Source organism: Panicum hallii, chromosome 5 (genome assembly GCF_002211085.1).
Source record: "Panicum hallii strain FIL2 chromosome 5, PHallii_v3.1, whole genome shotgun sequence".
Taxonomy (NCBI): domain Eukaryota; kingdom Viridiplantae; phylum Streptophyta; class Magnoliopsida; order Poales; family Poaceae; genus Panicum; species Panicum hallii.
Window position 1 is genome coordinate 29,673,557 of NC_038046.1, and position 72,089 is coordinate 29,745,645.

Here is a 72,089-nt window from a genome sequence, read left to right on the forward strand (position 1 = left end):
TGTTGTTGTGTGCTGGTTTGTTGTGTGCTGCTTATTTATATGAGTACCGGCAGGAGGTAGATTCTGCCTTATATATATATACGAATTAAACAACTTAAACATCACATAAACGTAACCCCAATCTACCCGATCAACAGGTGACCCCCCGGAACGCCGCGAGGGCCTCCCGTGGCCGGAACCCCGTAGCCGCTAATGTCGGAGCACATCCCGTTGAACAGGATCTCCCCCAAGGAGAACAAGAAGTAAGCCAGAACCGAGGGGGAAGTCAAGAAGGAGAACAACTACCACCACCCCCACCCCTCGGAGACCTGGCGCAGATCATCCATAACTAGACCCTCATACTGGAGACTCTGGCCAATGCCCTCATTAACCGGCAGCCACGAGGGCAGAATATGAACGACAAGCTGACGGCCTTCCTAAGGACCAAGCCACCTACCTTCACCGGATCCTGCAACCCGTTGGATGCTGATGACTGGTTGCGAGTGATTCGGAGGAAGCTCGAACCATTCGAATGCCAGGACCGGGATAAAGTCCTTCTGGCAGCCCACCAGCTCACCGGAACAGCATTATCTTGGTGGGAAAACTATTGTGCCGCAGCCGAAGATGCCTCTACCATTACCTGGGAAGAATTCGTAAGGGAGTTCCGCCGCTACCACATCCCTTCAGCCACTATGAAGCGCAAGGCGGATGAATTCCGCGCACTACAACAGGGAAGCATGACGGTGGAAGAATACACCCACCGGTTCATAGAATTGGCCCGGTACGCGCGGAAGAAGTGAACGACGACGATAAGAAGCAAGACATGTTCAAGAAGGGGTTAAGCCCGGAGCTACGGACCTTGCTTACTCCCCAGATCTATCCGGACTTCAACACCCTGATGAACAAAGCTATCCTCACGGAAAGGGCCAAAGCTGAAGAGCGGAAGGACAACAAGCGGAAATTCCTGGAGAGCAAGGCCCGCCAGCAGGACCGCTTCCAAAAGCCGAGGAACTCCAACTACATAGCACCAAGATCTCAGGCCCCGATGCAGTATAGGACTCAGTCGCAAGTGACAGGACCACATGCCCCGCCCAGGAGCCAGAATACCACAAGGGCCCCGCAGAGCAATACAAGCCAGGTCACCCCCGACAACAACAATGTTAGGGCCTGCTTCAACTGCCGTGAGATAGGGCATTATATTGCCAATTGCCCTTATGCCAAGAACAAGCCGGCCACATCCGCCTTCTCCAACTCGGTGAATGGACCCAGACCAGCCCTGACCGGTGCCAACCGAGTGCCTGTCCGCAACAACGACAACAGCCAGCAGACAAAGCAGCCCCAGCAATCCTTTGGACGAGCCCGCGTCAATCACATCGATGCGCAGGAGGCTCAAGAAGCTCAGGGCGTAGTGCTCGGTGAGTACCTAGTCAACTCAGCTCTGGCAACAGTACTATTTGATTCTGGAGCATCGCACTCATTCATATCCTCGAGCTTTGTGGAAAAACACAAAATACCCACGGTACTACTAAAAACACCCCTATTAACCCGGACGCCTGGAGGCGACATCAATTGTCAATTAGGCTGTCTACGGGTAAGAGTCAATTTAAGTGGGGTAGAATTTCTAGCAGACTTGGTAGTACTTAAGTCAGGGGGAATAGACGTAATCCTTGGAATGGACTGGTTAAGTCGACACAATGGCCTCATAGGCTGTACTGACAAAGTGGTACATCTAACAAACCCTGAAGGAGTACAAGTGATCTGCCATACCCGGGATAGTAAATTTGACCCAATGGTGTTTAACATGGAAGCCCAGCCCTTAGAAGGAGTCCTGGTGGTGAACGAATACCCAGATGTTTTTCCCGAGGAACTTCCCGGTATGCCACCAGACAGGGATATAGAGTTCGTCATTGACCTTATCCCTGGAACCTCCCCTATAGCCAAAAGACCCTATAGGATGGCGGCATCTGAGTTGACGGAATTAAAGAAACAACTAGAAGAACTGCAACGCATTGGTTTCATCAGACCAAGCTCGTCGCCGTGGGGAGCCCCAGTGCTGTTTGTCAAGAAGATGGATGGGAGTATGAGGTTGTGCGTAGATTATCGGGCACTGAACGAGGTCACCATTAAGAACAAGTACCCCCTCCCCAGGATTGATGACCTGTTTGATCAGCTAAAAGGAGCCAAGTACTTTTCCAAGATCGATTTAAGGTCAGGATATTTCCAGCTCAAGATTAGAGAAAGTGACATCCCCAAAATAGCTTTCGTCACCCGCTATGGGCAGTTTGAGTTCACCGTAATGTCCTTTGGACTAACCAATGCCCCTGCCTATTTTATGAACCTCATGAACAAGGTATTCATGGACGAGCTAGATAAGTTTGTCGTAGTCTTTATCGACGACATACTTATCTACTCCAAGAGTATTCAGGAACATGAGCAACATCTGCGGGTAGTATTGGAAAAGCTGAGGGCACATAGGTTATATGCCAAGTTCAGCAAGTGTGAATTTTGGCTGAAGAGAGTAGCTTTCCTTGGCCACATTTTAACCGCGGAAGGTGTAGCAGTGGACCCAGAAAAGGTCGAAGCAGTCTCCAACTGGCGGCGACCGACTAACGTTAGTGAAATCAGAAGCTTTCTGGGATTAGCTGGGTACTATCGGAGATTTATTGAGGGATTCTCCAAGATAGCCCGACCCATGACGGAACTTCTTAAGAAGGAGAAGAAGTTCGCCTGGACAGAAAGTTGTGAAAGAAGTTTTCAAGAGTTGAAACAAAGGCTGACAACTGCTCCAGTGCTGACCCTACCGGACATTCATCGGGATTTTGTCATTTACTGTGACGCATCCCGACAAGGATTAGGATGTGTACTGATGCAAGAAGGGAAGGTCGTTGCATACGCTTCCCGTCAACTCAGGACTCATGAGCAGAATTACCCGACCCATGATTTGGAATTGGCAGCCGTAGTGCATGCCCTTAAGATTTGGAGACACTACCTAATTGGAAATAAGTGTGAGGTTTACACCGACCACAAGAGTTTGAAGTATATATTCACCCAACCAGATTTAAACCTAAGGCAAAGGAGATGGTTGGAGTTGGTTAAGGACTATAATTTGGAAATCCATTATCACCCCGAAAAAGCGAATGTGGTGGCCGATGCTCTAAGCCGGAAGACTTATGGGCCCAAGAAGGACAACCTGTGCGAGGAAATGGCACGATTAAATGTGCACATTGTTCCTCGAGGTTCCAGCCATGTGCTAAGCGTCAAATCAACCTTAGAGGATAGAATTAGAGAGGCTCAAAGCTCGGATTAGGGGTTAATAAAGATTTGCAAGCAAACTGGAGAAAACAAAGCACCGGGTTTTAGAGTGGACGATAAGGGAACGTTGTGGTACGAGAATAGGATTTGTGTACCCCAGGATGGAGACTTCCGGCAGATAATTATGGACGAAGCCCATAACTCAGCCTACTCCATCCACCCAGGATCCACCAAAATGTATATGGACATAAGGCAAAAGTATTGGTGGAACGGGATGAAAGCGGATATTGCAAGATTTGTGGCACATTGTGATACCTGCCAAAGGATCAAGGCCGAACACCAAAAGCCGGCAGGATTATTGCAACCCTTGCCTGTCCCGGTCTGGAAATGGGATGAAATAGGAATGGACTTTGTAGTGGGTCTACCCCGATCACAGAAGGGACACGATTCCATATGGGTAATAGTGGATCGACTCACTAAGTCGGCTCATTTCATACCTGTACGAACCACTTACGGTGGAGAAAAGCTGGCAAAGCTTTATGTGGAGAATATAGTAAAGTTACATGGAGTGCCTAGCAGAATTGTCTCAGATAGAGGGACCCAATTTACGTCTAGGTTTTGGAAAGCTTGCATAAAGCTATGGGTACTAAGCTAGACTTTAGCTCCGCATACCACCCACAGACGGATGGTCAAACCGAAAGGGTAAATCAGATTATGGAAGATATGCTGAGAGCATGTGTGCTGACCTACGGAAAAGACTGGGAGCAGAGTCTGCCCTATGCGGAATTCTCGTACAACAATAGCTATCAAGCCAGCTTGGGCATGTCGCCATTCGAAGCCCTCTATGGAAGAAAGTGCAAAACTCCCTTGATGTGGTCGGAAGTTGGAGAGCGTGCACTAGTAGGACCCGCGCTCATAAAAGAAGCAGAAGAAAAAGTAGCAGAAATCCGCGAGAAATTGAAAGCAGCTCAGTCCCGACAAAAAAGCTATGCAGACAAGAAGAGGCGGGAAATAAGCTTCAATCCGGGAGATTTTGTTTATCTCAAGGTCTCACCCATTCGAGGAACACGAAGGTTTCAAGTACAAGGAAAATTGGCCCCCCGATACATTGGACCGTATCGAGTCCTGAAGGGAGTCGGAGCCGTAGCATACCAACTGGAGTTACCAGAAGAAATGTCGGATATACACCCAGTATTTCATGTTTCGCAATTAAGAAGGTGTTTAAGAGTACCCGAGGAAGAACATGTGCCGGTGGAAACAATAGATCTGCAACCGGATCTGCGATACCAGGAAGTACCGGTCAAAATTTTGGACACCGTCACTAGAAGGACAAGAAACTCCGAAGTACGGATATGCAGAGTTCAATGGAGCAGACACGGAGAAGAGGAAGCCACCTGGGAACGCGAGGAGGCTCTAAAGAAGGAATTTCCCCATCTGTTTAGGAGCCAGCCGAATCTCGAGGACGAGATTCATTTAAGTGGGTAGGTTTGTGACGCCCTGAAAATTTACTTAATAAAATCATGCGCTAGAGTAATTCGTAAAAACGGTCCGACGTCAAAACCCTAACCCTAACCAGAGTGCTGTTCCGATTCGCATCGCTCGCCCACACGCGACCGCCCGCCGCGATTAGCGTCGGCGTGACTTTTTCCTCTCCTCGCGCGAATCCCGCGCGCGTGGCCGACCGGCCGCGACCGCTGCCGCAAATTGCGCCGGCGCTCCTCGTGCCGCGCGCGAATCCCCGCGCGCGCGTGGCCGACCGGCCGCGGTCGCCGCCGCGACCGGCGCCGACGCGCCCCTCCCTTTTTCTCTCTCTCTCCTTTCTCTTTCTGTTTTTCTCTTCCTCTATTTCTTTTCTTTTCTTCCCCTTTTCCCTTTCTTCTTTTTCCTTCCTTTCTTCTTTTCCCTCCCTCCTTCTTCCCCTTCTCCTCTCCCCTGCCCGAGCACTGCTCAGCCCGCGCTGCCCCCTGCTCGGCTTCCGCACGCGCGCGCGCCTGCTCCCGGCCAACCGCGCCCGTGCCGCGCACGCGCGCACAAACACTCCTGCACGCTCGCCCGGCCGCACGCGAGCCCCTGCCCCGGCCGTGCCGCGACGCGCGCGCACGCGCACCGCGTGGCCGCGCGCCGCGCCGTGTCGGCCGCCGCTCGCGCACGCCCTGGCCCGCGCTCCGCGCGCCGCGCCGCGCCGTCCTCCGCTGCCGCGCCTGCCCCGTCGCGCGCGTCGTCCTGGCCGCACAGCGCCGCCCCCGTGCGCCCGCGCCCCCGCTCTGGCCCGCCCCTCACCGCGCCGCCCGCGCACGCGCGCGCGCCGCCCGTCGCCAACCGTACTGCCCGCCGCTGCCTCCCCTGCCGCGCGCTCGCCCTGTGCCGCACAGCGCCGGCCACGTGCCCGCACCGTCGCGTCGCCCCGGCCTCGCTGCCCGCGCCACCGCTCGACGACACGGGCGTCACGACGCGGCCGCCATTAAGGCTTCCCGAGCCGCTCGCCGGCCCCTCCCACCGGCCACCACCGGCCACCGCCTTCCTTGGCCTATAAATAGGCCGCCCGCACAGCCGCCCCTCCCCACGACCTTCACCACCACACGGCCCCTTCTTTCCCAAGCTGCAGCGCCGCCGCCGCCTATAGCCCCGCCGCCGCCCTCGGTCCGCCGCCGCCCGACCTCCACGCGCCACCCCGGCCCGAGGTGAGGCCGGGGATCGGTTCCCCTCCTCCCCCTCTTCCTTTTCCCCCACCCCCTAGCCGCCACCGAGCCCCGGGCCGGCCGGATTTGGCCACCGCCGGTGCCCCCTCTCCCTTCCTCTGTTTTGTGCGGGGAAGAGGAGGAAGAAAGGGGCCTTTTTGCCCGAAGCCCCCTCCTTTTTCCTGTAATACCCCAAAGGAACCCCCCTCCTCTAGATGCCCCCCCTTTTTGCTAAAAAAAACCCTACTCTTTCTAGTATTTCGAACCAAACCCCTCGATTACGTAAACCTAAATACACTCGACACCTTTCAGCGTACCCTGAGTATTTCTAGGATTCGCAAATAGGTCCTTGTCCTTTCCGTATAGTTACAAATATGCCCCTAGACCCTTGTTTAGTCCTTGAAACCGTCTTTAACTCGTCATTTTATGTGTGAAACGACCTCCGATCGACCCGAAACTTTACCACGCCCTTTCTAGTATAGTTCTAGCCATGCCATTAAGAAACCACCCAGAGATATTGCCCCGACCTCCGTAACTAAATTATTTCCGATTCAAGCTCGACGATAAAAGCTTTTACTTCTTGTGCTTGATTGTGTGCCTGTTTGATTGCGTCGTAGGACACGGAGTGAACGAGGAAGGACCCGAGCATGACCAAGCAAACGAGGATCAGTACTGCGACCCCGAACCCGAGGGACAGTGCTTCGACCAGGACTTCTCGCAAGAGTTTGACGATGGCAAGTTCAATTCCGCCCTTTGATGCATGTTTCTGTCCTAGTTTTTATAAGCACAACCCAGTGGCCGGTTTTATAAAATTGCATTGTTTTGCGTGTTGAAAACATGGTAGGATAGCCACCCTTGCCGTGATAGCCATACCTTGAATACCTGATTTTATAAAGAAAAATGTGTGTGTGTGGGAAGGATAAAATGTGGTTTTGAAAAGTGAGTTAGACGAGATGGATGGCATTTCTGTGTGAATTGCCGTTGGTGTGCTCGTACCTGTGTGGTTGAGCAAGGAAGGGAGATATCCATCTGGTCACCCCTAAGGACCGAGTTGATGTGACATCTCACCTAGCTTCTTGTAGTGCGAACCACTTGACCGTTGTATGGGCAACGGCTTAGCATAAACCCCACTAGTTAGCCTGATAGCCATCAGGAGAGCTGAGAGCAACGGGTGATCAAGGAGACGGGATAAGCTCTGTGTGACTTATGCCCCGGTTAAACCTCGGAGATAGGTCGAATGACCCCTTGATGGATCCCGTGGTGGCTAGTCAGGTCTAGCTAAGGTGGGTAATGGCTTTGTTGGGATCTGCACCGGCACTAAGGTGTTTGTGCTGTGGTACCCCACCTGTGGGTAAAGTTGCACACCTCTGCAGAGTTAAAATCTATTCGAATAGCCGTGCCCACGGTATTGGGCAAGTTACGGTGTGGTCACATAACTAGTGTTTATCTCTGGGAATGGATGGGCTGGTGTGAGTTGTTTGGAAATTGTCCGGCAGTTGTGCCGTGTGCTACGGCGGACGGGGAGTCCGGTAGCAGTTTAAAACTTGGATCCTGTGTGGATCAACATCGTGTGCTCCTTGGTATTGGAAAACTTATTTTGAAAGTGTTTTCAAAATGAACCCTTGCATATAACTGAGTTTTCCGCAAATAAACCCTAACCGTATCCTTGGATTGCCCTTTGCATTAATTCCTGTATTACCCCCCTCCGTGGGTGTGATTGGACTTGCTGAGTACGTTTGTACTCACCCCTCTCTTACTTTTACAGTGGAAGACCCAGACTACATCCCCGAAGACAACGAGTAGGGTTTCGTCCTGCACCCAGTCTTGCCTGTGGTTGAGGCCACCGTTGGATTCCGCATGGCGCAAGACTCTGATGATCCTTTGTTCGTCGCTAGTGTAGTTGTGTGGGTTCTGGTTGTAATCCTCGCGATAGTGGCGCTTCACTGCCCATTACCGCGTAGAGTTGTACGGTGATGTACCATCTGATGTAATAAAAGTGTTATCAGCCTCCTGGGACTGATAAATCAACACTTTTAAGTCTTCCCTGATGGGGGGACGCTTCATAAAGGGATCAAGCAGTCTCAATCCTCATGAGAAGCGGATGATTCTGAATCGAATTTAACCTTGCAAGGTAAACCTAACTCACACGCTTGGAACATCCAACGATAGTTCCGAAGCAACCGTTTGCCTCTCTTTCCGACTCGTGGATCAGAGCCACCACAAGCGACTGCAGGACCATACGCACTTATAAAGTGCTGGACGTACGTCTGTAGCGCGACTACGAAACCCGTACTCCTGGTTGCCCTTGCAACACGTATTCCCACACGTCGAACTTAAGTAACCAGAAGAAGCAAGATGAGTGGTGGGAGGTATGTCCACACCTCGGGCCGATTGGCTACTAGGCTTGCCGCTTACCCAAAACTCACGGCATGTGGTTAGTACTTTCAAACGCTTAACCCCAATCGGCACACACCGCGACCTTATCAATTTCAACAACACAGACGGGGTATCACCTCAACCATGATACCTTACATTCTTCCCGTCCAACATCCCTATAGTGATTGCAGGAATGTAAACATTACAACTCCTATATCGCGCGAGTGACAGGAAATCACCCGACTTTTACCGGTCCTATTTAGCAGAACATCTAAACGATAAGGACTTGGGTACAATACATTGGATTCCTAAGATCTCATGCAACTAGGGTTTCACTCCAACTCCTAGACTTAATGCAAGATATAATATAAATAGACATAGATGGCTGTGTAAATAAAGTAGTGGGATATGTCCGGGGCTTGCCTTTACTGATGGGGCTGAAGTTAGAAAGGTCAATATCTTCCGAACTTTGGTTCGGGGCTTCAGTTAATCCTTGGTGACGTTCACTTGGTCCTCAGAAAAGTCCTCCATAGATTCCTAGAAGATCTTGTAGGCACCATTTGCGAAAGTTGTCGTATCTACATGCAATGCAACATCTCATTCAAAGTGTGCACATAAAACTATCTTACTTCACGACAAAGTTGCCATCTAACACTCATTCAACATACTACTCATATAACAATTAAAAAGATTAGAGACTAACTTGGGTAGAGCTTTAGGAGGAACAACTAATTAGAATCGGCTATTTGTTGAAGATTACGACAGAGCCGATTGGAACAACAGAGGTTTAGCCGATAGATATGCTTTAGTCATGCCTAACAGAGGCGTGTCTATTGTGTTAGCTTATTGATCTAGGGTTGTGTATTTTGGTCTGTGTAGTCGATTAATAGATGATAGGTGCACCGGTTTCTTGATTGATCAACGAAAACATCGTTCACTTTAGCAGAGGGATGATTCCTAAAACAGTTGTGTCTTAATTGAGATGTGCTTAAGTGTTATCCTGGGTAACTAGGTGTGGTGGTACTGGCTTGATTACGTCAGCACAACAATTGAGTGACGTACGGCCGATTGGAGTATGGTTAAGGGTATGTGACCGATAGATATATAGCCGATCTTTCAGTCGATAAATCGGCTGATAGAAGTGTGTGGATAAAGATGGGAAAACTAAAGATTGATCGGCTCTATTTGACCGATATGGAGAGCAACTAAAATTGGCTTGGATCGGCCGATGGCAAGAACCCTAAGATTGTGTATACACTTTTGATATATCGACTATATGCAGCCGATATAGGACAGAACAAAAGAACTGTATCGGCAGTAGCCGATACTAGAAAGGTAATAACCGTATCAGCTAACCAGCCGATGGTAGAAGCATCGACTGACAGCTGTTACACAGGAACATCATAGACTCAAGGAAACGGATGCTTAGCGGCTGAGCTAATAGCTGACGCTGAAGCATAGCCGTAGAGATGTATAAGCTAAGCAGCAAATACACCTGAATTAACAAGAATCTTTATACGGAAAGGACATTAAGAAGACCGCAATCAGGACCAGAATAATGTCCTGATGGCAGGGATATGAGTATTCGTGTGAAAAGATTAACTAGATATTACACATTTCCACTTGAGACATACATCCTATGATTAACTCTTTAGCTACAACACATGTATACAATATAAGGTACAAATAAAGCACTCATTCCCTAATATTTAACCTAGACCACAGATCAAAGACTTTTCAACTCAAGATCACAACATAAAACTTATAGATTTTGACCTAAGGATTCAAACAAAACTGATTTTGTATTTTTATGAACTTCTTACGAAATTCTATGAAATGTAGAAGTTCACTAATTTGATATAAAGAAAGTTCTGGAAATTTTACAGAGAACATCCTAGAACTTTTTAAATCAAAGCATTTAAGTCCTTGGTCAGGGAAAACAAAGAACAGGAAGATAATGGCGTTATTCCGGCAAAGGAGTCGCCGGCATTAGGAAGATTTAGTGAATCAGGGCAAACCTTGGGGTAGCCTTGGTTGTAGAGGAGAACAGGTGGAAGATGAATTCCCGCAGTGAGTAGAATTGGCGACGAGAAGTGCTCGACGATGACGAGACTCCGTGGGTGACGAAGAAGTTTGCCGGGAAGGGTTGCCGTGGGTGGAAGATGGCCGAAAGAGTAGTCTCTGTGGTGATTTGTGGTGATAGCGGTTGAGAGATCCATGAGGGGTAAGAACTGTTGGATGTCGTGGATCATGGGACGAGACGATGGAGCCGAATGGGTTCGCTATACCGACTTCTCCGCGAACCCTAGGGTTTTCCTGCTCACGGGTTGAACTTCCTCTGCCCACGCACATGCGATGCCAAAGCATGGCTGACCGAACACCTCTGCTCGCACAAGAAGAAACCCTCCTTTACCTGACTGCTCCGGTGCATGCACTGCCGGCATACTTGCGCAACCATTCGCAAGGCCGCCGCTCCCGTTCTGCTTCCACACCATCGACCTCCAACTTGCTTGCGCGTGGTCCGTTGCTTTGCACACGCATGCGCCTGCAGAAATGAGCTGAGTCGGCCACCGGTAGAACACTCTCGCTCGCATCCGCAGACGTGCTAGTCCAAATCCGTTCGGACCTTCGCTTTCGCTTCGCCGCCTTTCCTCCGGCTCGCCGTGCCATAACCGCCCCTCCGCCTCCGCAAGGATGAAGGGAGCTCGCCGTGCGTGGCTCTTCCGAGCTCGTCGCATCCGGTCGCCGCCCTGCACATCATCGCTCTGTACGTCGTCGCCCTGCATGGTTACTCTTCTTCCTCCTGTTGCCGGACCCGCACTCGCCTCGGCCCCGCTCCGCTCTCCGCCAGCGCCCGAGCTCGACGCCTGTGCCGCTCACCAGTCGCCCAGCACCGCACCTGCACACGCTGCTGCTCCACCCCTGCACCACCGGCCCTGCTCCAGCGCGTCAGCTCCTGCGCATCCACTCTTCCTGTGCCACCTGCCAGTTGCCCAGTGCTCGCGCGCCACCCGAGTTGCTCCTGCTCCGGCCACGAGCCGACGTTGCGCGCTGCGCGCATCCAGCCCGCCAGCGCCGAGCCGGCCTCGCACCTGGCCACGCCACTCCTCCCCCACTTGCGCCACCGCCTGGGCCGCGCCCTGCGCTCCTGTGTCGAGCCGCCGCAGCCGCACGCCCGCCGACCGAGCCGCGTGCCGCCTGCGCTAGCGCCCAGCGCGCGCCGCCTCGGCCGCGCTGTTCATCCGCGCCGCCAAGCCGCAGCCGCGTTCCACACCTGCGGCCGCGCCGAGCCGCGCCCTGCTCGGCCTCCGCTCCTGCGCTGGCTGAGCCGCGCGAGCTCCGCCCGCCGCCAGCTTGCGCGCTGCGCCCACGCACTTGTCCACTCCCGCGCAGAACCGCTCGCCCGCGCCTGTTCGCGCCTGCCGCGCGCCGCCTGCCTGGGGCAGGAGTGCCCCAGGGTGCCGTCGCCTGGAGCCACTGGGCGTCGCCTGGAGCCACTGGGCGTCGCCCAGCTCTTGCTGCGGCATGGAGAAGAGAGAGGGGAAAAAGCAGGGAGAGATAGAGAGACAGCCGGGTGAACAGAAGAAAAGAAAGGCACCAAGATAAGAGAGAACAGAGAAGAAAGACAGATGGACTTTCCCAAGGGCTTATACGCAATTTTAGAAAACTGTAGGGACTTTCTTGTAAAGCAAAAATTTCCATTGATTTAAAACCCAAATGAAGAAATGCCCAAAACGAAAGTTGGAGAATTTTTCAAACTCTACAACATTGCTTTAGGGCTCAAGTTCAAAAACTCAAAATTTGCATCTTTACAAGTTAAATTTTGAACAAAGATTGGATTTGAATTACTTTTATCCTAAAGAGTGTAACTTTATAAAATTCAGGATCTAAATGCAAGCATTTATGACACATCATGATGACGGGATAGACTCGTCATAATGATTGGATAGACATGTCATGATGACTTGCACCCTGAGTAATTTTGAAAGTTACTTTTGTAAACCAACTACTTACACAAAAGGACTTGTACTTTTATAAAATTACATAAACACCCTTATTTTTACCATTTTACCCAAAATTTTTACACACTTCAACACACACATTTCAGATGAAACTTTTGGATAAATATATAATTTTTTTATAGGGGATAAAATAAGAAAAACATATTTACAAAACCACCTTTCACTTATTTTGAAGATACCTCCTATCCAATTACATTTTGCAAAAACAACCCTATGTTTTTCTGTAATTACAAAAATACCCTTTTTATTTGCACTTTAAATTTTCAAAAGCTTCACATAAACACACACAAGCTTTACACTAACAAACACATACTTCACACTAACAAAATATATGTCTAGCATTGCAAGCACATGAACTGTCACATATGATAACCCGCATACTGGCACAAGTAGTTGAAGACCTGTGCATATTGCATGACAGTGCGGGTGCCCTGAGTCAGATTCAGAAATTCATTGAGCTTTCGCTCAATGAGTCCTCCGGGGATGTGGTGCGCTCGAAAAGCGGTCCGAAATTCATCCCAGGTGACGACATGTCCGGCAGGCTGCATGGCATGATAATGATCCCACCAGATGCGGGCAGTGCCATGGAGTTGTTGGGCTGCAAAGAGCACCTTGTTTTCATCTGAACATGGGCAGACAATAAGGCGAACTTGGACTCGATGGTGCGGAGCCAAGCGTCAGCGTCAAGGGGTTCGTCCGCATTATGGAATAGTGGAGGTTGGGTACTGAGGAAATCTTGATAACTGGCCGATGGGGGTTCATCTCGACCTTAGGACTGGTGATGGAATTGGCCCATCTAAGCCTGCACAAGCTGGTTGAGGAGTTCAGTTTATCGGGCCAGGACCTCGGCCAGATTTGGTGGGGCTGGTGGCGGTTGCTGGGAACCACTGGCTTGATCGGGCTGAAAGCCTTCCGGAGTTCCGCGAGTAGCTCCAACCATCTGAAATAAAGGAGATGTCCATTATTATCAACATATTCTTACTCCTAACTTCAGATGATATACAGTTGCCAAAAAGATATGTAATATGCTCCATTCAATCAACTCATTTCGGATGCAAGACATTGAGTAAAAGTGTAAAACACGAGGTTTAGATTACTACGCAAACACTGGTGGTCCTTACATCTTACATCAAAGTGATTTAATTACTACAAGTCGATTCATAAGTACATAGGCCACATATGGTACAACAAGTGGCTCATAGCCTGGGTAAGCTACCTATGTCACATCTTTCTACACTAATTACATCTAGACTATCGACGATTTCGATGAACTAAAAATTGTCGAAATTGCCTATAGAGGACTGACTGCCAGACGAGGAGTGATTTGGCTGAGGATGAGGCTCTGGTTCTCCATGCTCGGAATCAAGGTCCGAGACTCCCTCGATTTCCTCTGGATCTTCTTCTTCGGCCTCAGGTGCTGGTACAGCAGGAGGTACTGGCTGCTGTTGAAGTTTGTTGATTTGAGCATGGGCATCATCAACCTCAAGGATGAGGTCGTGGGTCTGTTCCTGGAGAAACTCAATGATCGTGTTGCATTGGGTGATCATTGCGTCGCTCTCATTGATTTGATCTTCCCGATAAAGAATAGTCTCCTCTCGGGCGGCGATGATTTCATCTTTCTCTATCACCAAGGCTTGAAGCTGCTCAATCTGGGTGACTTGTCGGTCAGCATTCCTGAAGTGATCTTGCGTGATACTGGTAAACTGACCCATACCGTGGCGTAGCAGAAGTTGATAGTGATGCTGAACATTCATGAACCTAATAGTACCTCGAAGCGTTTCTTCCATCGAGCCCCCCAACCTGTGACTATCAGGGGCTACCCTGAGATTCCACTCAGGATCGCTGGGATCTATTGCAGGGAGTAGACCAATAGGCTATCCTGCAACATCCATTGGGTGCTGGTTGCAGAAGAGATAGATGGCTTCAAAGGCTGCTGTCTCAATAGTATCAACTAGACAATAGCCCACCACGTCAACTTCGATGGGCTGCCATTGGGAGCAGAAGGGATGTTGAGGAATGGTCATTATGACTCGACATCGATCAACACCTTCTTCCTGATATTCCACTCCATCATATTGTGGGGGCTCGGTGTAGGGGAACGAACTTAGTGATTCCTAGAGAAGACGAGGAAAACCCTCCAGTGCAAGGCATTAGTGCGGAGATGCCCTGTGGGATCCCAGAAGACGTTGGAAGGGGCTGCCATCTGCAACAAGATTGCAAATGGTGAGATTTATTCACCCTGCTGAGAACTCACAAGGTAAATGAAACGAAACAATTGATTCTGATAACAGCAGAGACTGAAAATCAGATGGATACTTAAGATACTCAACTAAAGCTATCACCAGAATCCTATTGACCCATACTAGAGATAAACAACACTCTATTCATTTTTAAAACGTGCAACATATCTTAATGCTTTTACTTACTTGATGATGAGTTATGCATGCACGTTCTATTCGACCTCACAAACAAAACAACCGCCGAATATCTTCGGACTTACACGGTTAATTTTCGATGGCATAACACATACGTCTCTCTCTAATAACTAGTCGATAAGTCCTACCCGTCCTAACCTCTTAATCGTGGTTAGTGTACCTACAAAAGAGCACATATATAACATGAACCTTTCATGGCAGCACGATATGAAAGCATCCCCAAATAATACTGTTTATTATAGAAACAGCATCCGTACCATTACCGCCATACGGACAACGTTAACATACGTCATTAAAACAACGTATTCACGGGGGTACCGTAAAATGCGGGGGTATGAACAGCGATCGCCATACCCTGCGCCGAACCATATACTCCCAATATAACCAAGCTGAGTTGATATATTGGCAGCATCTCAAGTGCCACTGCTTGAGAAATAATGTTCGGTTCGCATCACCGACGGGAAGGCCAAGCTCCCTCAGTTGGCTGAGGATCCTTACCTTCTTACCTCACAATCGAAGGTGTCGTTACAGATAATAAAGTTGGATTATGCATGAATTTAAGTTTTGATCGAAAATAGTGTTTCAAGTTAGAACCATCTATACATATATACATTTATACATTAGCAGCCACTTGATAATTCCCATATAATTCCCTAGGGCTTTGCGTTCTAAGCACCATCCTTAATGAATCCAACGTATGTTGCAAATTCCTTTGTTAAATAATTTTTATCCTGAAAACATTTTTAAGAGCTGTTGCAGTTATAAGAATAAACCTACAGCTCTGATACCAGCTGTGGCAGAACCGTCTTAATTATTCCGGCTCAAGTGCGCTAGTCATCGCTATACGGCCGATATTAACTCAACGCACTTCAAACGGAACAACCCATTGGTCTGTCGGGTCTCCGCCCGATACAACCACGGTTCAACAGGATTGAGGCAGGTTTATCTCGCACGAAGGCGAGTATACAACCACACAATAGCTCACCAACTTTTAATTACAGAATATTAAACATTATTACAAACTGTTTCAAACTTTGAGTAAACTTATACAAACATTGTTTAAAGTGACAAGCTAAATAGCTTGTCCAGGTTCACAGCGGAAGCAAATAAACACGTGACTACACACGCCGCGAAGGTTGACACCATGCTCAGCCCAAGGCCTGGTGTCACTCAGGAGGGTCGCTGCCAGCCGGGGATGGATCCCACTCCACAGACCAGCCATATGGAACAAAAGTTGGCCATGCAGAGCTATCCGTGGGGTTCTCGAAGGTCGTACCTGAAAATTTTACTAGCAAGACTGAGTATTCTAATACTCAGCAAGGCTTACCCGAGATTAGGGTATACTTTGCCCATAACTAAATTTGTGAAGGTTTGTAATGTTTCTAGGTTTAATTTCAGCTGAAAAGCAACAAAGAATATGAACTAATTTCTCATATTTTAGCTGTCAAGTTCTAGTTTCATTAATCATTCTAGGTAAGCTCCTATTGTATGCAAGCAAGGCAGAGATTAACATTCATCCCAATTATTCCAGAATGATTACTGTTCTTACTCTATGTGGCAGAAGGAGTAAGCAGTCTCAATCTCCACGAGAAACGGACGATTCTGAATCGAATTTCACAACCTTGCAAGACAAACCTAACTCACACGCTTGGAACATCCAACGATAGCTCCGACTCGTGGAACAGGGCCACCACAAGCGACTGTAGGACCGTACGCACACCAATTGTGCAGGACATACGTCTGTAGCGCGACTACATGACCGTACTCCTGTCCGCTGCGCGGAACGTACTCCCGCACGTCGGTGCATGAGAAAAACCAAATTACGAGTGGTGGGAGGTATATCCACTCCTCGGGCCGATTGGTTACTAGGCTTACCGCTTTACCATATTTCACGGCATGTGGCTAGTACTTTCAAACGCTTAGCCACCACTACCACACATTGTGACCTTATCAACTTTTATCAAAACAGACAGGGTAATTCTCCAGATCATGATACTGCACATGACCCTATCCATTATCCTAATAATAATTACAAAATAGTAAACATGCAACTCCTATATCGCGCGAGCGACAGGAAATCACCCGACTTCTACCGGTCCTATTAGCAGAGCATCTATGTGATAAGGACTCAGACACAATACATAGCTTCCTAGTGTTAATGCATCTAGGGTTCCATTTTAACTCCTAGACTTAATGCATGATATATAATTTATAAGTATAAAATTGTAGTAAATTAAAATATTGGGTTATGCAACGGGGCTTGCCTTCTTGAGTGGGGTTGGGGGCAGGAGTGTCAAGAATTTCCGAACTTTGGTTCGGACCTTCAGTTAGAGTCTCGGCGATGTTTATCGGATCTTCAGAAAACCCTTGGTCTTGTTCCTGGATTAGCTCGTAGTCTCCGTCGTCGAGTGTTGCTGACTCTACATAATATGCAACAATTTAAGTGAGATGCTTCTTAAGTTAAGGATTTCATTTCACGATAAAGTTGCAATCCAACAAATTAATCAATATAAACTCATGAAGCAAGGGGGGTTGGATCCCAAACGACTATATACACTTAAGTCATGGAATTACTTTGAAGTAATTGTCAAGTTTTATTTTAAAACCCATAAAGATTCTAACCTTGAATTTTTGTGGTTAAATTTATTTTCAATAAATAAGCTTATTGTGAATTTTTCATAATTTTCTGAAAACATACACTAAAACATTTGAATTTTGAATTCAAACTTCAAGTTTAAATTCAAATCCTGAGTAAACAGCATTATAAATTCTTGAAAATTTAATTATGAACTAATTATCAACATATTAGGTTATGGTCAAAAGATCTAAATAGAAGAGCTTTAGGAATATGTTTAAATGAATTTAAACTATTCCCAATTTGATTTGCAAAAGATTAAAGGAACTTGAATTACAAATCTGTGCTAAGCATGAAATTTTTACACTAGCTTACTCATGACTTAAAGAAGCTATATACCAAAAAGCACAAGAAAATAAGCTAGTATGTAAAAGTTATGCATAAGATACCCTTTTACTTTAGGTTTAAAATAAATCAAAAAGCATTTAGTTTTAAGTTGTAGATTTATATTTCTAGATTCTAACAAAACTAGTTTGGTAATTTTTGGATTTTTCTACACATTACTATGAATTTTACAAGTTGACAGCTAACACTAGCTAGGGGTCTTGCGAAGAGGACCTCGGTTTCTTGCACAGGGGACCCTAGAACAGAAAACTATATTGCAAATAGGCCATTGACAGCCCATGACGGTGGCCGGCGCGTCGGTCCGACGTGTTCTCACCGGCGGCGAGGGTTTGACCGGGGAAGAACCGGTCCTATACGACCTCCAAGACCTACTAAGTCTAGGGGTGGGTGATGTGCTCGAGGAGTAGTGGTGGAGCATGGCCGGCGACGATGGATGGAGGCGGCCGTGACGGCGCACACACATTCCCGGCGAGGGGCCGGCGAACATGGATGGACAAGGTGCGCATAAGCATCGCGAGAGCATGGGGATGCTATAGCAGTACCTAATTGGGCCGGAGATGGGGTAGAAGGGGGTGATCGACGGCGGGGCGGGTCGGGTTCTCACCGGCGGCGATGGCGGCGCGACGTTCTGCAGGCTGGGGTGCCGGAGGGCGGCGGGGAAGTAGTCGAGGAGCTTCTACAGGTTGGTGTGTGCTGCTGCTGCACTTGGCTGGGGTGAAGCGGCTCTGCAACGGCGGGGCGACGGCGAGGCCGAGCGGGCGGCGAAACTGGAGCTCGTCGGCGTCGCCGACTATTCCAGTGGAAGAATTTGGAATTGGTTGGCTCGGTGAGCTTCGGTGGGTCACGGGGATGCTGTTTGTGCTTTGGATCAGGAATGGGGAGCAGCGGTGGCGGCTGTCGACGGTAAGCCGAAGTCGCGGAGGAGGTCCGGTGATGTGTGGTGGTCGGAGCAGGAGAGAATGAGCGAAATGTGTGTGTGCAAACACAAGAGCAAGTGGGCTAGGAGCTCCAAGATGTGCTCGGGGTCTAGAAGAGGATGTGGTTGCGTGTGAGCAGGAGCTGGCACGCCGGCGGAGGATGTGGCAGCTCGGGCGGCGGCGGCGCAATGTGGGGAGAGCAGGGGCGGCCAGCGCGGGGTCAGGAAGGCGGCGGGCAAGGCGGGGAGGGCATGTGGCTCGGTGCAGTGCGGCGCGGAGGCGGCGGGGGTGCTGCACATGGCCGTCTAGAGCGGCGGCAGCGCGGTGCAGAGAGAAACAGAGGAGAAAGGGGTTGGAGGAGGAAGAAGGAGGACTGTTTTGTGATTTTCTAAAAGTGCAGGGACCTCACTAAGACGTATAAGTAACTTTCAAACCAGGGCTCAAATGGAAATGGGCCCAAAAGCAAAAGTGTAGGGTTTTCCAAAATCTACAACTTTGTTTTAAGGTTCATTTGCAGAAAGGCTAAGAATTTGTAATTAATATAAAACTTAGCAAAGTCTCTAAACTTTATATAAATCCTTTTTAAAAACTACACTACATATACATCCTATGTGTAGTTTCACCTATATTTGCAATTTAAACACAAGTTTTTGACTTTTGCCAAAATAACCTTCATGTATTTGGATTCTACCTCCCATGTTCACTCATTTAACATTATAGGACCTTTATTAATTTTTAACTATATAAACACCCTTTTTCCTTAGCATTTAAATTTTTAAACACACTTTCACCATATTTTGAACGCAACTTCATACTAAAAATCTAGTGGATGACAACACTAAGTACCTGAGTGTCATAAAAGCACAAAATAGTCCCTTATATACATCATTAGAGTATCAAAAATAACATATGTACATGTAAAAGAACTAACCATATTCAAACTAAAACTCAAACTCACTTATGAAATAAATTCAAAATGGATATAACTACAATGAAAAAGAACTAACCATATTCAAATTTCACATTCAAAAATAACATATGTACATGTAATAACACTCACTAATTCACATTCTCAATAATTCACTATTTCACATATTCAAAATAGAAATTTGAATTAGTAAACAGGTAAACAAAAATAAATGAAACTAATTTCACTTTCCTTTTACATTCAATATAGAACTCACTATCTATAATGGCAAAATAAAAAGAAATTTTAGACTTCAATAACTAATTAATTCAAATAATATTGAATACACTTTAAAAAAATTACATCTTTGAAATGGCATCCTTGAAATAAAAAACAACTAACTAATTCAAACAATATCGAATACACTTATCAAAAAAATTCACATTCATATTAAATTTGAATTCTCATTTACTAACTAATTCAAAAGGAAAAAAGAGAAAAAAAATTCAAGAACGAACCTACCGAGGGAGGGAGTGCCGGCGGGGAGGGAGGAGAGGGGCGTTGCCGAGGGAGGAGTGGCGCCCGCTATGGGAGGCTGCAGATTTAGAGGGAGGCGTACGGCAGCGGGCCGGATCTGGAGGTGCGCGGGTGGCGGATTGAGGATGAGGGTGTGACAGTTCGTTTACTTGTAATGCTAGACATATATTTGTTAGTGTGAAGTATGTGTTTGTTAGCGTAAAGCTTGTGTGTGTTTGTGTGAAGCTTTTGAAAATTTAAAGTGCAAGTAAAAAGGGTATTTTTGTAATTACAGAAAAACCTAGGGTTGTTTTTGCAAAATGTAGATGGATAGGAGTTAACTTCAAAATAAGTGAAGGGTGGTTTTACAATCATGTTTTTCTTACTTTATCCCCTATAAAAATTAGGCATTTGTTCGAAAGTTGCATTTGAAATGTATGTGTTGAAGTGTGTAAAAATTTTGGGTAAAATGGTAAAAATAAGGGTATTTATATAATTTTATAAAAGACAAGTCCTTTTATGCAAATATTTGATTTACAAAAGTAACTTTTAAAGTTACCCAGGACTAAAGTGTAAAAGATGCAAGTCATCATGACATGTCTATCCAATCATTATGATGAGTCTATCCCGTCATCATGACGTGTCATAAATGCTTGCATTTAGGTCCTGAATTTTATAAAGTTACGCTCTTGAGGACAAAAGTAATTCAAATCCAACTTTTGTTCAAAATTTAACATGTAAAAATATAAACTTTGAGTTTTTGAACTTGGGCCCTAAAGCAATGTTGTAGAGTTTGAAAAACTCTCCAACTTTCGTTTTGGGCATTTCTTCATTAGGGTTTTAAATCAATGGGAAAAATTTGCTTTACAAACAAGTCCCTGCAGTTTTCTGAAATTGCGCATAAGTCCTTGGGGAAATCCATTCCTCCTTCTTCTCCCTCTGTTCCTCTTCTATTTGGTTTTCTCTTCCTTTCACGGGCAGGGACATCTCTCTCTTTCTCTCTCTCGTTTTTCCTCTCCTCCAACCAGTCTAGCACAGGCAGGCCCCTGGCGGCGCGCACGCGGCTTGACCGGCGGCTCCAGGCGTGGCGCGGGCCGGTGAGCGGAGTGCGCGCGGGGAGGCGCGCGGCGCGTGCGCAGGGCGGCGGCTCAGGGCTGGAGCGAGCGGCTCGGTGCGAGGCCAGCGCAGGCGGCTCGGCGCGCGGGCGAGCGGTAGCCGCGGCTCGAGTGGAGCGCAGGCGGCAGGGCAGGCGTTGGCGGGGCATGCTGGTGGCGTGCGTCTGCGGCGAGCGCGTGCGGCAGGCGCTGAAGCGCGCGAAGTGGAGCGCGGCGCAGCGTAGGAGCGGGAGCGAGCTGGTGCGGCGGCTCGGGCGGAGCAGAGCGCGCGGCTCGGGAGCAGGCACAGGTGCGGGTGGAGCAGGCGCTGGGCTGGAACAAACATGGCGCGAGCGGGAGCTGGCAGCGCGGCCCCAGGCGGCGTCAGCGAGACGTCAGGTGGCTGTGCAGATGCGAGTGAGCAGGCGCTCTAGCGCACATGGATCCGGTGGGGCGCGTAGCGGGCGCAGTACTGGCGCGTGCAGGTGCGGAAGTTGACGGCGCCGGCTGCGGTTTGGCGCGATGCGGCAGCACGACGCGGGCGTCGTGGGAGCATCGCGGGAGTTAGCAGTGCAGGCGAGCGCGCAGGAAGAGTTACGATGGAGGGCTTCTGCGCGAGATGCGGGAACGTGATGGCATCGACCCTAACTACGCCACGGTGATCTCTGGTGGTGCAAGAGTAGACGTATCGAGGACACGAGCTAGCTCGCTCGCTCTGTCTAAGTTTAGTTCAGATCTTTCTGGTTGTTATGTGAGTAGTATGTTAAATGAATGTTGGATTGCAACTTTATTGTGAAGTAAGATAGTTTTATGTGCACACCTTGAATGTAATGTTGCATTGCATGTAGATATGACTACTTCTGCAAACGGTACCTACGAGATCTCCCAAAAGTCTGTAGAGGATGTTTCTAAAGACTAAGTGAATGTCACTAAGGGATTAACTGAAGCCCCAAACCAAAGTTCAGAAGATATTGACATTTCTGACTTCAGCCCCACCAGTAAAGGCAAGCCCCGGACATAACCTACTATTTTATTACACTGCAATCTATATCTATCTACGTATTCTACGCATTAAGTTCTTAGGAATTGCTTGAAACCCTAGTTGCATTTCCCTAGGAACCAATGTATTGAATATTAGCACTTAAGTCCGACTAGCTGCTATGCTAATAGGACCGGTAGAAGTCGGGTGATTTCCTATCACTCGCACGATATAGGAGTTGTAATGTTTACATTCCTGTTATCACTATAAGGATGACGGACGGGAGTTTTGTAAGGTATCATGGTTGAGATGATACCCCATCTGTGTTGTTGAATTTGATAAGGTCGCAGCGTGTGGTAGTGCGGGTTAAGCGTTTGAAAGTACTAACCACATGCCACGAAATATGGTAAGCGGTAAGCCAAGTAACCAATCGGCCCGATGAGTGGACATACCTCCCACCACTCGTCTTGCTTCTTCTGGTTACTTAAGTTCGACGTGTGGGGATACGTGTTGCAAAGGCAACCAGGAGTACGGGTTTTGTAGTCGCGCTACAGACGTACGTCCTGCACTTTGGAAGTGCGTATGGTCCTGCAGTCGCTTGTGGTGGACCTGTCCATGAGTCGGAATGAAAGGCAAACGGTTGCTTTGGAACGACCCTTTGGTGTTCCAAGCGTGTGAGTTAGGTTTATCCTTGCAAGGTTGAATTCGATTCAGAATCGTCCGCTTCTCACGCAGATTGAGACTGCTTAATCTCTTTACCACATTGAGTAATAAGAGCAATCATATGATTATAAAAGATGATGTTTGGTGAAAGATTATACCTTGCTTGCTTAGTTATAAGTGCTTACCTAGAATGGATAATCAACTAGAACCTGAAAGCTAAAAGTTGAAATTAAGAATCTACTCGTTATTGCTTTTTAGCTGAAATTCAACCCAGAACCATTACAAGCTTTCATAAGTCTAGTTACATGGCTAAGTATACCATGAAACGGGTAAGCCTTGCTGAGTATTAGTATACTCAGCCTTGCTAGCTATATGTTTTGCAGGTAATGTCTTGAAGACCCTACTCTTCCCTTGCCTTGGCCCTGTGCTCTTCCAGAAGGTTGGTCCATGGAATGGGATCCGTTCCCGACCAACATTGGTGATACCGAGTGATGTCGTGCCCGAGCTTAGCATGACATCTGTTTTGATGACATGCTGTAATCATCGCGTATGTTTTTCCGCTGCTAAAAACCATAACTCTAACAGTTTGTAATGTTTTCTCTAAATTTGAAACTTCGTACTGCTTTTGGAAACTTTTGTAATGTAATTCCCTGTGATGTAAAATATGATGGTAACTGTATCTCTGGACTCACCTTCATGTGAGGTAACCTTATTTGATCCTGTGTATCGGTGGTTTATCGGGACGTTACCCGACAGGCCAAGGGATTATACCGTTTGAAGCACGTTGGAGCCCTCAGGAATGGACTCACGTACTTGAGCCGGTATAATTCAGGTTGGTTCTGCCACAGCTGGTATCAGAGCTATAAGGTTACCCTGGAGATACATTTTACCTTAAAAATGCTTTCAGTATAAAAGTTTGACCAACAGAGTATTTGGCAAAACTACGTTGGATTCGTTAAGGATTATGCTTAGTACGTAAAGCCATAGGGTAATGCTTATGAGGGAAATAGAGGTGGCTATAATATATATATAACCCTAACCAACAGCATTACTTTTCTGTCAAAACTTAAATTCATGCACAACCCCAACTTTATATTCTGTAACGACACCTTCGACGATGAGGTAAGAAGGTAAGGATCCTCAGCCAACTGAGGGAGCTTGGCCTTCCCGTCGGTGATGCGAACCGAACGCTGTTTCTCAAGCAGTGGCCTACTTGAGATGCTGCCAATGTACCAACTTCGGTTGACTACATTGGGAGTATATGGTTCGGCGTAGGGTATGGCGATCGCGGTTCATACCCCCGCATTTTGCGGTACCCCCGTGAATACGTTATCTCGATAACGTATGCTAACATTGTCTGTACGGCGGTAATTGTACAGATGTTATTTCTATAGTGAACAGTAATATTTGAGGACGCTTTCATGACATGCTGGCATGAAAGGTTCGGTATATATATATCTTGTGTTTTCTGCAGGAATGCTAACCACAATTCGATAGGTTCTGAACGGTTAGGATTATCGACTAGATATTATAGGGAGAGGCGTATTTATATTGTGCCACCGTACTTAACCACGTAAGACCAAGATTAACTTGGTAGTTATTTTTGTTTGTGAGGACGTGTAGAACGTGCATGCATCATGTTATCTTGGATGTATTTGATTGCCTTGTTTGTTACGTTGTTGTGCTAAAATATGTTGCTTGTATCTGAATGCTGCCTAGACTTTGTGTTGTAGGAGCCAATGTAATTTGCTAGGCTAACTTGGAGTTGAGAAAGTCTTTTGTGAATCAAGTGAGTTGGGTCATGTTTGAACCCTATCGCCGATCTTAGCTTGACCGCCAAATCAAACCCTTGATCTTGCTTTGAATCTGTTTCGGCAGAAGCACTGAGCTTTTCCTTTGATGGTTAAACCTTGATAATCATCAGCAAACCCTTCAATCCATCATTCAGTGATTCATCTATCCTCTCTTGATGTTGTACCTTATATTGTTGGCTATTCTGGTTACAACATCTAAAAGTTGCACCTTCAATTTTTGCTCAGATGATTTTGGATAAATTAAAAAGATTTATGACACTAGTTACTTTTTGAATACAATTCTACCAGCAAAAGTCATGCATCATAACATATACCATCTTTGGTCAATGCATGGTGTTGCATAGTCATCGGAAATCCATAGAATGACTAACGGGTGTGCTTCCAGTACAACTTCAGGTTATCCTCGGGTTCCTAAGTCTATCTTGTTGCTGTTGGCACTACAGGGTTGTTGTTCCTCTTTTGCGGTGGTGTTTAATCACATGACCATGATGCCGTGTCGGAACCTAAGGCCTCATGTGTGCTGCAGCCACACGATTGAGCCATTAGGAGCGCACTGGTGACTAGGTATATGTGACGTAACTCACTGCAATCTCTTCTTATGCAACCTTCCTAGTGTCCTAACTTTTGATTCTCACTTAAGGATATAGAGCTACCCAGGTGTTAGTTACGAGCGAACGGTTGCAGGGTGCGAATCATGTACGTCACTAACTCATGAGGGTATGCATCATACTTTATGCATTTCTTATGTGCATACATCACAAGCATCGTCATCCTTGCATCATGGTGTAAACATTGCATCATGGTAATTGCATTATGTCATATGCACCATTTTGGTCGTGCATGAAATCCTCCATCCTCATGTTGCACCATCATTGCAGTCATACATCTCAACAGTACATCACGTTCATGGTTTTATATATTAAGCATTGCACTCTGAGTTGGAGCATTTTGTCATTACTCCTTGATTGCATCGGTATAAATAAGCATGTTTTGCAATCAACATCATCCAAATCATTCAGGTGATAAACTCTGAGCAGAAATGTTTCAAACATCACTCGTAACTCAATCTCTTGTACTATTCTCACTTGCTATCCATGAGCTTTGTGATGAATGTTGCCGACATTTATCATCATCATGTGGTGATCTTAACTCTATGAGAACTTGATCACCTTTCTCTCTCTTCTCTCGTCATACTCATCCATGTACAATCTATCCATGTTTTCATTATACTCATCTTGTCATACTCTAATGACTTTTACCATCAACATCAATCATCTCTAGTGTGATTGCTTCCTGCCACTTTTGATGTGTGATTTGCTTTTCTTACCTTAAAGAGTCTTTCGTCCGAATCTCGGGACGAGATTCTTTTTAGGGGGGGAGGGTGTGACAGTTCGTGTACTTGTAATGCTAGACATATATTTGTTAGTGTGAAGTATGTGTTTGTTAGCGTAAAGCTTGTGTGTGTTTGTGTGAAGCTTTTGAAAATTTAAAGTGCAAGTAAAAAGAGTATTTTTGTAATTATAAAAAACCTAGAGTTGTTTTTGCAAAATGTAGATGGATAGGAGTTAACTTCAAAATAAGGGAAGGGTGGTTTTACAAACATGTTTTTCTTACTTTATCCCTTGTAAAAATTAGGCATTTGTCCGAAAGTTGCATTTGAAATGTGTGTGTTGAAGTGTGTAAAAATTTTGGGTAAAATGGTAAAAATAAGGGTATTTATATAATTTTATAAAAGTACAAGTCCTTTTATACAAATATTTGATTTACAAAAGTAACTTTTAAAGTTACCTAGGACTAAAGTGTAAAAGGTGCAAGTCATCATGACATGTCTATCCAATCATTATGACGAGTCTATCCCGTCATCATGACGTGTCATAAATGCTTGCATTTAGGTCCTGAATTTTATAAAGTTACGCTCTTGAGGAAAAAAGTAATTCAAATCCAACTTTTATTCAAAATTTAACATGTAAAAATATAAACTTTGAGTTTTTGAACTTGGGCCCTAAAGCAATGTTGTAGAGTTTGAAAAACTCTCCAACTTTCGTTTTGGGCATTTCTTCATTAGGGTTTTAAATCAATGGGAAAAATTTGCTTTACAAACAAGTCCCTACAGTTTTCTGAAATTGCGCATAAGTCCTTGGGGAAATCCATTCCTCCTTCTTCTCCCTCTATTCCTCTTCTATTTGGTTTTCTCTTCCTTTCACGGGCAGGGACATCTCTCTCTTTCTCTCTCTCGTTTTTCCTCTCCTCCAACCAGTCTAGCACAGGCAGGCCCCTGGCGGCGCGCGCGTGGCTTGACCGGCGGCTCCAGGCGTGGTGCGGGCCGGTGAGCGGAGCGCGCGCGGGGAGGCGCGCAGCGCGTGTGTAGGGCGGCGGCTCAGGGCTGGAGCGAGCGGCTCGGTGCGAGGGCGGCGCAGGCGGCTCGGCGCGCGGGCGAGCGGTAGCCGCGGCTCGAGTGGAGCGCAGGCGGCAGGGCAGGCGTTGGCGGGGTGCGCTGGTGGCATGCGGCTGCGGCGAGCACGTGCGGCAGGCGCTGAAGCGCGCGAAGTGGAGCGCGGCGCAGCGCAGGAGCGGGAGCGAGCTGGCGTGGCGGCTCGGGCGGAGCAGAGCGCGCGGCTCGGGAGCAGACACAGGTGCGGGTGGAGCAGGCGCTGGGCTGGAACAGACATGGCACGAGCGGGAGCTGGCAGCGCGGCCCCAGGCGGTGTAAGCGAGACGTCGGGTGGCCGTGCAGACGCGAGTGAGCACGCGCTCTAGCGCACATGGATCCGGTGGGGCGCGCAGCGGGCGCAGTACTAGCGCGTGCAGGTGCGGAAGTTGACGGCGCCGGCTGCGGTTCGGCGCGATGCGGCAGCGCGACGCGTGCGTCGTGGGAGCGTCGCGGGAGTTAGCAGTGCAGGCGAGCGCGCGCAGGAAGAGTTATGATGGAGGGCTTCTGCGCGAGATGCGGGAACGTGATGGCATCGACCCTAACTACGCCACGGTGATCTCTGGTGGTGCAAGAGTGGCCGTATCGAGGACACGAGCTCGCTAGCTCGCGAGATGCACGAGGGGCAATGAGCCGGAAGGAGATGCGGCGAAGCGAAGGCGGCGGTTATAGCGCGGTGAATTCAGAAGGAACAGCTGCGCAGCGGCAAGGCGGTTGAGGCAGGAACAACACGGCGCGGGTTCGACGCCCAGCGCAAGACCAGCGGCGGTGGTAGACCGGTCTTGATGGCGTCACAGCATGTAGCAGGTGAAGAGGGTGGCGGAGTTGCAAGACCCGGAGGTTCGAGCGGAAGTGAACTAGCGCGTTCGCGAGTGCGAGCGGAAGTGTTTTGCCAGTGGCCGGTTCGGCTCGATTCCGCAGGCGTGTTTGCGTGCAAGACAACAGGCCACGCGCGACGCAGGACTGACGACCGACTCGGCTCGTTTCTGCAAGTGCGTGCATATGCAAAGCAACGGACCACGCGCAAGCAGAGGTGCGTGGGCAGAGGAAGTTCAACCCGTGAGCAGGAAAACCCTAGGGTTCGCGGAGAAGTCGGTATAGCAAACCCATTCGGCTCCATCGTCTCGTCCCATAATCCACGACATCCAATAGTTCTTACCCTCGTGGATCGCTCAACTGCTATCACCACGAATCACCACGGAGACTACTCCTTCGGTCATCTTTCACCCGCTGCAACCCTTCCCGGCAAACTTCTTCGTCACCCACGGAATCTCGTCACCGTCAAGTACTTCTCATCGTCGATCTTGTTCGCCACGGGAATTCACTTTCCATTCGTTCTTCTCCACAACCAAGGCTACCCCAAGGTTTGCCATGACCCACTGAATCTTCCTAGCGCCGACGACTTCCTTCGTCGGGACGCTGTCGTCTTCTGCCTATTCTTTGTTTTCCCCGACTAGAGACTTAATTGCTTCGATTTAGAAAGTTTTAGGGTGTTCTTTGTAAAATTTCCAAAGCCTTCTTTATTTCAAATCAGTGAACTTCTACATTTCATAGATTTTCGTAAGAAGTTCATAAAAATGCAAAATCAGTTTTGTTTGAACCTTTAGGTCAAAATCTACAAGTTTTGTGTTGTGCTCTTGAGTTGGAAGTCCTTGATTTGTGGTTTAGGTTAAATATTAGGAAATGAATGCTTTATTTGTACCTTATGTGATAAGCATGTGTTGTAGCTGAAAGGTAACTCATAGAATGTATGTCTCAAGTGAAGATGTGTGATAGTTAGATAATCCTTTCACACGAGTGCTCATGTCCCTGCCATCAAGAAGTCATCCTTGTCTTGATTGCCATTTCCTTAAGTTCCTTGTCGTATAAAGATCCTTGTTAGTTCATGTACATCTGCTGCTTATCCAATACATCTCTACAGCTATGCTTCAGTGTCGGCTATCAGCTCAGGCACTAAGCATCCGTTTCCTTTGAGTCTATGGTGTTTCTGTGTAACAGCTATCAGCCAATGCTTTTCTTTTGTTATGCTTCTACCATCAGCTGGTTAGCTGATACGATTGATATCTTCTTAATATCGGCTACTGCCAATACAATTCTGTTGTTTTGTCCTACATCGGCTGCCACATAGCCGATCAATCTGAGGTGCACACACAATCTTAGGGTTCTTGCTATCGGCCGATCCAAGCCGATTCTAGTTGTTTTCCATATCGGTTATGGCCGATCAATCCTTAGTTTTCCCATCCTTATCCACACACTTCTATCAGCCGATTTATCGACTGAGAGATCGGCTATATATCTATCGGTCACATACCCTCAACCACACTCTAATCGACTGTACGTCACTCAATTGTTGTGCTGACGTAATCAAGCCGATACAACCACATCTAGTTACCTAAGATAACACTTAAACATATCTCAGTTAAGGCACAGCTGCTTTAGGAATCATCCCTCTGCTAAAATCATCAATGCTTTCATCAATCAACTAGGAAACCGATGCACCTATCAATCAGCTACACAGGCCAAAGTACACAACCCTAGATCAGTAAACTAACACAGTAGACATGCCTTTGTTAGACACGACCAAAGCACATCAATCGGCTAAACCTGATGCACCCTCGTCGAATAAGACAAGCCGATACACCAACCAATTAGATAGACCAGAAACATGCTGATAATCCAATCGGCAAAATCCTCCCTTTTTCTGTCCTTGAAGTATTATACCTTCAACGTTCCTCTCCATATCAGCCGATTTAACCTCAGGTGAATCAAATCGGCTAATCTTTTCTACTCATATACCGAGATTGCTCCTACTGATTTCTCTTTCAAACAGAAATCAGCAGATCTCTTAATACTGTGTAGATGGTTCTCTCCTTTGCCAATTCTATCGGCTAAACCCCTGTTGTTCCAATCGGCTCTGTTGTAATCTTCAACAAGTAGCCAATTCTAATTAGTTGTCCTCCTAAAGCTCTGTCTAAGTTTAGTTCAGATCTTTCTAGTTGTTATGTGAGTAGTATGTTAAATGAATGTTGGATTGCAACTTTATTGTGAAGTAAGATAGCTTTATGTACACACCTTGAATGTAATGTTGCATTGCATGTAGATACGACTACTTCTGCAAACGGTACCTACGAGATCTCCAAAAAGTCTGCAGAGGATGTTTCTAAAGACTAAGTGAACGTCACTAAGGGATTAACTGAAGCCCCGAACCAAAGTTCGGAAGATATTGACATTTCTGACTTCAGCGCCACCAGTAAAGGCAAGCCCCGGACATAACCTACTATTTTATTACACTACAATCTATATCTATCTACGTATTCTATGCATTATGTTCTTAGGAATTGCTTGAAACCCTAGTTGCATTTCCCTAGGAACCAATGTATTGAATAGTAGCACTTAAGTCCGACTAGCTGCTATGCTAATAGGACCGGTAGAAGTCGGGTGATTTCCTGTCACTCGCGCAATATAGGAGTTGTAATGTTTACATTCCTGTTATCACTATAAGGATGACGGACGGGAGTTTTGTAAGGTATCATGGTTGAGATGATACCCCATCTGTGTTGTTGAATTTGATAAGGTCGCAGCGTGTGGTAGTGCGGGTTAAGCGTTTGAAAGTACTAACCACATTCCACGAAATATGGTAAGCGGTAAGCCAAGTAACCAATCGGCCCGAGGAGTGGACATACCTCCCACCACTCGTCTTGCTTCTTCTGGTTACTTAAGTTCGACGTGTGGGGATACGTGTTGCAAAGGCAACCAGGAGTACGGGTTTTGTAGTCGCGCTACAGACGTACGTCCTGCACTTTGGAAGTGCGTATGGTCCTGCAGTCACTTGTGGTGGACCTGTCCACGAGTCGGAATGAAAGGCAAATGGTTGCTTTGGAACGACCCTTTGGTGTTCCAAGCGTGTGAGTTAGGTTTATCCTTGCATGGTTGAATTCGATTCAGAATCGTCTGCTTCTCACGCAGATTGATACTGCTTAATCCCTTTACCACATTGAGTAATAAGAGCAATCATATGATTATGAAATATTATGTTTGGTTAAAGATTATACATTGCTTGCTTAGTTATAAGTGCTTACCTAGAATGGATAATCAACTAGAACCTGAAAGCTAAAAGTTGAAATTAAGAATCTACTCGTTATTGCTTTTCAGCTGAAATTCAACCCAGAACCATTACAAGCTTTCATAAGTCTAGTTACATGGCTAAGTATACCATGAAACGGGTAAGCCTTGCTGAGTATTAGTATACTCAGCCTTGCTAGTTATATGTTTTGCAGGTAATGTCTTGAAGACCCTACTCTTCCCTTGCCTTGGCCCTGTGCTCTTCCAGAAGGTTGGTCCGTGGAATGGGATCTGTTCCCGACCAACATTGGTGATACCGAGTGATGTCGTGCCCGGGCTTAGCATGACATCTGTTTTGACGACGTGCTGTAATCATCGCGTATGTTTTTCCGCTGCTAAAAACCATAACTCTAACAGTTTGTAATGTTTTCTCTAAATTTGAAACTTCATACTACTTTTGGAAACTTTTGTAATGTAATTCCCTGTGATGTAAAATATGATGGTAGCTGTATCTTTGGACTCACCTTCGTGTGAGGTAACCTTATTTGATCCTGTGTATCGGTGGTTTATCGGGACGTTACCTGACAGGCCAAGGGATTATACCGTTTGAAGCACGTTGGAGCCCTCAGGAATGGACTCACGTACTTGAGCCGGTATAATTCAGGTTGGTTCTGCCACAGAGGGTGGCAACGGGTCAACGAGGATGGAGCGCCGCGTGGAGGGAGGCACCACATGGGGAGGCGCCGCGGGGAGTGGAGGCCCGACGTGCGGGGAGGTACGAAGGAGGCAGCGGGGAGTGGAGGCCTGATGCAAGGAGGGAGCACCGCAGAGGAGGGAGGTGCTACGGCGAAGGAGATCCGCCGAGGAGAGGCGCTGACAAGGGGTAGGGCCGAACCGCCATGGAGTGGTGCCGGTGGGGAAGAGGACGGCGACGCGTAACGCCCTCGTCCGTGTAAAATGAAAATTTTGCCCTCAGCGAGTCCAACCTATATAGGGCGGGAATTTTCAAGGGCGGGTGAAGCCCCCCAGAAATGATGAAATGGATTTTTAGAGGTGGGTGCCCCCCCACCCCAAACGCCCCTACAAATGGGTTTCTAGGGGCGGGTGGGTCACTCTTCCCTGAAAATGGTGTTTTTAGATTATGATTATTCGTTTAAATTATAAAATATACCAAAACACATAAAAAATATGAAATTTGCACTCTAAGGCTATTGTGACATATAGAACTAGAAAAAAATATGGCAAACATATTTCACTATATATAAAGATTAAGAGTGTGGAAAACATAATATATGGCTCTCCCCGTACTACTATCTCATATCACTCAAGGTACACTTTGTGATTTCCACACTCTTAATCCCTATATATATTGAAACATACCAAGCATATTTTTTCTTGTTCTATATGTCACAATCATCTTAGGGTACAAGCATATTTTTTTGAATTTTCATTTAAATCATAAAATATACCAAAACACATCAAAAAATTATAAAATTTGCACCCTAAGGCTATTGTGACTCATAGAACTAGAAAAAAAATATGACAAGCATATCTCAGTATATATAATAATTTTTTTTAGAGTATGTGTGTTAGTGTGTGTGTGTGAGTGTGTTAAATACAAATAAACTAATTTAAATTAAAATCTAACTTTTCTTTATCTCGCTAAATCTTGGAAAAAATCTATCATGCATGTGAAATATAGATAAAAAATAAAATTTTATTCTCTCCTCTATGGATCTAGAAATTTCATCATTAAGTAATAAGGCTAAAACATAAAAATTGAGTCCAAGTATCATTAATATGTCTCACATATATAATTCATTTGGAATACATGAACGCATGACGCGTCAGAGAGATTACATGAATCCGAAAATAATTTACTAGCTACATATTTAAGTTGTAACAATTCTTGATTCTCCGTCCTTGTGTGGCCATGGCTTGTCGTCTTTTCTTATGCTTGCTTCATAATTCTCATCTTCTGTGGTAGGTCTGTGAAGAGGTTTTTTTCATCGTATTGATCTTTTTCTTCCACATCATCGATACCATCAACTCCTATGATATCTTGTTTTATAGGGACGACAATGTGCTTTGTCTTCTTTGCGGGATTAGCTACGTATAGTACATGTGCGATCTGTGAAGCAAGTACCCATGGGTCGTCTTTGTAACCAACATTGTTGAGGTCAACAATCATAAGCCCATAGCCATCCAACTCAACACCTCTTGGGTATTTAACCCAACGACACAGAAAGACCGGGACTTGTTTATTGGAATCATAGTGCACTTCCCATATATCATCTATGACGCCATAGTATATGGTACTTTGGCCTGTTCACTCATCTAATGCCTCAATACGAGCACCACTATTCTAAGACGCGGTCTTCTTATCCTTTGTGGCAATATAAAATATATATCCATTAATATAATACCCTTACCAAGATGTGACCTTGCTAGATGGGCCAGCTGCCAATCTTTTGATCATTTGTTTTTCAACAGTCTGTCTCCCCATCTGGTAGATCTAGATCCTTCAACCATAGTCAATAGATGCTTGTGCTCTCTCATGATCCAATCATCCAAGCGGCCATTACATTCTGCGTGAATCATGCTCAAATGTTCATTGACTAAAGGTGTCATTATCGTAAGGTGCTGCAAGATGCTATAATGTACTTGTTGCACACCTTTGAAATCCTTGTCGATGAAGATTTTCCTTCCAACTGTGCCAACCGCTTCCAACCTCCCTAGAAAGCGTGGAATAGGCAAACCAATGCCTACTTTATCCTTTAGGTAACCTAGGCAATACTCAATGATTTCCTCAGTACTGTATCCCTATATCATCGACCCCTTAGGGTATACACAATTCAATATGTACCAGTTTAGAATGGACATGAAACGCTCATACGTCCACATTTCATGTAGGTAAAATGGACCAAGTGCCCCTATCTGGTCAACCATGTGAATCATTAGGTGTTTTGTTATATCAAAAAATCCTGGAGGGAAGCACATCTCGAGCTGCGCCATAGTCTCCCAATAAATTCTTAGAGATCCTGCAATTCATCTTCGTCGATCACCTTTTGAGAGATCTTGTTGAAGAAGTAACACAACCGAGTGATTACCATCTTCACATATACTGGCTTGATCGTTCTGATTGCAATAGGGAGGAACACCGTCAGCAACACATGATAATCGTGACAATTATAGCCGCGTAGAGAGAGGTCTTTCATTGAGGCTAGTTTCCTTATGTTGGATGAGAAACGGCTTGGGACTCTGATCCCCCGTAACCTCTCGCACATTGCCTTCTTCTCATCATGTGTCAAGTTGTAGCTAGCCAGGGAAGTTCATATCTTCCATTCCCTTTATCCATAGGGTGAAGATCTTCTCTTATCTTCCTGGCTACCATGTCTTAACGTGACAGGTAAGTTGAACTATCTGGCTTCACTAACACAAGTAAGAAACGTGAAGTCACCGGATGAATTCCCGAGTAGATAGATCTAATCCGGACGCTGCAGTTGTTCCACGGTGATACGGACTCGACCCGCTCGCCTCTAATTTCTTTTTTATTTTATTTATATTTAATAGGCAGATTCCACCATTTCTCCAGCTTGAATCTCGTTCAATCCGTAAACACGTGCAATCCCATCTCCAACCACATTCCGATACCTCGGAACCTTCCCTTCGTAAATTTGGAATAACGAAAGTATCAACCACTTGCTGGCTTGAGTCAGTGATTCGAAAACTTAATTTACTCCCCTTCTTCAGGTGCATACCATCGATTGCATGGCGGACCTCAATATCCACCCAATACGGCAAGTACTTGTAGAAGATAGACTGTTTCTTGAATGGTACGCCATCGATAGGTGCCTTATCTCTGTTTCTCTTCTTCCCATCTTTCGTCATCTTCCCATAAGTGACCTGGATTGTCCTGACCATTTTGAAAACATAGTGCCCGTCTCATTTTACTGGAACAGAATGTAATATAGGCCTACCATCAAAAAAATTGTAGAACTTCTTACTTTGGTACCGATGTCCTTCCACCAAGAAGTGCTTGTACCAAAGGTAAACTACCTTTCTAGAACCTTCCAAGAAAGACGATACAGTGTCATCCACGCAGACCGTGCATTCCATCCTACCTTTGATCTATCCTGAAAGGAAACTCAAAGCTTGGTAATCATGGATGGTGATGAAGATATTGGCTCTTAGATTAAAGGGCTACCGTGTAAAACCATCAACGATATTGATACCCTCATTCTATTGAATTTCCATCTCTTGCATCAGAGGCTCAAGAAAAAATCTATATCGATGCCAGGATGCTTGGGGCCTTGTATAAGGATGGATAGCAAAAGATACTATATAGGCACAACAATGTAGGCATGTTGTACATTGTCAAGATCACTAGCCATGTGCTATGAGTGTTAGTCCTATCACCAAACGGATTTATTCCATCCGTACTCAACGCAAATTGAACATTCCTCAGGTCCTTTTCCAAATTTTAGATAATATAGCTCATCGAACTTCTTCCACTGACAAGCATCAGCTGGATGTCGAAACTTTCCGTCGCCCTTCTTGCGCTTATCCGAATCCCACCTTCGCATCAGTTCAACATCATTTGGGTTGCAGAAGAAATACCTTGGGCGACCGACATCCAGAAGTTACCACATATCCATGGTAGGAATTTTGCTCTACTTATCAGAAATGCTTAAATTAGTGTCTGTTGGCTGAACAGAGGCAACACTATTCCTTGCACGCTTCCTCTTCCTTTTATTCCCATTGGCTGGACCTTGATTATCGCCACCATAATAACCGGCATCATTTTTGGATCGACTTGCAGAACAAATAGCGGATTTCTCCAAGTCTTTGAAAGTATCCCCATGATACAAAATACAATGATTTGGATATGCATGAATTCTTTCCACACCCATCATGAATAGACTGACAAGCTTCTTTACTTGATAGGTGTTGGCAGGCACTTTATTTGGCTTTGGAAGCAACCAAGCCAACATATGTAGAAGATCATTGAAACTACTGTTTGACCAACTATTCTTAGCCTTTAGAGTGAACAGCTCAAGTATGAAATGAAGCATGGTTCAGTGTTTTGGACATCCCTTTGATCGCTCGTATATATTTTCCTCTACTGACTTTTTTACCGTCTTGAAGTTTGCTAACCCCTTTACACTACCAATCAATAGCTCCGATTTGGTGTGGCGCAACAACTGGCTCAGCAAATCACTGTCATCATGTTCATCGTCACTACCATCATCACTACCACCATATTGGGCCTCTCGCTGACACCATCACCATAGCATTCACCATTTACAATTGAAATGTGCTTCTCTGTTCACTTGAAGAAGCCACCAGGTTTCGAGTACTAAGATTGGGATATATGAAGAATGCCTCGACTTGGTAGTCATATACATTTGATTAAATTTTTTTAAAAAGTATAGATGAGTGTTATTATAAGTACACATGGCAACTCCGATAACCACTTTTCTTGTAGCTTTCATGCCCAAAGTGTACAGTAAATTTGGGAGACCGTGTATAGATTTTGAAAAGAGATCAGCATTATACATTCTCCTTATTCTCTTTATTTTTGAATCCAATGTTTGTTTCTTGTGGAACTGTACATGCATGGCTAAATTTGTGTATTGAATTTTCTGCGACCACCCTATGATGCATTGAGGTATTTTTTTCCAGTCATGGCTCAGATGAGTAAGGTGGGCTCTAACTTTGGACATCTATATAAAGACTTCTAGATTGGTCCAATGGTGTATTTGTTCTGTCCGGTACATTTGCAATAACCCGTGTTATGTGATGTATCACCTTTTGATCAGTTGGTTCATGTTACCAAATATTACTATGGAAAATATATGTCACCCTAGCGTTAGCACAGGCATTATACTTGTGACATTTCAGGTATTTGGGAGCAAGACACACTAGATTTAGTGTAAAGTTGTGTTTGTTTTTGTGAATGTGTTTAAAACCTAAATGCAAGTTAAAGAGTGTTTTTGAAATTATGAAAAAATTAGAGTTCTTTTGCTAAATGTTAGATTAGGGTGCGCAGGCCAGCGCACTTGACCTGCTGGCTGCTGCAGTGGTGGATCCAAGTATCTCAAATATGTGATAAATTCACTCATTTGTTTTTGCAGGGATGATTACATTGATTCAGAATTTATTTTTTTATACTGACAAAGACATGCAAGTAATTAGATTCATTTAACACTTTTATGCAAGTAATTAGATTCATTTAACACTTTTAATGCTTTTTAGGAGTAACACAGGCAAACTTTATCAGAATGTAAACTCATTGGTTTATATTCTGATGATTACTTAAGACATGAAAAAGACAGCTTCATGAAAGATTACTGAACACAGGCAAGCATTGACAAAGTTCAGAGTTTGCATAACTTTTGAAATAGTACAGTGTTGTTCTATAAACTGGTTAACTTCCTGAAGGGTCGTATCTAAATGGGTACGTGTATTTTTTAAGCTATTTAGATTACACAATATTTTCCTGCCAGATCAATTTTACTTGAAAAGGTGTTACCTGTTCTTTGTTGATTTGCTCTTTGTTCACACATTTGGTTTGACTTTTCAGTAATTCTGCAACCCCTAATGCATGTTATTTGATCATGTGTATAGGACTTAGAGAAACAAAAAGAAAATTCGAACATAGAAGAATAGAAGGAGGGAAATGTGCTAACCTGAGTTGCCACAGGAGCTTGAAAATTTGAGCCATGGATTCTATCAACTCAAAAACCAAGAATGACACTCAGCATAACTCTTTGTAATGGCCACTGGAACAGGCAAACAGCTACGTGAAGAAGCCATTACAAACACAAGCAGAGATCTGCAACAAGCATCCATCAGTCCATCACCGAGCTTATCTCTGTTCAAAGAGCATTTGTTCACAGAGCATTAGAAAATAGCACAATATAGAAGTTATCTTACTGCAAAACAAGATCCCTCCACAATGGACAATATATATTTATTAAGTTCACTTGGGACCTAAAAAAGTAAAGATTAGCTGGTTAATACATGCAACTATCCAGTTTCAAGAATTAAGCATGTCATGATCACTGCAAAATGAAAGATTAGCTGGTTAATTCTGAAGGGCAGCAAATTTGACATATGAACATAAGGGGCTGGCGGAGGTTCTATGGCAGGAGGTGTGGTTTTTCACCCAAAACTCTTGTGAATTTAGCCGCCGAAGGATGAGCACAAAGGGGAACCAATCGGGGGTGGTGTGCCGCACCATGACGCCATGGATGGCCTCCTCCAAGCACCGGATGAATGGATCCCCACCACCTCGACTGATGGGGAGGCGGCGGGGGACCCGGGGGCCGCGGCGTCCTCCTCGGTGGAGTCGATCTCGATGACATCTACCTTGGTGGTGAGGCCGAGGGGGGAGGCGAACACGGAGTGGTGGAGGGGGAGGGGGAGGGGCGGGCAAGGGTTAGGGTCTACGCGAGGAGGCGGGCCATTGGCAGTGGCGAGGCGACAGTGGTGGTGGAGATGCGGGTTGGAAGGAGACAAGATGGAGATCGAATAGATAGGGACAGGGAGGAGAGTGGAGCAGGGTGTACCTCCAGGGTGCGGAGGTAGGTCTAGATGTTGGAGGCACATGGAGGCGGTGGGACAAACGCCGCTTGCCACTCTTGACTCGCTCGGCCTCGGCGGGGACAACGGCGGTGCGGTGGTCCGTGGGGATTGTGACATCTAAGGTATTTGGGAGCTAAGACACACTAGATTTAGTGTAAAGTTGTGTTTGTTTTTGTGAATGTGTTTAAAACCTAAATGCAAGTTAAAGGGTGTTTTTGTAATTATGAAAAAATTAGGGTTGTTTTGCTAAATGTGTTTGAATGAAAGGTAATTTCAAATTGTATGAAGGTTAGGTTTGAAAAAGAAAGTATTTACTTCTAAACCACTGTAAGAAGTAGATTTACCCTAAGGTTTCAATTGGAATGTGAATTTTAAATAAGTTTTATTTGAAATTGGATAGTTTGTGGGATTTTGAAATAGTTTCAAAACCCTAACTCTTTTGAAGCGGACCCTTAAAGCAAAGTTGTAGTTCTTTTTAAACTCTACACTTTTGCTTTTGGGCATATGTCCATTTGGGATATGGTTTGAAAGAAAATCTTACTTTACAGTGAATCCTTGAACTTTTGAAAAACTGCAAACAAGTCCCCGTCATCTTCCTCTCTCTCCCCTCCCTCTCTGTTGCTTTGCTGCGTCGCCCGCCGCTCGCCCGATCCCCGCTGGCTTTTCCCCGCCCCGCCACGTCGCGCCGCCGTCGCCCGCAGCCGCCACGCGTGCCGCCGGCCGCCAGTAGCTGCTCCAGCTCGCCCGTGCCTCTTCTTGGTTCCGCAGCGCATCCAGGAGCCCTCCTCGACTTCTTTTATCCTCTCATGCGCCCGCATTTTCACCCCTCTTCTTCTTCTCTGCTCGGCACCGCCGTCGGACCTCCACCGCAGTCTCTTCTCACCGCCATTAGCCACCTCCACCGCCCCACACCCGCAATCCCATGCTCCATTGGCACCACCACATCCCACTAAAGCTTCCTGGCCAGCTCTTCTCCATCCCCTCGCGCTCACGCAACCAGAACGCCGCGCCAGCAATCCTGTCCACCGCCGCCACTCGGCCTCACCGTCGTCCCGACGCTTCGCCCCCTCTTGACCCTTACCGAGCTCGCCACCAGCACCACATCTACGCGTAGAAGCTTCCTGGCCACTTTCCTATCGCCTTCTTGCACTCCGGCCGCTGGAATGCCGATGCCATCTCGAAACCTCACCGCGCCAGCTCGGTCCTCCATCGAACCGCCGTCTCTGCACCTTCCTTCTTCGGTTCCTGCCACCCCTGAGTCCGCTGTGAGCTCCTGAACCTTTTCCCCCACTTTCCCCTCGCCACCGGTGAGCCTCCTCACTGGAATTTGATCACCGTCGTGCTGTCCCTCTGTTCAAATCAACCAGGGACCTAATTGCAAGTCTTCTTTTCTTTCTAGGGTCTTTTCTGCAAAAATATCAGTACCCCCTCAATTCAAATGAGCCAGATTTGAAAATTGATAGAAATTTGTAGAAAAATTCAAAAATTGTCAAACTAGTTCTGTTGTACTCTAGGAGTTTAGTTCTACAACTTTTGTTACTAAAGTTTAGTTTGAAACTTAATATTTTAAGTTCTATTTTAAATTCTATCAAAAGTGAATCTTTTAGGTATCTTTTACATGTTAGCTTTATTTCATGTAATTTTTGGTATGCAACTTGTATGTGATATAAGTGGACATGTGTACAAATTTCACCATCAGTACTGCACTCTAACTTGAACCCATTTAAATTTGTGCAAAGTAAACTTGAAATGAAGTAAATTTATTTAAGCATGTTACTGATGCTTTCATGCTTAGTTTTTTTACCATGTGTTGTTCTGATGTTGAGTAATTCATAGTAAATTTTGAATAATTTTATAACACTGTTTAACTTAAGGTTTTGATTTAAACTTGAAATTTGAATTTAATTCAAAAAACTTAGTTTCTGCTTTCAAAAATTTATGAAACATTTATGGTAAGCTCATCTAATAGAAGTAAACACACTCACCAAAATTCAAGGCCAGACACCCTATAGATTTCAAACGAAAAATAAAACTTGTTAACTTAAGTTTGAATTTGTTCATTTTTGTACCACTAACCTGGTAGGTTTAAAAATAAGAAGTTAACAGAAGCTTTGTATCAACTTCAAGTGTGTGTAGTTAAATTCTTAACCTCAATTCTCTTATGTTTGAAGTTATGGAAATTATTTATGATATTAGTAGAGTTAATTGGATTAAAGTATAATAAATAAATTTGAATTCTTAGAATTCAAATCCTTTGCTTTGTGGTGTTTTAAATGTGAATTGTTGGATTGCAACCTTATCGTGAAGGAAAGTTATTGACTTAATAATCACTTAATTCAAATCATTGCATGTCATGTAGAATCGACGACGCTTGAAGACGGAACCTATGAATTGGTCCCGGAACCTGAGCAGGGTATATCTGAAGACCAAGTGAACGTTGCCAAGATCATACTGAAGCCCTGAACCAAAGTTCGAAAGTTGTTGACATTTCTGACCCCAGCCCCACCCAAGAAGGCAAACCCCGGTGCATAACCCAGTTTTTTTTCAAATTATGCACTCATTATGTTATTTATCTATATTGTTCGAAATAAGATGGGAACGGTTGTCCGGAAAGTTAAGTTTCCGAGTGTGTGAGTTAGAATCCCTTGAAAGGTTATGAAATTCGATTCAGAATCGTCCGTTTCTCACGGAGATTGAGACTGCTTGATACTTCTGTCACATAGAGTAATAAACAGTAACAGTTAATAGAATAATTTTGATGGATGCGTAATATCTACCTCGCTTGACTAGTATAGGTGCTGACCTAGAATAAATTAAAGAAAACTAGAATCTGAAAACTAAAATATGAAAGTAAGGACATACTCTTGGTTGCTCTTCAGCAGAAGAAAACTAGAGTCGTTCAACCTATCATGGTCTAGTTATGGGCTAAGTATAACCAAATATCGGGTAAGTCTTGCTGAGTATTAGTATAGTCAGCCTTGCTAGTAATATGGTTTTCAGGTATGCCGTTCGTGACTCAAGAGGATAGTCTGACTTGGCTCGGCACTGTTCCGCTTGGCTGGTCCGTGGAATGGGATCCGTCCCCGGCTGGCAATGACCCTTCCTTCGATGTAACGCCATGCTTTCAGCTAAATATGGTGCCTACCTCTGCGACATATGTAGTTGTGTTGTTGCTTTCGCTGCTAACTCTGAATACTGCTTGGTAAACTTGAAGTTTTGAATAATGCTTGTATAAATTTGTATTAGCTAGGATGAAATAAAACCCATGTGTAATAGTGTTTAATTATCCTGTGGTATAAAAGTTGCGAGCTGTTGTAAGGCTGGACTCGTCTTCATATGAGGTAAACCTACATCGATCCTGTGTAACCGTGGTTGAATCAGGCGGTGACCCGACAGACCAATGAGTTGTTCCGTTTGAAGTGCGCTGAGTTTCTGTTGCCTGTCTAAGCGATGTCTAGCACGCTTGAGCTGGAATAATTCAAGCGCTTCTGCCACAATACTAATGAATGAAATATGATAATGTAGCCGCAATAACGGCTAAGGAAGCTTGGTCTAAAAAAGGTTAAAGAAGTTTTTGTGCCACATGATAGTCTGACAATAGGTACCAACAGCAAAGACCCCTCAAAAGATTAACCATGCCTCACATACCATAAGGACTAGCATCAACAAAAATATTATATATATCTCTTTTCTTCTAGGGGTACCATTGTCCTTTTTACCTTGGAAAAATTGGATTCATACCATCAAAAGATCCACACTTTGGAAAAATACCATTGAAAGATTCAGCTTTGAAAAATTAGTATTAAAAGGTTCCTCCGTTATAGCAATCTACCATGCCTGTTAACTTGGCGTTAACCAGAGCATGGCAGCTCGCCGATCATGGCATGCCGCAGCCAACATGCAGTGGAGCCACTCCGGCTTTCAGCAGAGGTCAAGCTCCAAAGCCGTGCTCGCGCGGCACCATCCCGTGATTGCGCGCTACAGCAGCTCCTCCTCATCACCACCGTTGCATTAGCAGCTAAGCTCCCCATGTCTTGTCAATGGAGAACTTGCGCTCGTCGCACCGAAGGCGGTCACCGCGCGCCCCCCTGTCGAGGCCACGCCTGAGCCCGTGGCACCGGAGCGTGCGGAGGTGGCACAGGCCATGTGCCCCACCGCGCCTAGAGCACTTCCAGGTGTAGCGGCCGCCATGCCTGCGTCCTGAACAACGGCTTCACCACAACCACCATCCCTCCCGCCATTGCATGCTCGCTAAGGAAAGATCATGTGAGAACCGCCCAATTTAACATCATTTTAAGCGAATCACTGGTCATTAACGTTAAGATGAGAGCTAACACGCGCTTGCGCTAAGAGCGTGCCACGTGTTAACCCACATCTAAGTTATAAATGACCAACTCGTCATTTGCCAAAAATAATGTCAAATCCGGTAGTCCCGGTATGTGTTCCACCATATGCCCAAGATCATGCATACACACATACCGTCACAATCTCATATATCACCGATGGACCAGAAAGAGCAACAAAATACAAGCCTCGGGCTCACTACTTAACATTAGGAGGGGATATAGTTTAGCAAATTAAAAGTTGAACATGTCATCCCAAAATAACGAGTACGCAGCGGAATAACAAATTAACAATAAATTGATGGGGTCTTGCTCAAGGACACCATCTGGGACGCATCGACCTACTCCTCGCGCGCACCAGGGTCGGCGGGATAGAAGTGACAAAACACAACCTCCGGCTCACCTGCAACTTAGTTAACAAAGCAACATGAGTACAAAGGTACTCGCAAGACTTACGCAAATTAACTAATAACCAAGGATTATGCAAATGAAGGCTCACAAAGTAAGGCTTTAGGGTTAAGTAATTTGCATAAGCATGAGCTCTCTAATCCAACACATAGCTTCCTAGCATTTTAATTATCTTGCCCAAACCATCTCAAGTTTTAGTTAATTGAATTACAAAACAATTAAGTATCATGAGGTGACATGAATTGTGGCAGAACCAACCTGAATTATACCGGCTCAAGTACGTGAGTCCACTCCAGAGGGCTCCAACGTGCTTCAAACGGTATAATCCCTTGGCCTGTCGGGTAACGTCCCGATAAACCACCGATACATAGGATCAAATAAGGTTACCTCACACGAAGGTGAGTCCAGAGATACAATCACCATCATATTTTACATCACAAGGAGTTACATTATAAGAGCTTTCAAAAGCAGTACATTACAAACTGCTAAAGTTATGATTTTTGGCAGCGGAAAACATACGCGATGATTACAACACGTCGTCAAGACGTATGTCATGCTATGCCCGGGCACGACATCATTTGATATCACTGGTGATGGCCGGGGACGGATCCCATTCCACGGACCAACCTTCTGAAAGAGCACAGGGCCAAGGCAAGGGAAGAGTAGGGTCTTCAAGACATTACCTGCAAAACATATAACTAGCAAGGCTGAGTATACTAATACTCAGCAAGGCTTACCCGGGATTGGGTATACTTTAGCCCATAACTAGACTTATGAAGGCTTGTAATGGTTCTGGGTTTAGCTTCAGCTGAAAAGCAACTAAGAATAGATCCTTATTTTCAACTTTTAGCTTTCAAGTTCTATGTGATTATCCATTCTAGATAAGCACTTATAACTAAGCAAGCAAGGTAGAGCTCTTTATCTCAACCATCAGTATTACTCATCATATAGTTGCTCTTGTTACTCTGTGTGATAAAGGGATCAAGCAGTCTCAATCATCGTGAGAAGCGGACGATTCTGAATCGAATTTAACCTTGCAAGGTAAACCTAACTCACATGCTTTGAACATCCAACGATAGTTTCGAAGCAACCGTTTGCCTTTCATTCCGACTCGTGGACAGGTCCACCACAAGCGACTGCAAAACCATACGCACTTCCAAAGTGCAGGACATACGTCTGTAGCGCGACTACAAAACCCGTATTCCTGGTTGCCCTTGCAACACGTATTCCCACACGTCGAACTAAGTAACCAGAAGAAGCAAGACGAGTGGTGGGAGGTATGTCCACTCCTCGGGCCGATTGGCTACTAGGCTTACCGCTTACCCAAAACTCACGGCATGTGGTTAGTACTTTCAAACGCTTAACCCAGATCGGCACACACCGCGACCTTATCAATTTCAACAATACAGACGGGGTATCACCGCAACCATGATACCTCATAAAACTCCCGTCCATCATCCTTATAGTGATAACAGGAATGTAAACATTACAACTCCTATATCGCGCGAGTGACAGGAAATCACCCGACTTCTACCGGCCCTATTAGCATAGCAGCTAGTCGGACTCAAGTGCTAACATTCAATACATTGGTTCCTAGGAAAATGCAACTAGGGTTTTTCATACAATTCCTAAGAACTTAATGCAGAGATAGATATAATTAACATAGGTTGCAGTGTAAATAAAGTAGGGTTTATGTCCGGGGCTTGCCTTTATTGGTGGGGCTGGGGTCAGTCAAGTTAATAGCGTCCGAACTTTGGTTCGGGCCTTCAGCGAATTTCCCTGACGAAGTTCTCGGGGTCTTCAGAACAACCTCCTTCTGGTTCCGGGATTAGCTGGTAAATTCCATCGCCGAGAGTGGTCGAGTCTGCATGATATGCAAGATGGAGTTCAATGGATGCATACACTTTCATCTCAATTCACATTAAAGTTGCAATCCAAATAAGAGAACATTACATTCTAACAAACAACCTAACTACCCTGTACTGGGCAGTCATTTATCGGGTATTAACTAAACTACCTAGTTTCATTAAGCAACAGGGTGGGTTTCCCTAAATTTTTAAACTAACTACGCTTGGAAGCATGTTTGGTTGTTATAAACAACAACTAATCCCACTTAGTAACTTCATTTATCTTATTAACTAAGTTTTATAATTAACCTTAAGCCATTGTTTAATTATGGGCTTATTTTGATTAATTAAGCAAACCCTAAGTTAGGAATATAAATTATTCCTGTAAAAATTATCATGATTAGATTTAATTAAAATAATATTATCCTAAATTTTTCAAAATATTTTATGTAATGGATAAATTAGTACAAAGGATTTAAATAAACAATATGCATAACTTGAATGAATTTTACAGAGCAAAGTATTTCAAAACAAAAGTTACAAATCTTTAGCTTATATACACTTACTGTAAATTTATTTGGATTTTATCTTAACAAAAACTAAGCCATAAAATTAAACATGATCAACATTAGAATATTAAGATACAATTACAGCTTCAGTTCTACACTAGATCTGGGGTTCAAAATTTATGGACATGCTACATTATGCAAGAGTAACTTTCCAAATTAAAATCATGATTTTTCATGGGTTGGAAATATTATTTTGGAATTATCTTTGAATCTAATCTTAAATTCCTAATTCAATTTATATCAATTTTCTTCTTCTCAAAATTTTACCATGAATTGCACCTAAGGAAACAAGGCTATGGTAAAGATTACAACTATATACATGCAAAGATATCATAGAATCAAATCATAAATCTTTTATTAGCATAAAACAAAGGTAGCAAGATACCATAGCTAGAGGGCTTGGCTAGGCTTCAAAAATTTACACAAAGCTATCCATAACACATATATCACATGTTCCAAGTTTGGGCTTCAACTCTCTTATAGATCCAAAGATCTAAATAAAATATCCTTTTGCTTCTATTTAAAACACAGCACAAACTATACACTTTCACAGCATGGTCACAAAATAAAAGTGATAGAGTTTGAAATAAAGATGCAGATCCAACTAGTTTTACATTTTTCTGAATTTTCTATGCTTTCCTATGAATTTTCAAATTTCAGCATGTTGAAGGGAAGAAACAACTAGAATCTTTCATATAGGCCCCTGCAAGGATCCAAATCCTCGCAGTTATACCCCTCTGCCATAGATGGCTGGAGGAGCTCGGTTCCAACCCTAAATCCGGTGATGGGATGGTCGATTAGCAAGAGGAAGGGGGTGGGGAGGAAGAGGGCATCCAGGTGCACCCTTTTGAAGCCTTGGTCAGCCTCGAGGAGGTTGGGGAGGGGGTCGCCGGCGTGAAGCCGAAGGGCGGCGGTGCGGTGATGCGGGGAACAGAGCTACGGCGAAGGAGAGACGCAAGGGGGTGGGGGACTAGCTTCAGGAGGTCCCGGGGCAGCTATTTATAGAGTGGAGAAGGGGAAAGAACGGCGCACGGCCGGGCGCCACGGCGGCGCGGCCACGGCAGCACTGGCGGCGGCGCTGTGCGCGTGGCAGCACGGGAGCGGGCGGGAGAACCGAGGGATAGGGCCGGGGAGGGGATAAGGCGGCGCGTGGATGAGCAAAGGAGCAGGGGGGCAGCACTGGCCGGCCGGAAACCAAGAAACGGCAGCGGCGGCGCAGAGAACAGGGGAGCAGAGGGACTGCCAGAGGAAGAAGAAGGGTGGGGAGGGGGCGCCAAGGACTTGTTTGCTAATTACAAAAACTTTAAGGGCCTGAATGTAAAGTTAAATTTCCCACTGTTACAGGGTTCTAATGGAAAAATGACCAAAATAGAAAATGTGTAACTTTTCAAGCTCTACAACAGTGCTTTAGGGTTTGAATTCAAAAACTCAAAGCATACATATTTATTTTGATAACTTGGACTAAATTTGAACTTTATAAGGGTTTTGTCCTTCCCAGAGTAAAATTTCACATACTTTTGGACTTACATGCAAGTTTTCAAAACTGTCATGATGACTAACATTCTTACATGTAAACCCCTAGTAAACTTTGAAGGTTACTTTTGCAACTCATGCATCTTGCACAAAAGGACTCATATTTTTATAAAATTACACATAAGGTCTTATTTCTACAAATACATCCAACCTTATACATTTCAACACATGCATTACATTTCATAACCTATTATGGTACAATTTGACACCTAGGGTGTCACAGCCTCCCCCCCTAAAAGGAATCTCGTCCCGAGATTCGAAGGCAGAAAGAATCAGACGATTAGGTTTGGGGATTGGCTTGAAGGAAGTTTGGGAAATTTTGTTGAAGATAAGATTCTGTTTCCCAAGTTGCTTCTTCTTCGGTGTGGTGATCCCACAAAATCTTGTACATCTTAATCGTCTTTCTCCTGTTGACTCTTTCCTTGGTATCCAAGATTTGAATAGGTTGCTCGATGTAAGATAGATCAGGTTCAATCTCAATGGCGGTGGTTTCAATGATCTCCGTAGGTACTTTAATACATTTATTGAGTTGAGAGATATGGAAGACATCGTGAATGGCAGCCAATTGAGATGGAAGGCAAATTTTGTAAGCCACGGGGCCACAGACCTTAAGAATCTCAAAGGGTCCAACATACCGTGGTGCTAACTTCCCTTTTATGCCAAAACGCTGAACACCCTTGGTAGGAGATACTCGGAGATAGACAAAATCTCCTGCTTGGAATTGCAGAGGCTTCCTTCTTTTATCTGCATAGCTTTTCTGTCTGGACTGAGCTATTTTAAGGTTGGTTTGAATAATCTTGACCTTATCTTCGGCTTCGACAACTAGGTCTGGTCCAAAGATTTTGCGTTCACCGGTCTTGGACCAACTTAAAGGAGTTCGACATCTGCGACCGTATAGCGCTTCAAAAGGAGCCATCTGAAGGCTAGATTGATAACTGTTGTTGTAAGAGAATTCAGCCAGAGCAAGACATTTGTCCCAGCTTGTACCATAATGAATAATACAAGCTCGGAGCATGTCTTCAAGAATTTGGTTGACTCGCTCAGTCTGTCCATCAGTCTGGGGATGATATGCAGAGCTTTGAATCAGTTTGGATCCAAGAGCAGACTGTAGTTGTTCCCAGAAGCGTGCAATGAATTGTGCCCCCCGATCATAAATAATAGTCTTAGGGACACCATGCAACCGAACAATTTGATCCAGATAGACTTCGGCATACTTCTTAGCTGAGTAAGTGGTATGCACAGGAAGAAAATGAGCTGTTTTAGTAAGTCTATCGATAATTACCCATATGGAGTCATGTTTTTGGGAGGTGTTAGGAAGACCAATGATAAAATCCATACTAATGTCTTCCCATTTCCATGACGGAATGGGTAATGGCTGAAGTGTACCAGATGCCTTGAGATGATTGGCTTTGACTTTCTGGCACATATCACACTCAGATACATATTTAGCAATCTCTCTTTTCATTCTGGTCCACCAAAAATTCTGTCTTAGATCTTGATACATTTTGGTGCTACCAGGATGAATAGAGAATTTGGATAAATGGGCTTCATCAAGGATTTGTTTACGCAGTGATTGGTCTTTAGGTACAACAATACGATTGTTGAACCATAGGACTCCTTGATGATCAGTGTGAAAACACTTATATTTGGCTTCTCCCAGAGATAGCTTTGATTTGATAATTTTGATACCCTCATCATGTAGTTGTGACATGATGATTCTATCTTGCAGAGTAGACTTAATGGATAGTAGATTCAGACTACCTTGAGGAATGATTTCTAGATTGAGCTTCCTCATCTGATTGCAGAGAGTGTCACTGAAGGTTGCTATGGATAAACAGTGACAATGTTCCTTGCGGCCAAGGGCATCCGCAACCACATTGGCCTTGCCAAGATGGTAGTGTACCTCAAGATCGTAGTTTTTAATCAGTTCTAACCAACGCCTTTGCCTCATATTTAGGTCAGCTTGGGTAAAAATATACTTGAGGCTCTTATGGTCAGTGTAGATGTTACACTTAGCACCCATAAGATGATGTCTCCAAATCTTGAGAGCATGAATAACAGCTGCCAATTCAAGATCATGAGTTGGATAATTTTGTTCATGGCTCCGAAGTGCTCGGGATGCATACGCGATGACCCGGTTGTTTTGCATAAGAACACAACCAAGGCCAGTTCCAGAAGCATCACAGTAGACATCAAAAGGCTGAGTATTATCTGGCTGAGCTAGCACTGGTGCCGTTGTTAGAAGTCTTCTCAAAGTGTGGAATGCTTTATCACACTTATCATCCCAGCAGAACTTAACTTCCTTTTTTAATAGCTCAGTCATGGGTTTAGCTATCTTGGAAAAATCTGGAATGAATCGGCGATAGTATCCCGCCAATCCAAGGAAACTTCGTATTTGATGGACTGAAGTTGGAGGCTTCCAATCCATAACTTCCTGGACTTTGGTTGGGTCAACCGATATGCCTTCACTAGAGATAGTGTGTCCCAAAAATTTCACACTATCTAGCCAAAATTCACATTTTGAGAATTTGGCATACAGACGATGATCACGTAGTCGTTGAAGATCAGTGTGAAAACACTTATATTTTGGTCTTTAGGTACAACAATACGATTGTTGAACCATAGGACTCCTTGATGATCAGTGTGAAAACACTTATATTTGGCTTCTCCCAGAGATAGCTTTGATTTGATAATTTTGATACCCTCATCATGTAGTTGTGACATGATGATTCTATCTTGCAGAGTAGACTTAATGGATAGTAGATTCAAAAGGCTGAGTATTATCTGGCTGAGCTAGCACTGGGGCCGTTGTTAGAAGTCTTCTCAAAGTGTGGAATGCTTTATCACACTTATCATCCGAGAAGAACTTAACTTCCTTTTTTAATAGCTCAGTCATGGGTTTAGCTATCTTGGAAAAATCTGGAATGAATCGGCGATAGTATCCCGCCAATCCAAGGAAACTTCGTATTTGATGGACTGAAGTTGGAGGCTTCCAATCCATAACTTCCTGGACTTTGGTTGGGTCAACCGATATGCCTTCACTGGAGATAGTGTGTCCCAAAAATTTCACACTATCTAGCCAAAATTCACATTTTGAGAATTTGGCATGCAGACGATGATTACGTAGTCGTTGAAGAACGATGCGTATGTGATCAGCATGGTCTTCATTAGTCTTGGAATATATCAGAATATCATCGATGAAGACCACAACGAATTTGTCAAGTTCCGGCATAAAGACTGAATTCATGAGATACATGAAATATGCCAGTGCATTGGTAAGCCCAAATGACATAACCAGATATTCATAAAGTCCATATCTGGTTGAGAAGGCCGTTTTTGGAATGTCACAAGGCCTAATCTTGATCTGATGATAACCAGAGCGTAAGTCAATCTTGGAAAAGACCTTAGCTCCAGCTAACTGATCGAACAAAATGTCAATGCGGGGAAGAGGGTACTTATTTTTTATGGTAACCGCATTGAGTGGACGATAATCGACACATAGCCTTAGGCTATTGTCTTTCTTCTTTACGAAGAGAGCAGAACAACCCCAAGGTGAAGCACTTGGGCGTATGAAACCTTTGTCCAGAAGATCTTGGAGTTGGATCTTTAACTCGGCCAATTCATTTGGTGGCATGCGATATGGCCTCTTGGAAATAGGAGCAGTGCCAGGTTGAAGTTCAATAATGAACTCAATATCTCTGTCCGGTGGCATTCCAGGCAAATCGTCTGGAAAGACATCGGGGTACTCACAGACTACAGGAATATCTTTTACCTTGATGTCTGTGATGGCATAAGTGCAAGAGTGCAGATACTCCTGCTGGGGCAGATAGAGGGTAGTTGCTCCTTGATGTGGTGAGTCAATCTCGATAACTTGAGAAGAGATGTCTAGCAGTACTCTATGTTCTGTCATCCAATTTGTCCCAAGTATAATATCAATACCCTCTAGGTTTAATAGAATCAAATTAGTTCTGATTTCCTTGCTACCCAATTGAATTGGCACCTTTTTGATCATTTGGCCAGATGTAATTTTTCCTCTAGGGGTAGAGATCACATATGACCCCTTGGTAGGGCAAAGATCAAGTCCTATTCGGGTACTGCAGTTGTTACTAATGAAACTATGAGTTGCTCCTGAATCGAATAATGTAACAACTGGTTTGTAGTGTACCGAAAATGTACCCGACATGATAGGAGCTCCATCCGGAAATTCTGCAAGGGTAGTGAAGTTGATTTGTCCTTGCCGGACTTGCATCATCGGCCTCTTGCCCTTGTTCCGGTCATTCTGATGGGAACTCTGCCCTTGATTAGGTTTCTTGGGCTGCGGACAATCTCTGATGAAATGATCCGCACTTCCGCAATTGAAACCGTGATAGGTGCTGCTTCTCTGTTGGACTTGTTGAACATTTGGCCGTGGGCCAAATTGTTGTGGTTGTTGCAGAGGTACAGGAGGTTGATACTCTTCTTGTTGTTGAAACGACTTGAAAACCAGTCCACCAAACAGAACATTCCATTGGGGTGCTCTAGGCAGTGCATTCTGAACAAACTGATTCTGCGAGGGTTGAACGCCCGTGGGTCCAGTGGAGATCCTTCGCTTCTTTTCGGCATGGTGTGCCGTAATACAATCCTCCTGAGTCAGTGCCATGTTGACCAACTCGCTGAATGTACCTGCCTTTATAAGGTTTAAACATTTTTTGAGCTTAGTATTCAAACCTCGACGAAAATGATCTTGCTTCTTGGCATCATTATCAGCATGATAGCCCGCATACTGACACAGGTGATTAAAAGCCTGTGCATACTGCAGTACGGTGCGGGTGCCTTGAGTAAGTACCAAGAACTCATTCAGTTTCCGCTCCATCAGCCCTTCAGGTATATGATGTGCCCTGAAGGCATTACGGAATTCTTCCCAGGAGGTAACATGGCCATCAGTTTGCATAGCACAATAATTATCCCACCAGATACGGGCAGCTCCGCGTAATTGTTGGGCAGTGAAATGAGCCTTGTTGGAGTTCGCACATGGAATCGTAAGAAGAGCAAACTTAGATTCAATGGTGCGGAACCAAGCATCGGCATCCAAGGGCTCCTCCGCTTTGCTGAACAGCGGGGGCTGAGTACTGAGGAAATCTTGATAGGTTGCTACCAGAGGTTCATCACGACCTCGTGACTGCTGGTGTTGTTGATTCTGCTGTGCTTGTACCAATAGGTTGAGAAGTTCAGTTTGCCGAGCCATAACCTCGGCTAGATGTGAAAGTGGTAGGGATGGTTGTTGGGAATTGCTGGACTGATCTGCCCGGAAACCTGTCGGGGTTTCACGTGTGGCTCCAACCATCTGAAACAAAAATTCAGATGATAAAATTTATTTACCCTGCTGAAGACTTACAAGGTAAATGGGACAAGACACTGATTCTGATACAGCAAGGGCTGGAAAGCAGAAAGATACTTAAGATACTTGACCAACACTACCACAAGAATCCCGTTAACCACACCAAAGATCAACAACCTACCACACATCCTTAGAAGAACCAAAACACACATTGTATTTGATGATGAGTTATGCATGCACGTTCTACTCGTCCTCAAAATCCAAAATAACTGCCAAATATCTTTGGACTTACGTGGTTAATTTCTGTGGCATTATACATACGTCTCTCACTATTAACTAGTCGATAAACCCTAGACGTCCTAGTTTCATATTCATGGTTAATATACCTGCAGAAAACCACAATACATATATCCAATGAACCTTTCATGCCAGCATGTCATGAAAGTGTCCCCATTCATTACTGCTCACTATAGGAACAGCATCTGTACAATTACCGCCGTACAGACAACGTTAGCATACGTTATCGAAACAACGTATTCACAGGGGTACCGCAAAATGCGGGGGTATGAACAGCGATCGCCATACCCTGCACCGAAACATATACTCCCAATGTAGTCAACCGAAGTTGGTACATTGGCAGCATCTCAAGTAGGCCACTGCTTGAGAAACAGCGTTCGGTTCGCATCACCGACGGGAAGGCCAAGCTCCCTCAGTTGGCTGAGGATCCTTACCTTCTTACCTCACCATCGAAAATGTCGTTACAAAAAGTAAGGTTGGGTTATGTATGAATTTAAGTTTTGATAGGAAAATAATGCTGGTAATTAGAGTTATATCTATATATACTATAGCCACCTCTATTTTCCTCATAAACATTACCCTAGGGCTTTATGTACTAAGTACAATCCTTAACGAATCCAACGTAGTTTTGCCAAACATTTTGTTGGTCAAACTTTTATACTGAAAACATTTTTAAGGTAAAATGTATCCCCAGAGTAACTTTATAGCTCTGATACCAGCTGTGGCAGAACCAACCTGAATTATACCGGCTCAAGTACGCGAGTCCACTCCAGAGGGCTCCAACGTGCTTCAAACGGTATAATCCCTTGGCCTGTCGGGTAACGTCTCGATAAACCACCGATACACAGGATCAAATAAGGTTACCTCACACGAAGGTGAGTCCAGAGATACAATCACCATCATATTTTACATCACAAGGAATTACATTATAAGAGCTTTCAAAAGCAGTACATTACAAACTGCTAAAGTTATGATTTTTGGCAGCGGAAAACATACGCGATGATTACAGCACGTCGTCAAGACGGATGTCATGCTAAGCCCGGGCACGACATCATTTGATATCACTGGTGATGGCCGGGGACGGATCCCATTCCACGGACCAACCTTCTGAAAGAGCACAGGGCCAAGGCAAGGGAAGAGTAGGGTCTTCAAGACATTACCTGCAAAACATATAACTAGCAAGGCTGAGTATACTAATACTCAGCAAGGCTTACCGGGGATTGGGTATACTTTAGCCCATAACTAGACTTATGAAGGCTTGTAACGGTTCTGGGTTTAGCTTCAGCTGAAAAGCAACTAAGAATAGATCCTTATTTTCAACTTTTAGCTTTCAAGTTCTATGTGATTATCCATTCTAGATAAGCACTTATAACTAAGCAAGCAAGGTAGATCTCTTTATCTCAACCATCAGTATTACTCATCATATAGTTGCTCTTGTTACTCTGTGTGATAAAGGGATCAAGCAGTCTCAATCATCGTGAGAAGCGGACGATTCTGAATCGAATTTAACCTTGCAAGGTAAACCTAACTCACACGCTTTGAACATCCAACGATAGTTCCGAAGCAACCGTTTGCCTTTCATTCCGACTCGTGGACAGGTCCACCACAAGCGACTGCAGGACCATACGCACTTCCAAAGTGCAGGACATACGTCTGTAGCGCGACTACAAAACCCGTATTCCTGGTTGCCCTTGCAACACGTATTCCCACACGTCGAACTAAGTAACCAGAAGAAGCAAGACGAGTGGTGGGAGGTATGTCCACTCCTCGGGCCGATTGGCTACTAGGCTTACCGCTTACCCAAAACTCACGGCATGTGGTTAGTACTTTCAAACGCTTAACCCCGATCGGCACACACCGCGACCTGATCAATTTCAACAACACAGACGGGGTATCACCGCAACCATGATACCTCATAAAACTCCCGTCCGTCATCCTTATAGTGATAACAGGAATGTAAACATTACAACTCCTATATCGCGCGAGTGACAGGAAATCACCTGACTTCTACCGGCCCTATTAGCATAGCAGCTAGTCGGACTCAAGTGCTAACATTCAATACATTGGTTCCTAGGAAAATGCAACTAGGGTTTTTCATACAATTCCTAGGAACTTAATGCAGAGATAGATATAATTAACATAGGTTGCAGTGTAAATAAAGTAGGGTTTATGTCCGGGGCTTGCCTTTATTGGTGGGGCTGGGGTCAGTCAAGTTAATAGCGTCCGAACTTTGGTTCGGGCCTTCAGCGAATTTCCCTGACGAAGTTCTCGGGGTCTTCAGAACAACCTCCTTCTGGTTCAGGGATTAGCTGGTAAATTCCATTGGCGAGAGTGGTCGAGTCTGCATGATATGCAAGATGGAGTTCAATGGATGCATACACTTTCATCTCAATTCACAGTAAAGTTGCAATCCAAATAAGAGAACATTACATTCTAAAAAACAACCTAACTACCCTGTACTGGGCAGTCATTTATCGGGTATTAACTAAACTACCTAGTTTCATTAAGCAACAGGGTGGGTTTCCCTAAATTTTTAAACTAACTACGCTTGGAAGCATGTTTGGTTGTTATAAACAACAACTAATCCCACTTAGTAACTTCATTTATCTTATTAACTAAGTTTTATAATTAACCTTAAGCCATTGTTTAATTATGGGCTTATTTTGATTAATTAAGCAAACCCTAAGTTAGGAATATAAATTATTCCTGTAAAAATTATCATGATTAGATTTAATTAAAATAATATTATCCTAAATTTTTCAAAATATTTTATGTAATGGATAAATTAGTACAAAGGATTTAAATAAACAATATGCATAACTTGAATGAATTTTACAGAGCAAAGTATTTCAAAACAAAAGTTACAAATCTTTAGCTTATATACACTTACTGTAAATTTATTTGGATTTTATCTTAACAAAAACTAAGCCATAAAATTAAACATGATCAACATTAGAATATTAAGATACAATTACAGCTTCAGTTCTACACTAGATCTGGGGTTCAAAATTTATGGACATGCTACATTATGCAAGAGTAACTTTTCAAATTAAAATCATGATTTTTCATGGGTTGGAAATATTATTTTGGAATTATCTTTGAATCTAATCTTAAATTCCTAATTCAATTTATATCAATTTTCTTCTTCTCAAAATTTTACCATGAATTGCACCTAAGGAAACAAGGCTATGGTAAAGATTACAACTATATACATGCAAAGATATCATAGAATCAAATCATAAATCTTTTATTAGCATAAAACAAAGGTAGCAAGATACCATAGCTAGAGGGCTTGGCTAGGCTTCAAAAATTTACACAAAGCTATCCATAACACATATATCACATGTTCCAAGTTTGGGCTTCAACTCTCTTATAGATCAAAAGATCTAAATAAAACATCCTTTTGCTTCTATTTAAAACACAGCACAAACTATACACTTTCACAGCATGGTCACAAAATAAAAGTGATAGAGTTTGAAATAAAGATGCAGATCCAACTAGTTTTACATTTTTCTGAATTTTCTATGCTTTCCTATGAATTTTCAAATTTCAGCATGTTGAAGGGAAGAAACAACTAGAATCTTTCATATAGGCCCCTGCAAGGATCCAAATCCTCGCAGTTATACCCCTCTGCCATAGATGGCCGGAGGAGCTCGGTTCCAACCCTAAATCCGGCGATGGGATGGTCGATTAGCAAGAGGAAGGGGTGGGGAGGAAGAGGGCATCCAGGTGCACCCTTTTGAAGCCTTGGTCAGCCTCGAGGAGGTTGGGGAGGGGGTCGCCGGCGTGAAGCCGAAGGGCGGCGGTGCGGCGATGCGGGGAACAGAGCTACGGCGAAGGAGAGATGCAAGGGGGTGGGGGACTAGCTTCAGGAGGTCCCGGGGCAGCTATTTATAGAGTGGAGAAGGGGAAAGAATGGCGCACGGCCGGGCACCACGGCGGCGCGGCCACGGCAGCACTGGCGGCGGCGCTGTGCGCGTGGCAGCACGGGAGCGGGCGGGAGAACCGAGGGATAGGGCCGGGGAGGGGATAAGGCGGCGCGTGGATGAGCAAAGGAGCAGGGGGCAGCACTGGCCGGCCGGAATCCAAGAAACGGCGGCGGCGGCGCAGAGAACAGGGGAGCAGAGGGACTGCCAGAGGAAGAAGAAGGGTGGGGAGGGGGCGCCAAGGACTTGTTTGCTAATTATAAAAACTTTAAGGGCCTGAATGTAAAGTTAAATTTCCCGCTGTTACAGGGTTCTAATGGAAAAATGACCAAAATAGAAAATGTGTAACTTTTCAAGCTCTACAACAGTGCTTTAGGGTTTGAATTCAAAAACTCAAAGCATACATATTTATTTTGATAACTTGGACTAAATTTGAACTTTATAAGGGTTTTGTCCTTCCCAGAGTAAAATTTCACATACTTTTGGACTTACATGCAAGTTTTCAAAACTGTCATGATGACTAACATTCTTACATGTAAACCCCTAGTAAACTTTGAAGGTTACTTTTGCAACTCATGCATCTTGCACAAAAGGACTCATATTTTTATAAAATTACACATAAGGTCTTATTTCTACAAATACATCCAACCTTATACATTTCAACACATGCATTACATTTCATAACCTATTATGGTATAATTTGACACCTAGGGTGTCACATGAACCAAGTCTGAACAAAAATGATATTTCTACAAAGAATTCATTGGATATTGAGCTTGCTCATAACCGAGAGTGCGGCAATTCGACTCGTTAAGGTTTGTGCTTAGATCGTAAAGCCCTATGGGTTTATATGGGAGTTAGCAGGTGGCTACTAGTATATATATATAGTACTACTGTAACTTCCAGCACTATATTTCTGTAAAAACTTACTTTCGAGCACAATCAATTTTATATTCTGTAATGACGCATTCGACGATGAGGTAAGAGGGTAAGGATCCTCAGCCAACTGAGAGAGCTTGGCCTTCTCGTCAGTGATGCGAACCAAACGCTGTTTCTCAAGCAGTGGCTTGCTTGAGATGCTGCCAATATACCAACGATAAGTTGATTATACTGAGAGTATATGGTTAGGCACAGGGTATGGTGATCGCTGTTCATACCCCCATTTCATACGGTACCCCCGTGAATACGTTGCAGATGTAATGTATATTAACATCGTCCGTATGGCAGAAATTGTACCGATACTGTTTCTATAGTGAACAGTAATGTTTGGGGACGCTTTCATGATGTGCTGGCATGAAAGGTTCGTGATATACAGTTGTGGTTTCTGCAGGTACATTAACCACAATTAATAGGTTAAGATGGATAGGATTTATCGACTAGTTATTATAAAGAGAGACATATGTATTATACCACCGAAATCAACCGGGTAAGTCCAAAGATATTTGGCAGTTGTTTTTGGTTGTGAGGTCAAATAGTATGTGTATGCATAATCCGTGATCAAACAAAGTGAATGCATTGAATGTGTTGTTCTTTTAAGAACATTTAGAGTGTTGTCTAATCCCCAGTGTAGTCTTGATATGATCCTTGCGATAGCCTTAGTTGAGCATCTCGGCATCTATTATTTCATTCTCAAGATCTATAATATCCATCTGATTTCCAGCCTTTACTGTTACCAGAATCGGTTGTCTCGTTCCACTTACCTTGTGAGTTCTCGGCAGGGTAGTTGCATTCCAACCATCCCATGCCTCTAACTCACCTTTATTGTCCCAGTCTATTCAACTATTTGTTGAAAACCTTCAATCTCACTATTTGAATTCTTGCTTCAGATGGCGAAATTTCCAAAGATCTTTTGGGACCACGAGGGACATGCTCATACCAATGCCTTGCATTGGGAGGGTTTTCCACGTCTTTTGTGGGAGTCACTTCAGTTATTTTGCTACACCGAGCCCCCGCAATATGATGGAGTTGAGTATAGTGAAGAGCATGTTCCTCGGTGCAGAGTAAAGATGACTATCCCTCCACATCCTTTTCGTTCTCTGTGGCAGCCCATCAAGATTAATGTGGTTGGTTTTCACCTCGTTAACACTATAGAAGCAGCAATCCTTGAAGTTGTCAACATTTTCTGCGACCAACATCCAGAAGAAGTTGCCACGTATCCTATTGGCCTATTCCCTGTTGTGGATTCTCGTGACCCCGAGTGGGTTTTTCGAGTATCACATTATGGCCATTTACTGGGAGATCTAGCCGAAAAGATGTTATGTAATATGATTAGATTCATGAATGCATAGCACCACTATCAGATACTTCAGCACCGCGGTATGAACCAACTGACCAGCATAGCTCAAAGTCATCACAAAAATATTGACCAACAGGTTACTCAAATTGAAGAGCTCCAAGCCACGATCACTGCTAAAGATGAGGTTATCCCACAACGAGACGAAACCATCACCCACCGAGAGGATCAGATCCTCGAGAGTGATACAGTGATTATCCAGCGCAACACCATTATTGAGTTCCTCTAGAAGCAAGTCCACGACCTCACCCTTGAGCTAGAGACCCCATCGCCCACATCAATGTGCTCCATGAGTAGCTGGCACCTCCTGATGTACCTGAGGAGCCTAAGAGTGAAGATGAAGAAGAAGACCTGGAAGAGATTGAAGGAGTTTCTGATCTCGATTCCGAGCATGGAGATCCCGAACCTAATCCTCAGCCCAATCGTTCTTCTTCTGGCAGCCAGTCATCTATGGGCAACCTCGACGATTTCTAGCCTTTTTCAAATCATCGACCTTCTAGATGCACTCAGTGTAGGCATGGCTTGGTTGTAATTAGTAGACTACTGAGATGTAACATAATGATCACCAGTTATGATCTATAACCCGAGTTCCTATCCGGTTATCTTTTGAGCTATCATTCCATTGCACTATGTCAATATGTTTTATTTTTGTGCGGTATATTTCTAAAAATGGAAGCAAGTATTGGTGATTTCTAATGGATATCTTCCATTCTTCAGATGGTTGGCGCTATGCGTGGAACCCCTGAAGGTTTCAGGCCGGACCAGGCTAGCGGTTCCCAACAACCGCCCCCAGCACCGCCAAATCTAGCAGAAGTAATGGCACGGCAGATTGAACTACTTAATCAGCTAGTGCAGGCACAGATGAACCAATACCATCACCAACAATGAGGTCGGGATGAACCTCCATCTGCTGGTTATCAAGACTTCTTCAGCACGCAGCCCCCACTTTTCCACAAGACTGAAGAATCTCTCGACGCCGATGCATGGCTCAGTACTATTGAGTCTAAATTTGCACTACTAGCCGCACCATGTTCAGAAGCAAATAAGGCACTTTTCGCGGCACTGCCCGCATTTGGTTGGATCATTATTATGCCATGCAGCCAGAAGGACATGTAGTCACATGGGAAGAGTGTCGGACCGCCTTTAGGGCTCATCATATTCCTGAAGGACTTATTGAGCGGAAGCTCAATGAATTCTTAGCTCTTACCTAGGGAACCCGCACCGTAATGCAGTACTCACAGGCGTTCAGTCACCTATGTCAGTATGCGGTTTACCATGCAAACACCGATGCCAAGAAGTGAGATCGTTTTCGTCATGGCCTGAACACCAAGCTTAAAGAACAATTGAATCTTGTGAGGGTAGACACTTTCAACGAGCTGGTCAACATGGCCATTACTCAAGAAGATTGCATTTCAGCCCACTGGGCTGAGAAGAAGCGAAAGATACCCATTGGACCCTCGAGTGCTCAACCCTCGAGGTATCGGTTAGTCCAAAGTACATCTCCACGAGTCCCACCCCGAAACAATCAGTCAGGCAAATGGATAGCTAGACCTCCTCAGCAATCTAGATTCAACAGGCCGTCAGTGCCTCAGCTCCAACAGCTGCAGCAACAGCTTGGATTAAGGCTGAACTTTCCACAGTTCTACCAAGGAAACAACAACAATCGTTGTTTCAATTGCGTCAGTTCATCATATTTCATCAAAAATTGCCCTCAACCCGAGCAGTAAGGACAAGGGCAAGAAGCAAGTTGTGTAAGTCCGCCAAGGGAGGGTGAATTTCACAACTCTCTCCGAACTTCTCGAGGGTGCACCAATAATGACGGGTACTTTCACTATACACCATCAACCCGCAGTTATACTTTTTGATTCTGGTGCAACTCATAGCTTAATCAGTTTAAAGTTTGGAACAAAAATAAGCTTGGATTTCCATCCTACTAAAGGAGCATATATGATAGCAACTCCTGGTGGTAAAATTGCCTCAAATCAAATCTGTAGAAATGTGCCAATTCAGTTAGGTAGCAATCTGATAAAGACAGATTTACTTGTGTTAGATCTAGAAGGAATGGATATCCTACTAGGCATGGATTGGATGACTAGGCACCGAGTATCATTAGATATCTCTTCTCGAGCAGTTGAGATAGACTCACCCTACCAAGGCACTACTATTCTATATCTTTCACAACAGAAGTGCATCAACTCTTGTGCCTATGCTGTAGAAGGAGTCAAGATACAGGACATCCCTATTGTATGTGAGTACCCAGATGTTTTTCCGGATGATTTGCCTAGGATGCCTCTGGATAGGGACATTGAGTTCATTATAGAGCTACAGCCTGGCACAGCCCCCATCTCAAAGAGGCCATATCGTATGCCACCCAATGAGCTGGCAAAATTAAAAATTCAACTTCAGGACCTCCTTGATAAAGGTTTTATTCATCCAAGTGCATCACCATGGGGATGCCCCGCCCTATTCGTGAAGGAAAAGGACAATAGTCTCAGACTATGTGTAGACTATCGCCCTCTCAATGCGGTAACCATCAAAAACAAATATCCTCTTCCCTGCATTGACATATTGTTCGATCAATTAGCCGGAGCCAAGGTATTCTCTAAAATTGACCTTCGCTCTAGATATCATCATATAAAGATTAGGCCTAATGATATTCCAAAAACAACATTTTCCACCAGATATGGACTCTATGAATATCTGGTTATGTCTTTTGGTCTTACCAATGCACCAGCATATTTCATGTATCTTATGAACTCAATCTTCATGCCAGAGCTTGATAAATTCATTATAGTATTTTCGATGATATTCTGATCTATTCCAACAACCTAAAAGATCATACAAGACATCTCCATGTCGTTCTTCAGAGATTGAGAGACCACCGTTTGTATGCCAAATTCTCCAAATGTGAGTTTTGGTTGGATACAGTTAAATTTTTAGGTCACACCGTCTCTAGTGATGGCATATCCGTTGATCCGAGTAAAGTACAAGAAGTACTGGATTGGAAGCCTCCTACTTCAGTCCATCAAATCCGCAGTTTTCTTGGTCTAGCTGGCTATTATCGTCGTTTCATCCCTGACTTTTCTAGAATAGCCAAGCCCATGATAGAATTACTGTAGAAGGGAGTTAATTCTCCTGGAATGAGAAATGTGAAGAAGCATTCCACACCCTAAGAGCACATCTCACTACTGCTCCAGTTTTGGCTCAACCAGATAATTCCAAATCTTTTGACGTTTATTGTTATGCTTCGGGCATTGGACTTGGTTGTGTACTTATGCAAGACAACCGAGTAATTGCTTATGCATCGCAAGCACTCAGGACTCATGAACAGAACTATCCTACACATAATCTTGAACTTGCAGTTGTAATTCAGGCACTTAAGATTTGGAGACATCATTTGATGGGTACTAAGTGCAACATTTATACTGACCATAAGAGCCTCAAGTACATTTTTACACAAGTAGATCTAAATATGAGGCAAAGACGTAGGCTAGAGCTTATAAAGGATTATGATCTAGAAGTGCACTATCATCGAGGCAAGGCCAATGTGGTTGAGGATGCACTTAGCCGCAAGGCGCACTGCTCTTGCTTATCAGTAGAAACCTTTAGTGAAACTCTCTGCTAGAAAATGAGAAAACTCAATCTCGAGATCATTCCTCGAGGAAGTTTAAATCATATCGCAGTTGAGGCTACACTTAAGGATAGCATCGTCATGGCACAATAGCATGATGAAGGTGTCAAAATCATCAAGCAGTGTAACACCCTAATGTAAATTCCAAGATTTATAATGGATTCAATTTGGCTCTATTAATTTTCTAAGGATTTAATTGTGCCTAGCTTGCATTTAATTTAATTAAAGTATACAAGTAATTAAAATTTATTTTAGGGTCAACATGATGGTGCATTCATGCTGGTGCATATGTTTTATTGGATTGAGTGTACAGGGTTTGAATTCAAAAGTTCAATTGAATTCAAATAGATTTGAGTTCAAAAGGATTAGAAAAGAAAAGGAAAGGGAATTAGGGAAGCAATCCAACCAGCAGCCAGCCCCCCTATGGCCCGATCTCCCTCGCGCGGCCCACTCTCCCCTTCTCCTTTTCCGCACGCGGCCCAGCTAGCTCGCTCGGCCCACCTCCATCTCTCCAGTGCTCAGCCGGCCCGCAAACCCATTTCTCCTCCCGCACGTGGCCGCAGCCCACCTCCTCCTCCACTTTTTGCTCGGCCCACCTGTGCCGAGGCCTAGCTCGCCCGCCCTCCGCTCTAGATCGCCCGTTGACGCTCCGGGCCCGCCCGTCAGCTCCTTCTCCTTCCTCCTCGCGCTACTCTCTGGTCCGCTAGCCTGCTCCGCCCCGGCCGCACCTCTACACCCGGGGTCCTCTCCACGCGCCGCGTCCGGTCCGAGCCAGCACGCCGGTTCCGCCCCATGTCTAGACCCCTCTAGAAGCCCACCCGAGCCCCGATTTGGGCGAGCCGCAACGAACCCGCGGGATGCACGGCATCCGTTCCACGGGTGACCCGCACGCCGAGGCCGCCCTAGCTCCTTCTTAGCCACAGCCACTTCTTTGCGCCCTCCCTCAGCCACCTCTGCACCTCCCAGCTCTCCCCGAACCCCTGCGTCGCCGTGCCATCGCTCGAGCCGAGGGTGCACTGCCGCCGATCCACCCCTGCGCTGTCTCGATTCAACCCCGGCGCCGCCGATCTTTGACCTCGAGCCGCCGTCGTAGTTTCCTGGGGTGGTAAGGAACATGCCGTGCCCTTTTTCCCTGCTTTTTTCCTCCGCGCGAGCGAGTTCCCCTCGCCGCCGAGAGCCGGTGCCGCCCCCACCGTGGGGAGCCCCGACCCGAACCCTAATCGGCCGTCTCGAGTACCTAGATGTGTTCGCCATGTCGTGCTGTACCTCCCGGGCCAGACCTCGTCCAAAATGGAGCCTGGACGGCCGAGATCGGCCAACGCCGGCGAACTTCCACCGCGGGAACTGGACTCTTCTGTTCTCTTTGGGGTATCTTCGACTGCTGCTCAGTACCAGGTGACGTGGAGGACTACATCAGCGGACTTGACGATTTCTAGACGTTTGTCTCCCAGCCGACGTCCCTATGGCACCCTGTTCTTCATGTATTTATTTTATGCTTCCGCATTCCTTGAACTGATTCTTGATTCAGTTGTAATAAAGATATCCATTTATGATTTATACGCTTTTATTTCAAGATACATGTTGTGATATCCTGATGATTCTATTGTATATATGCGTGACTTGATCCTGACGCATATATGATTGCTCGGTTTATGTTCTTATAAATCGGGTGTGACAAGCAGATGCTAGCTCAAGGAGAAGAAAAGTATCTATGGTTCAATGGGCGTATTGTTGTACCCAAGGTCCATTAGCTTCGCAAGCAGATATTGGATGAGGCACATCTGTCCAAGTTTTCCATGCACCCTGGCAGTACCAAGATGTACCAAGACTTGAGACAGAACTTTTGGTGGACTCGCTTGAAAAGAGAAATTGCAAGATATGTCTCTGAGTGTGATATTTGCCAAAGAGTTAAAGCCAGTCACTTAAAGGTTGCTGGTGTTCTTCAACCTTTACCCATTCCTTCTTGGAAGTGGGAAAATATCAACATGGATTTTATTGTTGGTTTACCCAACACTTCCCAAAGGCATGATTCTATTTGGGTAATCGTTAATCGATTAACCAAAACCGCCCATTTCCTTCCCGTGCATACTACTTACAATGCTAAAAAGGAAGACCAAATCGTTCGTCTCCATGGAGTACCTAAGATGATCATTTCTGATCATGGAGCATAGTTCATTGCTCATTTCTGGGAGCAACTTCAACATTCTCTTGGAACCAAGTTAATTCAAAGTTCCGCAAATCATCCGCAGACAGACGGGCAAACAGAAAGAATAAATCAAATCCTAGAAGATATGCTTAGAGCCTGTGTAATCCAGTACGACAAGAATTGGGACAAATGCTTATCTTTGGCAGAATTTTCCTACAATAACAGTTATCAGTCAAGTCTCAAGATGGCTCCATTTGAAACATTATATGGTTTCCAATGCCGAATACCTTTGAATTGGTCTCAAAAAGGCGAAGGTAAAATTTTTGGACCTGATCTTGTCACTGAAGCAGAAGAAAAAGTGAAGACCATCCAATATAATCTAAAAGTAGCCCAATCTCGACAAAAGAGCTTTGCGGACAAACGAAGAAAACCATTGCAATTTAAAGTTGGTGATTTCGTATATCTCCGAGTATCTCCTACTAGAGGTATTCAACGGTTCGGCATAAAAGGAAAACTCGGTCCTCGATATGTTGGACCTTTTGAAATTCTCAAAGTCCATGGACCCATAGCTTATCATCTTCAACTTCCTGCTCAACTAGCAGCCGTTCATAATGTCTTCCATGTGTCCCAACTTAGGAAATGCATCAAAACCCCTACCGAGATCATCGATTCACAAGCCATTGAAATCGAATCAGATCTGTCTTATATTGAGCATCCGATCAAAATACTGGATACCAAGGAAAGAAGCACAAGAAGAAAGACCGCCAGGATGTTTAAAATTCAGTGGAACCATCACACTGAAGAAGAAGCGACTTGAAAAACCGAGTCATATCTTCAACGCAACTTTCCAGACTTTGTTAAAGCCAATCCACATATCTAATCATCCGATTTTATCCTGTTCCGGAATCTCGGGATAAGATTCTTTTTAGGGGGGAAGGCTATGACATTTCAGGTATTTGGGAGCAAGACACACTAGATTTAGTGTAAAGTTGTGTTTGTTTTTGTGAATGTGTTTAAAACCTAAATGCAAGTTAAAGGGTGTTTTTGTAATTATGGAAAAATTAGGGTTCTTTTGCTAAATGTGTTGAATGAAAGGTAATTTCAAATTGTATGAAGGTTAGTTGTGAAAAAGAAAGTATTTACTTTTAAACCACTGTAAGAAGTAGATTTACCCTAAGGTTTCAATTGGAATGTGAATTTTAAATAGGTTTTATTTGAAATTGGATAGTTTGTGGGATTTTGAAATAGTTTCAAAACCCTAACTCTTTTGAAGCTGACCCTTAAAGAAAAGTTGTAGTTCTTTTTAAACTCTACAGTTTTGCTTTTGGGCATATTTCCATTTGGGATATAGTTTGAAAAAAAATATTACTTTACAGTGAACCCTTGAACTTTTGAAAAATTGCGAACAAGTCCCCGTCATCTTCCTCTCTCTCCCTCCCTCTCTGTTGCTCTGCTGCGCCGCCCGCCGCCCCTCGCCAGTGATCTCCCGGGCTGCCAGCTGCCCCTCACCACCCTACCCGCACCACCTGGCCCTCTAGTTTGCCCGCCCGCCGCTCGCCCGACCCCCGCTGGCTTTTCCAAGCCCCGCCACGTCGCGCCGCCGTCGCCTGCAGCCGCCATGCGTGTCGCTGACCGGCAGCCGCTGCTCTAGCTTGCCCGTGCCTCTTCTTGGTTTCGCAGCACGTCCAGGTGCCCTCCTCGACTTCTTTTATCCTCTCATGCGCCCGCATTTTCGCCCCTCTTCTTCTTCTCCGCTCGGCACCGCCGCCGGACCTTCGCCGTAGTCTCTTCTCACCGCCACCAGCCACCTCCGCCGCCCCACACCCGCAATCTCGTGCTCCATCGGCACCACCACATGCCACTAAAGCTTCCTAGCCAGCTCTTCTCCATCCCCTCATGCTCACACAACCAGAATGCCGCGCCGGCAGTCCTGTCCACTGCTGCCGCTCGGCCTCACCGTCATCCCGACGCTTCGCCCCCTCTTGACCCTCACCGAGCTCACCACCAGCACCACATCTATGAGTAGAAAGTTCCTGGCCACTTTCCCGTCGCCTTCTTGCACTCGAGCCACCGAAATGCTGCCGCCGCCTTGGAACCTCGCCGCGCCGGCTCGGTCCTCCATCGAACCACCGTCTCTGCACCTTCCTTCTTCGGTTCTTGCCACCCCCGAGTCCGCCGTGAGCTCCTGAACCTTTTCCCCCACTTCCCCCTCGCCATCGGTGAGCCTCCTCACGGAAATTTGATCGCCGTCATGCTATCCCTCTATTCAAACCGACCAGGGACCCAATTGCAAGTCTTCTTTTCTTTCTAGGGTCTTTTCTGCAAAAATATCAGTACCCCCTCAATTCGAATGAGCCAGATTTGAAAATCGATAGAAATTTGTAGAAAAATTCAAAAATTGTCAAACTTGTTCTGTTATACTCTAGGAGTTTAGTTCTACAACTTTTGTTACTAAAGTTTAGTTTGAAACTTAATATTTTAAGTTCTATTTTAAATTCTATCAAAAGTGAATCTTTTAGGTATCTTTTACATGTTAGCTTTATTTCATGTAATTTTTGGTATGCAACTTGTATGTGATATAAGTGGACTTGTGTACAAATTTCACCATCAGTACTGCACTCTAACTTTAACCAATTTAAATTTGTGCAAAGTAAACTTGAAATGAAGTAAATTTATTCAAGCATGTTACTGATGCTTTCATTCTTAGTTTTTTTTACCATGTGTTGTTCTGATGTTGAGTAAATCATAGTAAGTTTTGAATAATTTTATAGCACTGTTTAACTTAAGGTTTTGATTTAAACTTGAAATTTGAATTTAATTCAAATAACTTAGTTTCTGCTTTCAAAAATTTATGAAAAATTTATGGCAAGCTCATCTAATAGAAGTAAACACACTCACCAAAATTGAAGACCAGAGCCCCTATAGATTTCAAACTAAAAATAAAACTTGTTAACTTAAGTTTGAATTTGTTCATTTTTGTACCACTAACCTGCTAGGTTTAAAAATAAGAAATTAACAGAAGCTTTGTATCAACTTCAAGTGTGTTTAGTTAAATTCTTAACCTCAATTCTCTTATATTTGAAGTTATAGAAATTATTTATGATATTAGTAGAGTTAATTGGATTAAAGTATAATAAATAAATTTGAATTCGTAGAATTCAAATCCTTTGCTTTGTGGTGTTTTAAATGTGAATTTTTGGATTGCAACCTTATCGTGAAGGAAAGTTATTGACTTAATAATCACTTAATTCAAATCATTGCATATCTTGAAGACGGAACCTACGAATTGGTCCCGGAACCCGAGCAGGGTATATCTGAAGACCAAGTGAACGTCACCGAGGATCTTACTGAAACCCCAAACCAAAGTTCGAAAGTTGTTGACATTTCTGACCCCAGCCCCACCCAAGAAGACAAGCCCTGGTGCATAACCCAGTTTTTTTCAAATTATGCACTCATTACGTTATATATCTATATTGTGCATGAAGTTTTAGGAGTTGTAATGAAACCCTAGTTGCACGAAACTTAGGAACCTATGTAATATTTTTCTGAGTCCTTACCGAATAGATGCTCTGCTAATAGGACCGGCAGAAGTCGAGTGATTTCCTGTCACTCGCGCGATATAGGATAACGGACAGGGTTATGTACGATATCATGACTTGAAAGAATACCTCGTCTATGTTGATTTAAGTTTGATAAGGTCGCAGTGTGTGGTAGTGCTGGTCAAGTGTTTGAAAGTACTAGCCATATACCATAAATATGGTACGCGGTAAGCCTATTACCTGATTGGCACGGCAAGTGGACTTACCCCACCACTCGATTTTTTGGTTTTTGTCACACACACGCACCGAAGTGTGGGAATACGTTCCGCGTAGTGGATGGTAGTACGGCCGTACAGTTGTGGTGTAGACATACGACCCGCCCAGTGAATGTGCGTATGGTCCTACAGTCGCTGGTGGTGGCCCTGATCCACGACCCAGAATAAGATGGGAACGGTTGCCCGGAAAGTTAAGTTTTCGAGCGTGTGAGTTAGGATCCCTTGCAAGGTTATGAAATTTGATGGTCTAGTTATAGGCTAAGTATACCAAATGTCGAGTAAGCCTTGCTGAGTATTAGTATACTGAGCGTTGCTAGTAATATGGTTTTCAGGTATGCCGTTCGTGACTCAAGAGGATAGTCTGACTTGGCCCGGCACTGTTCCGCTTGGTTGGTCCGTGGAATGGGATCCGTCCCCGGCCGGCAATGACCCTTCGATGTAACGCCATGCTTTGGGCTAAGTATGGTGCCTACCTCTGCGATGTATGTAGTCACGTTGTTGCTTTCGCTACTAACTCTGAATACTGCTTGGTAAACATGAAGTTTCGAATAATGCTTGTATAAATTTGTATTAGCTAGGATAAAATAAAACCCCTGTGTAATAGTGTTTAATTATCTTGTGGTGTAAAAGTTGCGAGCTGTTGTAAGGCTGGACTCATCTTCGTACGAGGTAAACCTACATCGATCCTGTGTAACCGTGGTTGAATCGGGCGGTGACCCGATAGACCAATGAGTTGTTCTGTTTGAAGTGCGCTGAGCTTCTGTCGCGTGCCTAAGCGATGTCTAGCGCGCTTGAGCTAGAATAATTCAAGCGGTTCTGCCACAATACTAATGAACGAAATATGACAATGTAGCCGCAATAATGGCTAAGGAAGCTTGGTCTAAAAAAAAAGGGTTAAAGAAGTTTTTCTGCCACATGATAGTCTGACAATAGGTACCAATAGCAAAGACCCCTCAAAAGAGTAACCATGCCTCACATACCATAAGGAGTAGCATCAAGAAAAATATTATATATATCCCTTTTCTTCTAGGGGTACCATTGTCCTTTTTACCTTGGAAAAATTGGATTCATACCATCAAAAGATCCACACTTTGGAAAAATACCATTGAAAGATTCAGCTTTGAAAAATTAGCATTGAAAGGTTCCTCCGTTATAGCAATCCACCATGCCTGTTAACTTGGCATAAACCAGAGCATGGCAGCTCGCCGATCATGGCATGCCGCAGCCAACATGCAGCAGAGCCACTCCGGCTTTCAGCAGAGGTCAAGCTCCACAGCCGTGCTCAAGCGGCACCACTCTGTGATCGCGCGCTATAGCCGCTCCTCCTCGTCGCCACCGTTGCAGTAGCTGCTAAGCTCCCCATGTCTTGTCAATGGAGAACTCGCGCTCATCGCACCGAAGGCTGTCACCGCACACCCCTTGCCGAGGCCACGCCTGAGCCCGTGGCACTGGAGCATGCGGAGCAGGCACAGGACATGCGCCCCACCACGCCCAGAGCACTTCCAGGCCTAGCGGCCGCCACGCCCGCGTCCTGAACAACGGCTTCTTCACCACAACCACCTTCCCTCCCGCCATTGCATGCTCGCTAAGGAAAGATCATGTGAGAACCGTTCAATTTAACATCATTTTAAGTGAATCGCCGGTCATTAATGTTAAGATGAGAGCTAACACGCGCTCGCGCTAAGAGCATGCCACGTGTTAACCCACATCTAAGTTATAAATGACTAACTCGTCATTCGCCAAAAATAATGTCAAATCCAGTAGTCCCGGTATGTGTTCCACCATATGCCCAAGATCATGCATATACACATACCGTCAAAATCTCATATATCACCGTGGACCACAAAGAGAAAATTTTACGTAATAAAAGTTACGCTAAACATTGTAAGTTCAACAAGGGGTAGGTTCAAATCCAAAATTAAAGTTCAACAACAAAATACAAGCCTCGGGCTCACTACTTAACATTAGGAGGGGATATAGTTTAGCAAATTAAAAGTTGAACATGTCATCCCAAAATAACGAGTATGCAGCGGAATAACTAATTAACAATAAATTGATAGGGTCTTGCTCAAGGACACCATCTAGGCCGCATCGACCTACTCCTCGCCCGCACCGGGGTTGGCGGGATAGAAGTGACCAAACACAACCTCCGGCTCACCTGCAACTTAGTTAACAAAGCAACATGAGTACAAAGGTACTCGCAAGACTTACGCAAATTAATTAATAACCAAGGATTATGCAAATGAAGGCTCACAAAGTAAGGCTTTAGGGTTAAGTAATTTGCATAAGCATGAGCTCTCTAATCCAACACATAGCTTCCTAGCATTTTAATTATCTTGCCCAAACCACCTCAAGTTTTAGTTAATTGAATTACAAAACAATTAAGTATCATGAGGTGACATGAACCAAGTCTGAACAAAAATGATATTTCTACGAAGAATTCATTGGATATTGAGCTTGCTCACAACTGAGAGTGTAGCAATTCGAATTGATTCATTAACCTTGCAAGGGTGTACTTCTTTACTCACATGACACAAGGACCATGCGACTCACTCAACCAATCACGTTGAGCAAGAGGGTACTTGCATCAACCTTTCCCGACAAGTCTTAACCATTGAACATCATGCCTAACTTGCACGGAGAGTTACCTATGTCCACCGGGGACACTCCTAAACCTCTCTACAAAGCCCTATGGCCACGCATCTAGGACCGTGCATCAAAGACTAATACTTAAAAGGTAATCGGCTCATCCATACCATGATTGGATATGTGGTAGTATGTTAACATGCTCAAAACCGTGGTCATCCACGGACGGTCCTTAATCGATTGAAGTGGATTATGCTTACGAGACTCCTTTCTCGAGGCCCTACATTCCGCCCAAACCACGAAACCATTTCTTGTCCAACTAGACCAACACAACTTTCAACATCCCAAACCCGGACAATCGCAAGCAAGGTAAAAGTTGTGTATTGTGCAAGTGATTCTATTCCCAACAATTTCTTCCAAGTTACGGATCAACTCTAAGCATGGCTAAGCATTTATTCCATTGATTAATTACTAACTATAAGTGTCAAGACATGGGTATATAAAAGCAAGGGAGGTCAATGCATAAAAATAGGATCAATGATACAATAGATAATATTTAGCATAAACATATATATATATACCTGAGTGAGATAACTAAATCCAAATCAAATTAAATGGGCCAAGGAATCATGCTTAGCTGCTTGTCTTGATTATCTTTCAGCTCGACAACAAATTCAACTCCCAGCT